At 34.4% G+C, this 72,089-nt stretch overlaps 2 protein-coding genes and 1 pseudogene across 13 annotated transcripts; 1 reads left to right on the forward strand and 2 right to left on the reverse strand.

Annotated features, from left to right (window-relative positions):
• Nucleotides 7,878–9,848, reverse strand: LOC100816681 (thioredoxin domain-containing protein-like; annotated as a pseudogene).
• On the reverse strand, nucleotides 15,021–34,201 carry LOC100805302 (uncharacterized). 11 transcript variants are annotated; one of them, XM_026125738.2, is made up of 6 exons: nucleotides 33,962–34,201; nucleotides 33,708–33,790; nucleotides 33,190–33,281; nucleotides 32,593–32,721; nucleotides 31,949–32,047; nucleotides 18,373–18,690 (listed from the first exon to the last, which is right to left on the reverse strand). In XM_026125738.2, the coding sequence occupies exons 3-6, from the start codon at nucleotides 33,234–33,236 to the stop codon at nucleotides 18,597–18,599; spliced, it is 369 nt and encodes a 122-aa protein (XP_025981523.1). In that variant the 5' UTR covers nucleotides 33,237–33,281; nucleotides 33,708–33,790; nucleotides 33,962–34,201; the 3' UTR covers nucleotides 18,373–18,596. The 11 variants fall into 11 exon arrangements, 6 of the variants coding, with proteins under 6 accessions (XP_014623622.1, XP_025981523.1, XP_006598031.1 ...); XR_005888615.1 differs by adding exons at nucleotides 15,021–15,889; nucleotides 18,184–18,255 and having other exon boundaries at nucleotides 18,525–18,690; nucleotides 32,593–34,201; XM_014768136.3 differs by lacking the exon at nucleotides 33,190–33,281 and having other exon boundaries at nucleotides 18,371–18,690.
• Nucleotides 34,202–35,998: 1,797 nt separating this feature from the next.
• On the forward strand, nucleotides 35,999–38,699 carry LOC102661609 (zinc finger protein CONSTANS-LIKE 3). 2 transcript variants are annotated; one of them, XM_014767468.3, is made up of 3 exons: nucleotides 35,999–36,404; nucleotides 37,061–37,231; nucleotides 38,048–38,699. In XM_014767468.3, the coding sequence occupies exons 1-3, from the start codon at nucleotides 36,054–36,056 to the stop codon at nucleotides 38,270–38,272; spliced, it is 747 nt and encodes a 248-aa protein (XP_014622954.1). In that variant the 5' UTR covers nucleotides 35,999–36,053; the 3' UTR covers nucleotides 38,273–38,699. The 2 variants fall into 2 exon arrangements, with proteins under 2 accessions (XP_014622954.1, XP_006598034.1); XM_006597971.3 differs by having other exon boundaries at nucleotides 37,058–37,231; nucleotides 38,048–38,695.
• Nucleotides 38,700–72,089: the final 33,390 nt, after the last annotated feature.

Consider the following 72,089-nt stretch of genomic DNA (forward strand, 5'->3'; position numbering starts at 1 on the left):
AGAAACTTCACACATTTGGAACTTCCATCATCTCCCCCTTGATAATAGGGAAAGTACCTCACCAACTCCTCAAACTTGGCTGCATATTCAGCCATAGTCATGTTTGCCTGCTTAAGCTTCAAGAACTCCATCTCCTTCTTGTTCCTAACATCCTCAGGAAAGTATTTCTCCAAAAATACCTTCTTGAAGACATCCTAGGTCACATCTTGACCTTCAGCCTCTAAGCATTGGCGAGTATTCTCCCACCAATACTCAACTTCTTCCACCAGAGTATATGTACCAAAAGCAACTTTTTTACCCTCCAGACATGTCATCACTCGGAAAATTTTCTCAATTTCCCTTATCCAATTTTGAGCACCATCAAGGTTGTATCCTCCATTGAAAGCAGGAGGATTGTTTCATTGGAAGCGGTCCAACCCCTGGTACTCAGCAGCTTTAGTAGCTTCTCCCCTATTTGGATTCCCCATAGCTTGAGCTAAGGCTTGGAAAGCATCAGCTATCACAAAATATGTATTGCCTAAAAATTGACAACATTGTGGGCAAGGAGGAATTAAGAATATGGAGTTGCAATTTGGGTGTTGTGTGAGAAATTAGGCAACCCAAGGTGGTCTTATAGAGTTGCGTGCACTATGCAAGGGAGGATCACTCGTCAAGGTAAAGAATAAAATTTTAAAACTTTTGGTCAAATGTAATTTGATTTTTTTTTAAATCTATAATTTTGATCTCCTATTTTAAAATAAAAATATTTAATCTTCTATTTTAAAATCCACAATTTTATTTTTTAATTTTAAAATAACATTTAGTCTCCTGTTTTTATAAAATCTTATCAAACTAAAAACACTAACTAATAAGAATTAAATTGATTATAAGATAGACTAAACATATAATATCATCTGAATTTTGATCACATCAAATAATCTCATAATCATATCATCAGCTCCCTACTATCTATATATATATATAGTGACTAAGTAAAAATGAAAATAATTCCTACTGATTGGCTACCTTTGGATGTGGTTTGGGATTTCCAAAAGCTACTTACACTTGCTCTTATACAATGAAACTCTTCGCAGAGTATCCGTCAAAATCTTCTCTTTATTTCTAATGGAAGTTTCATTTTATATTGTCAATTTCACGTCTAATATTTAGTTAGGTGAAAGCTTTGTTTGTTTTTCTTTTTGCATGATTCCGTTTGAGGGAAAAAAATTATAGATAGAATACCTAAAATTATCAAGCAATACGATTACTTTTGTCAATGCTTATGAAAGGTGACTTGAGATTACTTGGAGATGAGGAGAGAAAAAAATACCTAAAATAAAGTCCTTCAAAGAATAAGTGAGTCATAAAGTAAAAATGCATTAGAATAAATTTTAGATATATAGAGAGAGAGAGAGAATTAACACCACATTCACAATCAAATACATGTGATGAGGGATTCAACATACCTGTGTATAAAAGAATATTTGTTAAAAAAAATTAATCCATTAAATAAATTTTAATATCACAAGAATTTAGTACTTAACTTCTGACTTAGGGTATTTTAAATTAAAATAAAAAATAAAAATTATCAATGTCCAACACTATATCACCCACCGACCACCGTACATAAGGGATTTAATTTGACTCTTTTTCTTTCTTTCAAACCAACACACATTCATCCTTATGAAGAATTTTCTTTTAAAGGGAATAAATAATTGTTTGAGCCAAATTTAAAAGACGACGACAGCAAAATAATAATAATTTGAAATGCTAAAGTGTCAAAATTTTAAGTACTTTCAAAAACTAAATTTAGGAAGTGTTCAAATTTTGAGCCTTCCAAAAAAGCTACCGGCGATTCGCTCGGGAAACTCTCTTACGGTGGCTCACATGCTACTTGAAGATTGCTAAAGATAAAATGAGCCAAGCCTACCCAAAATTCATTTATCCATGCCTATAAATATCAATTGTTATAATTATAAATAGTAATTTTCGTTAATGAATAAGTAAAGCATTGACAAATTCATCCCGGAAAGATGAAAATTCAAATTTTAATCCTCGAAAGTAAAAAAGATGCAACAAATTCATCTATATGTTAACTCTTTCGTCTCTTACCGGTAATGAAAGAGCCTACATGATACAGAAAGACAAACATATCACAAAAATGATTGTCAAAATAATTATTAAATAGATTAGACCAAAATATCAATAAGTTTCCACTGACCAAAATGTAAGTTTCCACTTGACTAATTTGTCGGACCTCAAATTTCATTTCATTTAAGGGTAAATTATAATTTCATCTTCCTTTTGTGATTGGAAAATTTGTAATGATTAGTATACTGATACAATGTTTATTTTGCTATATTGGTAGAATGTTTATTTTGAAAATTTTCTATTGTGACAATATTAGGTAATGACAAATTCAAGTTAGGCCTTATTTTTTGTAAGGATTAATTTAATGGCGCTCTGCATTTTTGTTTGAGTCTCATATTTTGGGTAATGTACTGTCATATTAAAAATTTCAGAACAACAAATAAATTATGTTTATTAATTAATATTATGCTTATTATTATGTTTGTTCTAACTTATGTTTGTTTTCCTATTTTTTTAAGTACTTATTGTAATGTTATGCTTGCAACAATAAAAAAATGGATAGATGAAGATTAAATTATATCTTATCTTTAAATAAAACAAAATTTGGGGTCTGACAAAGTAGTTCATTGAAAACTTACTGACATCTTGATCTATTAAAAATTTACCGATATTTTGGTCTAATCTATTCAATAGTCATGTTGACAATCATTCTTATGACATTTTCGTCTCTCTATGCCACACAGACTCTTCTGTTGAAAACTCTTTTGTTTACAGTAACAGAAAATGGATAGATTTATCGCATTTTTTTTTCACTTTCGAAGACTAAAATTTGAATTTTCCTCACTCGGGAATAATTTTGTCAGCACTCTACCCATTTAAAGACAAAAATAACTATTAATCCTTATAATAATTAGATTAAATTATAATTTTGATTCTTTTATTTTATTTAATTTATAGTTTTGATTTCATAAAAGAAAAGAGACATTCGATTTCATGTTTTTAAAATTGAGAATTTTGGTTCAGCCATTAAATCTAAGGCTTAAATTAAATCCGTTAATAGAGATTTTAACTAATATTTTGTTATTTTTAATACAATAGAATTCTACAAAAAACAAAAGCAAATTAGAAAGAAAAAAAAAACTATTGGAATGATTTTCTCGAACACATCACAGATGCACTTCCCAAATCCTATTCTGAAAAATTCTCAAATCCGTTAATCTTTTTTCACCCTCGATCACTTTTATTTTTCTCTTTTTTCACCCCATCGATTGCATGTGAAAATCCCATTTTATGCGGTGGAGCGATGAAAGGGATTCTTCGATTTGGCAATGCATCTTTCGTGTGGAAAAATTTATTTTAGATTCTTGAATTAATTTATGAGTTTGATGATATCATATAAGATAAAAATAAAATTTTCTCATAATTTATTGTAATGATCATTTTAAGTTCTTGAATTACTTTTTTAAATTTTATTTAAATATATTTTATGAATTAATTTAAAAAAGATGCATTAAAAAATTATTAAAAAAAAGAAAACACAGTTCTTGAAAGTTTTCCTAAATTACAACTTTTATGTTGAAAAACTTGAAAGAGTGTCTGACCCTATTAGTGGAACGGAACGTTGGAGGACTTTAATTACTTGATGGAGGCACCGAGTGGTGGAGCCACACTTAAGGTGCAGAGCGCGCGGATCAAGGACGTGGATCTCCACCTCTTTTCCCCTCTTTTCTTTAATTCATTTGGTTGGTTGTTTTGGTTCTTCCATAGATAGCCTTACCCCCCCTCGCTCGCTTTTCGAACCAAATCGGAACTCGGATCGTATTTTAAAAAGCGTGAACACATCGTCACCCTCAGCATCAATCTTATTTTTCGGAAGCACCGTGTTCGTGTTCCCAATGTGTGCGTGAAAGAGCAGGGAGAAGATTGGGCATCGACTTTACGGAGGAGAATCCGGGACGATGGGTTAGGGAAGACCAAGGTCCGGCCGGGGCTAGGGGTTCGTAAATATGTTCATGTTCCATTTAGGTTAGTTTAAAGAAGTTTTTTCTTTATAACTTTTATTTTTAAAATTAAAATCTTATTAAATTAAATGGTCAGCTTTTTTAATTTAACGGTCAACTCCTTAAATTTAACAGCTGAACCAATTTTTTTAATTTTTGTTAGGGGACCAAAATTATATATGTATATGCTATATGTAAAAAGGATTTAAACTTTTTTAAAATGTTCGACCATAATAACCGTTATCTAAAATTCACTTAAAATTATTATAACCATTGATAAAAACTTATACTTTGTAATAATTGTTGATTTTAATTACTATTATTACTTGATAAAAGTATAAATTTCAAGACAAAATATGTTTAATTAAAAATAAAATTAATCATCTTTCTTACTTTTAATGTAATTATATTTAATATATTATTAAATTTTTTAAAAAATAATAAATATATTTTAAAAAATACTAAAAATAATTATAAACCATAGAGAGTTGAAACAAACCCGTGTGCCCGTGTTTAAAGTCTAATGAACAATGATAACGTGCTCGAGAAACGAGCTACAGATCATGCGTTAAAGAAAGTTTGCATTTTTGTTAAAAAATTTTCCTTTCAAAAATTAATTTCTGATTTAAAACTTTTTTAAACTAATTTTTAGAATTTGCTAATCTTTTAATGATTATGGAATGCAATTCATTTTGAAAAAAAAATCCAAAACATCTACAAATTAATCATCTAAAAAAGCCCAAAAATTAATTTTGAGAAAGAGTAATTATATGCGATAAAAACGAAAAGAGAAGGTGTCAATGAAAAATTGTGGGTATGATGTGATCCTTATCCGGAGCGGATCGCTTGATACAGGTCACAAAATTTGGATGACGCCGTTAAAATCAGGGTAGACGCTACAAGAATTATCTTGATAAATTCGAGATTGATTCAACAAGAAATCCATAGAGAAACTCTCACAAAATATTTGCAAAATATCAAAAGTCTCTCTATTGAAAACGAGTTCAATACATATAATATATCTGAGGTGCAGTTGGAGAGGCACCAATTTTATTTAATTTAAAATTAAAACGAAAAATAGAAAAAGATGACATGGGCCTTCAAATTAGTTTGGGCCAAAATGACAACAAAAAAAAAGAAATAGAAAAAAATATTTTGCATGGGCCTTCAGCAACAATCAAGATTCTTGGTAGTGCCTCTGAGCCTTCATCTTTCTCCACTTGGACCTTGTTAAGTATAGTTGATACCATTTGTTGGAGGCTATCCTCTGACTGTTTGGTCTTACTCCTGGTCATGGTTCCCTGTATTTGGGCAGTTTTAGGATTCTCATCATTCCTTCCTTCTTGGAAAGCATTTGCCCTCAAATCTTCAGAATCATCACATGCAACAAATGGAGTCAAGTCAGCAATATTAAATGAAGAACTTACTTCATATTCACCTGGAATATCGATCTTGTAAGCATTGTAATTTATCCTCTCTAGTACTTGGAAAGGTCCATCTCCTCTAGGTTGAAGTTTGGACATCCTTTGTTTAGGGAACCTCTCCTTCCTCATGTGTACCCAAACCCAATCACTTGGTTCAAGTACCACTTTCTTCCTGTTCTTGTTGGTTTGCTTGACATAGCTTTCATTCTTCTTTGCAATTTGAGTCTTCGCTTGCTCATGCAATCTTTTTATATACTCAACTTTAGCATGTGCATCCTTATGCTTAAAACCAGAAATGTTAGACAATGGTAACGAATCAAGAGGAGTCAAGGGATTAAAATCATACACTACTTCGAATGGAAAGTGTTGTGTAGTGCTATGTACAACCCTATTGTATGCAAATTCAACATGAGGCAGACATTCTTCCCAACTCTTTATATTCTTTTTAATCACAGCTCTAAGAAGAGAAGATAAAGTTCTGTTTACTACCTCAGTTTAGCCATCAGTTTGAGGATGACATGTGGTGGAAAAGAGAAGCTTTGTTCCAACCTTACCCCCACAATGTTCTCCAAAAGTGACTAAGGAACTTGGTGTCTCAGTTTGATACAATGCTTCTTGATAGTCCGTGGAGACACACCACTTCCTTGAAAAATAAATCAGCAACGTGACACGCATCATCATTTTTCTTACATGGTATGAAATGTGCCATTTTTTAGAACCTGTCAACCACAACAAAAATTGAGTCGTTACCATTCCTTGTTTGAGGCAAACCTAAAACAAAATCCATAGGTAAATCAGTCCAAGGATATTCAGGAATAGACAAAGGAGAATAAAGAATATGAGGCATGACCCTAGACTTTGAGTGCTTACAAAAAATGCAATATTCACAAAACTTATGCACATCATGTTTCATATGCGGCCAATAGAAATGCCCCTATAACATGTCTAAAATCTTTTGAACCCCAAAATGTCCCATTAATCTCCCACATGGGCTTCTTTCCCAAGCAATCTTCTCATGGATCCTTTAGGCACACATAATTGTTTTTCTTTGAACAAATAGTCATTATGCCGAAAGAACCCATTTTGAGTAGTATGTACACATGCAGAATATTTAGAAGCAAAATCTGGATCATGGTCATACAATTCTTTAATGTGCTCAAACCCAATGAATTTAGTTTCAAGAGTAGAGAATAAAACATACCTTCTTGAAAGTGCATCAGCAACTACATCGGACTTACCTTTCTTGTACTTGATGACATATTGGAATTATTCAAGAAACTCCACCCACCTGACATGTCTCTTGCTCAGTTTGCTTTGACCCTTAAGATGCTTCAAGGATTCATGGTCACTATGTATGACAAATTGTTTGGGTAGAAGGTAATGCTATCACACTATTCGAAAATATGCTTTCTACATCGGTTATTTATGGCTTTCAACATCGATTTTTGAACCGATGTTGAAAGTACCGACGTTGATAGTATTATCGTTAACATCGGTTTTTTAAAAACCAATCTTAACGTAAAATTACCAACATCAGTTATATAAATAACCGATGTTGGTAATATGAATTACACCCAAAAAATGTATATTAATGTTGAAAGTTAACATCGTTTTTTTTACAAAAAAACCGATGTTACGTTAACATCGGTTTTTTGTAAAAAACCGATGTTAACGAATGTGTTAATGTTGACAGTTAATATTGGTTTTTTGAAAAAACCGATGTTAAGTTAACATCGGTTTTCAGTAAAAAAAAATGATGTTAACGTTTTTGATATTAACATTGGTTTTTTACAGAAAACCGATGTTAACGTACGTTAACATCGGTTTTTCCAAAAAACTGATGTTAACTGTCAACATTAACACATTCGTTAACATGGAAAAACCGATGTTAATATCGTTAACATCGTTTTTTCCAAAAAACCGATGTTTTTAGGAATTTTTTTTAAAAAAATGTCTCTATTTTTACAAAAAAACCAAAATTTAACCTGTAAATTTAAAATCAGACCACACAGCACACAACATATATCATTTGCATTCTGCTTTCAAATAGGTTTTAGCAGAAAACTAGCTATCAACAAAGGTTATTCAATGTTAAAATAAAACAACAATTGTAAAAAATGTAATGCAAAGTATGTAAACTAATTAAGTAACCTAAAGTTACATAGGTACCTAACATCCTATGTTTGATTTCTAACTTTTAGATAATACTGTGTCCATTGGATGCGAAACGCCTTGAATCTCTCTGCTTCCAATGATCTAACTTCATTAAAATATTGCATAATCAAATAAAAAAATAAATTAATAATGTAATAACAAGGTGCATAATAGTAAGAGGTCATTAAGTTAATCAACGTGCATGCAGCAATTGGAAGATATGATGTCTCATCCCACTCTTTACTCAAATCACAGATCCATAACAACAAAGTTTTATTTCAAGGAAATGGGGATATTCCCAAAAATCAACCAACGTAGCGGCTTTATCATTGCTGAAAACAACCACCTTGAATGTCGAACTATACACAATCAATGCAAGATGAGAGCCATATCCATATGTTTTGAACAGTCAAACACATAAGTTGCAATATTTACTAAGGTTGCCTGCAGTTTAAGTAAATACATTTAAATTTTTAAATGTAATTTTTCAAAAGAAAAATTTGAGAGAGAATTCTTACGGATATGTTGGAAAACATGAAAGTAGAATGAATGGAAAGAGATGAAAGGACAATAACCGATCTTTCTTTCTCTTGCATTTTCTGGTATCATTTACAATAATGGGAAAATAAAATTTAAAACTTTATATCTCATTTTTTTTTTATCAAACCTACAAAATCATTTCATTTTCTACTTTGTCTTACTTTTTTTCCACCTGTTTTTACCAAGCTAAATATACCATGAATTAGTCAAATGAATTAATGACCCAACCTGACATGCAGCCTATAAGAAAAAGGAGGAAGATAAAATAAAAGTTGAAAGAAAGGACTCTTAATTAGTCAAACGAATTAATGAGCTAACATGACATGTAGCCTATAGTATTAAAGTGAACAGCCCACAGCTCCACAATATATATATATAGCTAGAGAGGAAGAGAACGTAAGGTAGAATTAAGATTTACTATTCCTACGATTATTTTTTATCAATGTTGGTTGCTTATTTTTTCCAAACAATCTCTACTATCCCTATGTAACTCTCGTACGTCTCTCAATTATTATTAATGAAACCATACAATATTTAGAGTTAAGACAGGGTAAATCATTAATTAAAGAGACATTTACCAAATCGAATGGGACAAATTCATTAAATTAAAAATTAATACTCCTACGAATATAGTATATGTTATCGCTCATCCTTAATTGAACGACATTAATAATTGATTAATATCAAGTATGGTATATGTGATACTTGCCTGGAGCTCAGTGGTGACAGGGTACTCACTCATCCATGTCGACGTAATTTTTGTTAATGGCAGCCATGATGAGTTTGTCACATTCAGGTTCCATCCACGTCGTCACAAACGACGTATTTATTTTTCCGTAATATAAAGGTAATTTAAAAGCATGATAATAGTTACTATCTACCGAAGAAAAAGAGAGATCCAGATAGCGAGAGGGCAAGGGTTGGAAGAACAATGATCTTGAGCTTCTCAGCGAGAAAAGGACTCTTCTCAGCGTTGAGTTTCACAAACCGAGTCTCGATATGCTGCTTTGCCAAAATATTTAAATGTTTGTCCATAACCTGCAAAAAAATCGCGAACAACAACATTGAATGCTCCTTTTCTTCTATAAATAAAATTCAATCAGCGTTATAATAAGTCATCGAAATTATGAATTGAAAATGAAAAGTGAGTGAGTGAGTATGTGTTTATGTAGAAAGGAACCTTGCAGGGCCAGTTTTCGCGGAAGAAGTGGCAAACGACGCGTTCGCTGGCCTTGACGACGGAGAAGAAGTCTTTCTTGGAGGGAATCTCGGAATATTCGGAGTGGCCGAGGGAGATCCAGCGGGAGCGCTTCTCCGCCATCTTCTTCATCTGCTGGAGGCGATGCTCGCGGAGGGCTTCGATGTCGTCGGCATCGAGGCGTTCCAGGGCGGCGATCTCATCGTCGATCTTGTCCTCGACGGCTTGCGCCACCGTCAGGACTTGGTTCTCGATCACCTCTTGGATCTTACCCTTATCCATCTTCCGCTACCAAATACCTCTCAAATGGATGAACAACGAGTCGATACGACGCCGTTTGAGTTCGTCGCTAGTCCCTTCTTCTCCTATTGTTTGAATTGATTCACAAGGATCTAAGTTTTGCCGCACATTTCACTTCAAACACAAATAAGAAAAGAAAATATTGACGGTGCAGGTCTGTGTAAGATCTAACAACTTCATCTTTTTTAGACGGAAGAAAATTTTTAAATAAAAAGTTTGAATTAAAAATAATTTGTTTTTTCAAATTATTACTAACTTTTTTTCTTTATTTTGCCATTATTTAAAAATACATTATTATTTATATTTTCTTGCTTCCTGTTTTTTTTTTTCCTTCACACCCTTGCAACTCTTTAAAAAAAGTTTGAGTTATCACCAATTCATCATAACTCAGGAACTTAAATAATTATTTTTTATTTATTGCAAAACGACCTATGAACATCTACTGTGTTGAATTGCTTGCTTATTGAGTTGTTGAAGTAATTTTTTAATGGGTCATACACATTACGCTACACTTAAAATCTTTTACTATTATGTTCTCTCTTTTTTTAAAGCAAACTATTATGTTCTCTAATTATTTCTGAAAATAATTAATCCGAAATACTTTTTCTTTGTTTCTTCTTTCCTAAATGAGTATTAAAATATATTTAATTGAGTATTAAAATAACTTTTGACAAAAAAATTCATCACTATTTAAATATAATTCTTTTTCTTTGTTTCTTCTTTCCTAAATATTTTTTTATTAAATTTATTAACAAAAAATTCACATAATTAACAAATGAGGTTAAAAATAATAAAAAAATGACAAATGTAATAAAAATAAATTACATGTGGATTATAATTAACTCTAAATTTAAAGACTTAAAACATAATTTTCGTGTCTCATGAAAATATTTTTATTTTTGTTCTGAAAAATTTGTTTAAAAATAATGAAAATATCATTTTTTTTTAAATCCTACAAATATATGAGATAACTATAATTATTTAAATTAAACCACTGTAAAATGTATTTTCAATAAATCAAATTAATATATACAAATATTTTAATTTACTTTAAATTTAAAGATAATACGATAATATAAATATAGTAAGATTTCATAGAATTTTTAAACAATATTCTCCATTTACCTTTTTAAGAAGAAAAAAAACTAATTTTTTATTTTTATAATAATTAAATCAAAATATATTAATAATAAATTTTAATTTTTTTACGATATAATTGTTTTTACCAACATTCTATAAAAATTCTATAAAAGTTAAACTCTATTATTAAAAATAGTTTTTTTTTTATTTTCAAATTAACTAATATCAAATAATTTATATAAATGTGTGTTATATTTAAATGATAATCATGAAATAATAAAATTAAAATTACGAAATTCATTTTAAAAATTTAGTTTAATTTTTAAATGCTTACCTTTTGAATTTATTATTGTTTATTAATTATTATATTTTTTAATTAAAATATAATTAATAACGCAATATATGATTTTTTTTAAATATATAAATAATTAAAAAAAAGTTTATATTAACATCGGTTATTTGAAAATCGGTGTTGTAAGTGTTCAACGACATCGATTTTCAAATAACCGATGTTAAAATCACACTAAATTCAGTTTTAACATCGGTTATTTGAAAATCGATGTTGTAAGTGTTTAAAAAACCGATGTTAATAGGACGAAATTAAAACTCATTTTTTTAGTAGTGTCGATTTTGTAATGTCCTTACCAATGCATACAACTCTTTGTCATATGTGACGTCATTCAAACTTTGTGACCTGTATCAAACGATCCACTCCTAATAAGAATCACATCAGGATACCAATGGAATGATATTTTAATGTTTGATATCTAGAAAAGTCATGCGCAAACTAAAGCATGCATGCATGATATTTCAAAGCACCAGTTCTTTTTCTTTTCGTTTTATTTTGTAAAAAAATATTTAAATTAAACTCAAATATTATTATGTACTAAGTAATTTACTGCCTACAAATTACAAGAGTTGGGATCATGCGCAAACCTACATGCACACATGGTACTACATAAAAGTAATATTTGTGATAAAAATATGTATGCAATGTTTGGGGAGGCCAAGTATTCTGATCTGAAATCAGAGACTAGATATATAATTAATTGACTGAGAGCAGGGCAATGAAAATTTCGTCGGCCTCCACCTCCATAGCCCTGGACAGTAATAATTGAATGGTTTTTCATATAATCACCTTCTCTAATAACTAGGGACAAACACAATGATTGACATCAGCGTGCATAAGTACTGGATATAATATGTATATGCAGGTCAATTGGCATAATAACTCATTCAAAAACTGTACAAGCTTAAGCTATTTTGATAAGGTTTTGAGACTAGCAATGCTTATAATTAGCATATATAATAAAATATAAGGACTTAATCTTAATAATAGAATTCCTCAAACATAAATTATGAACCTTTAAGACTAAACTTGTTTAACAAGCTGTAGCCTAATTTGCTTTTTTTTAAAGGGTCGTTTTAGAGAGGCCCATGAAGGTATCAAAAGCCCAATCCATGTGCCTTCTCGCATAGTGTGGTCTCCTCTCACCAGCAGGAACACGAATGACAGTACCAATAGAAGCCAACAATTTTGCTTCTTCTGAGTTTCTGACAATAATTCATTCTGTGGTTGAGATCGAGAAAAGATAACTTCAGTAATTTTTTTTGTCGAGACAAATATTTATGTTCAAGATTCAATTTAACGGTTATCAAATTAATATTTTTTTAGGCAAAAGAAAGTGAGATTTGACAAAACCAACAAGAATAAACATCTCAATTATATATTGTCACCTCTATCCTTGTTGCACTTAAAACTTACCCTCAAATATATTCATCCAAATATAAAGATAACAAAGCAATTGGGAGAGCCCAAGAATCATACACAAGTAAAACAAATTATAGGAACCTATAAGAAGGAAGCTCATTCATGTACCTAAGGAGCTCATGAGAAACAAAAGATAACGGTGAGGCCAACCAAGTATACCCTGTATGTTGTGCACAGCAAACTTATTAGCCAAGCATAACCTTATTTATTGAATAAATGATGCATGTGTATTTGATGGTTTTTTATTGAATAAAAAATAATATATCTTATTTATCAAAATATATTATCTCGTTATCAAATTACATATGTAAATCATGCATGTAATAATAGAATTATTGAAATGAAATAATATTTTCAATGGTTAATATTATGGTTAAATTGTCAATAGAAAATTCTTATGGAATGTAATAATTATTTTGATAATTAACAAGGTATTTATTCTACTTTGATTTTAGACACTTAATGCATTAATTAAGGTACTAACCGAATGAATCTTGGATATAATTAATTATATAAAATTTATCATCTTTTTATAATGAATTTGAGTTTTATGATATGATAAAGTTTTTGAGCAAGCAAGACTATTGAATGAATAAGAAAATGAGTTTTTTTAATTAATTTAATGTTTTTTTCAAAGAAAAAATCATTAATCGATAATTGAATCAATGGATTTAATTTAATTAAAAAAATATCCTTTCTAAGTGGAATATTATTGTATTTTACATAATACTAAAATATATAAGTAAAAGTAATTATAAAAAGAAGACATGCTATTCAGAATACAAAACGAGTAGGAATTCATTATTAGGTTGCAATTTAGGTTTGGTATGAGCCTCATGAGGCGTGACTTGGTCAAATAAACTCAAATGACATGAAAGAGAAAGACACTTTGGGAGCAAAAGGATAATCAAGATTAACTGAGATTATTTCTAACTCGACAACGAGTTTTGAAAGTAAAGGTGGATAAGACTGAATCAGAATTGATTTTCAGATTAGTATGCTTAGCCATGACTATTTGATATGAATGCTATCTAGCTTCTTTTTTTTTTTTTTTAATTTTAATTAAAGGCACTTTGCAACTCAAAGAAGGATGCAATACTATCCCAGTGTCCCCACTCTTTTTCTTCTAGTGGCAAATATTTTTTCTTTAAAAATAGTTAACATGGTACTTTTATTTTTCTTACTTCACTTAGCAAATAGCAAAGATTTGTCTTTAATATAAAAATGTTTAGCGTCTTCACAAGAAAATTTTAATTATTCTACAGATTTAATACTGTAATATGTTCTATTTTGAACACTTCACTGAATGTACTATGAACATCCTTTTTTCTATCATCTACCTATATGACATGTACGGCTTCCCTAGCTAGGTATGCCCTGCTTCGGTAGAATGATTGAAATAAGGAAAGTATTACTGCTAGATAAATTTGGCATCCAACAGTAAAGAAAATATGTGAAATCAAATGTTGAAATTAAGATATATCAATGATTATTTATAGAATTTTAAAATCACTGAGCATAGTGTAAGGCCGGTATTTGTCTCAATGACAGCACCAACAGCACATATATAGAATTTTAAAATCACTGAGCACCAGCAGCTGGCTGTTACTGCAAAATGTGTTTGTGTTTGTGATTGTGAATTATCATCCAAACATTACCCGCCAGCCAAGGTCCTTTTGACTCAACATTCCACAATGGTGTCTTATGATTGATTAATTGAAGTCTAACTATCTTTTAGGGAACTGAGATTTGAGTTGACCTCTGCACATACCCAACTATATCCTGCTTTTAATCTAGTTAGGTCCTCCTTTTTCTTGTTTATATGAGTAGGCATTTACATTTAAATGTGAGGACACTTGACTTCTCTGATTTCTACACACAATATTTTTTAGTGAATAGTTTTTCTCTTTTCCCTAACAGAGGAAGTATAAAATTCAGGTATAAAAAATTAATATGAAATTCAAGTATGAAATTAAGTAACTCACTATCATATATAGAGCATTTGTGCACATCTTTATATATTGTAATCAGAGCAGTCAACCTTCCACCAATTTGATATAGCGACCTAGTCCTAGATGATGGCCCAACCGAAAATGACCATCAACATGGAGCATGCAGCTCAAAGGGGCCAAGAGTTGAAGCCCCAAGTGAGGTCCAATTTGAAATGACATATCAGCTTGAGCATTGCAAATTGTACATCCAAAGCCCAATGAGGATAGTTTCTAATAGAAATTATGTTGCGAAGAAAATGTGACCCATTATTAAAGTTAGCTAATGTCACAAGTGACAAAGAGATAGCTAGGGCCTAGTAGATATGACTGGTTAAACTTAAATGTAATGATTTGATTTCTATCCATTTCCCATTTTCTTCGATCCGTCGCATTCTATCTCTGTTAGCTCCCTTTTAAAAAATTCTCGGTGCCTCAATCTCCGTAATTGGAAAAGACATTGAAGTAAGCCTCTTGTTAGTGACAAATGCACCCATCTATAAAAATATCCTCTAGCAACTGGCACAGAATTCAGTTTTAAATTTTGCATTGGCATTACTATTATTCAAGAATTTCGTGTTACTTTGTGGAGGGTGTCTGATTGATGTTACGGTATGGGTGTTATTCTTCCTGTCTTTCTCCATAGGAAAATTATGTTGTTGTTCCACTATAAAATCCATTATTTATTTCTCAGACTTCCGTTTATGCAAATCTAAGACGCACGATACATCACTCAATTTTCTTTTAAAGTTTTTCAATTATGAATATTTTTAATTCATGATATCTATTAAAAACAAGTTTTCTTTTTCTTTTCTTTTTTTTTTTAAAAAAAAGTGGACTGGAATTGAAGTTATCAGCGAGGATATGGACATCTGTAGTTAACTTTTTTTCGTTTTTTTCCATCTACAGAGAAGTCTTCTTTGAAAATTAGTAACGTTATCAAGCGATTATTATATTTACTTCTCATCAGCTTATAGTAGTAAATATCATCGTCAAGCTACATCAGAATCTTCTGAAATTTAAATAAAGAAAAAAAAAGAACATATATATTAGCACAGTGGAAACAAAGTCAAAATGAATGAGTGAAGTGAGTGGAGAAACTGTTTGTGGTGTTGAAAAGAGCCCACAAACCTCTACAAAAGGACCTTGTTAGGCCATACCTAGTTTCGTTGTCCACTATTCATTGGGAAGGTTCAGCTTTCCATCTAAGCAGAAGCCCCACTCCAATTGTCCCGTGTTCCATTTGATATATGAAATGAAACACCACATCATTAGATAATAGTAGGATTTAGGCCGGTGCTCCTCCAAGATTCTTTTCTTTTCTTCTCTTCAACGCCTTGTTATTTCATTCGTATTGAGAATCACTGATTTCACAAATAGCATGTTTGGGGCGGTAAGGTGAGCCAAACTCAATTATGAAATCACGGTGAATGTGAAATAGCATATAGTTGCTTTGAAAAAATTATGATCATACTGTGATTTTGAAGTAGTCACCATAATTTCAAAGGGTATCCAAATATGTTAAAATTCAATAATGGTCAAATACTATAATTAAGTAAATGAATTCATGTAGGCCTGATTTCTTAAAAATGAAATTGAAAAAAAAAAATCACATGCAATTGATTTGCTTTTATGAATCAAGAATATTATTTGACCTTTTGATGTAACATTGATGAAAAGTCAACCGACATTAGACATGGCAACACAACCCGCACCCGTCGGGTTCCACCCGCCCCCGCCCCGATTTTAACGGGGAAAAGCCGAATTAACTGGGTCTGGGTGCGGGTGCGGGGAAAACCCGTGGTTTTAATGCGGGGCCGGGGTCGGGGGGTAGTCACACCCGCCCCGCACCCACCCCCGCCCCGCACCCGTATACGCGAATTTACCAAATTACCCTTATTTTACCCTTAAATTAGCAAGTATATATGGAGAAGGATCCTGAAACCCGTTTTAATTATCTTCTCACTAAACAGGTTTTTTAGAAGCTTTTGTTATTAGTTCTTTTTGTTACTGTGAAAAAAATAATTTTTTTTACTACAATTTTCGCGGGTGGGGTTGGGGCGGGGCTGGGAAACCCGTCCCCGTTGGGGGCAGGTCTGGGTGTACAATTTTTATCCCCGACGGGTTTGGGGGCGGGGGCGGGGCTGGGTACAGTGAAGCGGGGGCGGGGGCGGGTATGTTAAAACCCGCCCCCGCCCCGCCCCGTTGCCATGTCTAACCGACATAAGGTCCTAAACACACTTTGCCTAAAGCTTTTTCAAACAAATGTTTATATTGTTATTCAATGAGAATTATCAAATGTCATGTTATTGAGGAAAAGATACAGGAGGCAAATTAAAGTGGTTTAGACATGTACTAAGAAGATTTCGGGAGATACCAAAGAGAAGAGTAAATTCTATGATTTTTAATCCAGTAAAAAGGCTTTATATATAATGAAATTATTGTCTATTGTTTATGAAGTAACTTTTGAGGTTGTCTAATCAAAGGTTAAGATTTAAGAATCAAACGACAATAATTGCTAAGCACAAATGTTTATGGTAATTAATGATCGTGAACATTTGCACTGATGACTTATTTTTTCTTATTGCAATTAATGCAGCAGTTCATAGGTCAACTTACGTATATTTCAACTTATTTAACCGTAAATCTAATAAAAATTAATAAGTCATTCATATCAAAGTTTTTCGGTAAACAGTTGCTAAAGGAGATAGAGATAATTAATGTGTGGGCAAGAAAGGTTTGGACTTAGATGAAGAATCAACAATGCGATACTGTACTTTGCTGTTCCTGGTTTGGAATTAACTTGGCACAGATTGAAAGTTGAAACTATTATCTTGTGCTGTGGGATGAGGCTTAAAGCTGTTATTTTGTGTGAATTAAAAGCACAGGGTATGACTAAGTGTGGTTTTATGCATTCTAGAAGATATATTGTATGCACTCCTTGTGCTGCTATGATATAACCTTTATTCTTATTAATAAAAATTCACTTTCCTTTAAAAAAAAAAAAGAAGAAAAAAAACAGTTGCTAAAGGATATCCAATCTCACCATGCTTCAATTGCTATTATTAGGGTTGACTTATATCAAAATGCAGGATTTGAAGCACAAAGAAGGGAAGAAAAGATATATCAGCAACAAGGACTTCAATAATGGCAGTGTCTATTCATCAATTTCCTCTAGTAAAACAGAGCCACAAGTACGTTAATTTTAGATCAGCACATGAAACGAGGTAAATGTGCAAAACCAAGTTGTCAATTCAAGTTGCATGAGCTCTACGGAAGTGACTCATAGAAAAAAGGGTTATATGCAGATGCAGAACGTGTTGTGGGGACTAAAGGTGTATCGAGGTTAGTGTAACATGGATGGAACCCTCGAAATACAATCAATTGCACTTAAGGTGCAATATTCTGATCATTGTTCCCGGACTACCCGTCCAAATTCTAGTTTGCCAATTGTCTCAAAGTTTGAGATCGATCTGGTTATTGACCAACTGACTATAAATTTTACACTCAGTTATTAGTCACTTTTGGTAACAATTCAACTTCATGCAACTGTGTGTATTCAAGTCCAAGTGGCAATTAATTTTCTGATTTTGTTCAAAGAAAAGTAGATGCTACTTTTTTAGGGGATGTAGATTATGGATGATTCTATTGGACCTACCTTGATATAAATTTCATGCTTGTTGGCCTGGTCCATGACCATTTATGTTCCCACTTGAGTTTATTGAAGAAACTGTTTCCGTATGCAAATCATAAGAAAGGTAATGGTTAAAGAACAAGGAAAGGACGGAAAGATCACAAATTCAATTCCTACGGCTAACAAAACTAATATTTTACCGACTAATATTTGTCTATAAAATAAAATAAGAAAGCAGTAGTCTAGCCATTTAATGAGACATCAATTAATAACATCAGGAACCCCAAGTTGCTGAGAATTATTTTCAGAGTAGACCTTCTGATACTTTTCACATTTAAATTGAAATAAAAGGGAAAATAAAGTACCATGTATTTCGTGAACTTTCCTCAACTTCATTAGAGGTGTACAAGTTGATTCTTGTACAAGATGGATGTTATTCAAGTCCAGCTAAGTAATGGCGAATGACTTCTTTTTTTGTGTAGATTTAGTCTTGAGAATCCTTTGGTCTGATGAGTGGATGCTTGTGAGTACCTACAAAAATCAGTTAATGGGTCATGCAGAGAGAAAAGCTTGTTTGACAAAGGTCATGTGTACCACCACCAGAGACAGGGTGTAAGTTACTGTGGGATCACTAGTATATCACCTGTATCTTAATTGTTAAAATTAAATTGAAATATGTTAAATTATATATAATAATATATAAAAGTTAAAAGAATGTGTGCTTATAAAAAAATAAAATTAAAATATATTATAATGAGAAAATAACTTATTTATAAATGGATATAAAATCTTAAAGTAAAATGTAAAAGTATTAATAATTATAATATGAATAATAAAAATTGTAATTATTAATTACTTTAGAATAAAATTAGAAGCCAAGGATTATTTAGAAATTCTTTATTCAAATGGTGACACGTAAATATTATCCTTCAATAATAAATAACTTCAATTAAATAATGTTATAAACATATGGTAGTATTTTTCGCTCACACCAGCGATGACTTAAGCTTAATTATTAAATTTTTTTATTAATAAATGATATGTAAATTCTATCATAAATTCTTAAAGTTATCAAAATAGATTGACCCAACTCACTTAACTCTAGCACACATGAAAAAAAATAATATTATTTTTGGTCCATTAAATTTTACTATTATTTTGTTTTGGTACATTGAATTTAAAATATCTTATTTTGATCTTTTATGTTCTCAAAATGTTTTGATTTGATTCTTTGTTTAGATTTTCATTAGAAACGTAAATATTCTATTAATTTTTTAATTTTAAAATAATTAATTTAAAATAGCAATGACTAAAAATATTATTATTTTTATTTTATTATAAAAATTAAAAACCACTAAAAAATTCATCTTTGCCGACCTTCTTCCCTGCCATGCAGACTTGAACCCAACAACACCTCCACCGCAACAACTCTCTGATAGCGACATTAACAAGATACCCATTCATCCCAAACCCTCAAAGCATCAAAGTTTTATTAGATCCCAACCACCCCACATGGATTTCACCTTCCCCCTTTCATCCTCATGATCCAATCAGAGAGAGGTACAAACAAAATTCAAGAAAAATATGACAAATAAAAGAAACAGGCATGAAAACCCCAAGTCACTATGTCGTTGTGTACATGACCTCCCTATTCACAATTCACCCCCCTTCACTATTGACAGCCACAGTGGTATTCGCCCCCCTTGTCGTCAACAAGCACAAAAACGGTGTTGTTTTATTTGGGTTTGTGAAGCACATTTGGGTTTTCGACTAGCATACAATGATGTGGATCCCCGACCATCTTCGACCACTCCTCCCCGGTCAAACTTGCCAGTGTAACATCCCAAAAATTTAATTATGGGAATTTAAAAATATTACTATTAGAAATAATAGTAATAATAACTTAGTATGGAAGTAATTAAATTATTAGTTATAATAGATTAGGGTTAGAGGAAAGATTAGAAAAATGAGAAAAAAAAATCATTTTTGGTAGAAATTAGAGAAAAATCAACAAGGTTAACCATAGACTACTAGCATCAATGAGAAGAGATTGACTTTGTCAACTCATTAATGGAAAATTGGTAAATATGACCAAAACTCATTAAAAAGAGAATTTAGTTAATTAAAAAGATTTATTTAAAGTTAGAAATAATAGTTGTTGAGTCAAAATAACATTTACATCTTAGAGACGAATCAAGACATTTAATTATTTTGATTAAATGTAAACAAATACAAAGGTAAAATGTTATGTGGCTTGCATATGATGAAATAACAACAATCACACTAGAAGTGCGGTTGAATAGTGTATTAATCAAAGATAATAGATTTTTAAAACTTTTATCATATATATGTGTGTGTATGATAAGTCGTCCATTGAAAAGAAAATAGGTTTTAATAAAACCAAGTTTGATCGTCTAACGACTAAATAAGGTAGAGTCTTTAGAATAATTTTTCAAGCAAATACTTGGTATGAAAAAAATGACACAAAGTGCCAAGAGAATACTTAATAAATCATTGAGGAGAGAAGTAGAAATACTTGATTTATACTTGCTCACTCAAACTGAGCTATTTCCACTTCTTTACACAACAGTAAAGGGTTCCACTAATCAAAACTTGATTGCCAAACAAGTATTTTGTCATGTTACTCCTGGTTATACAAGTATTCTTAATATCACTTCTGACATTGTCTTAGAGTTCCCCTGAATCTATGAAACCCAAGTATTGTTTAACATTAAGTCATTCTTGTCTTTTGCAAACAGTAGTTTGAATGAATACAAGTATTCAATAATGCTCAATAAGTGGATAGACAATAAAGATCAAATACAAGATAACTTTGCTTAGCAAAGGATAAACAAATGAAAGCTTAAATCATTCGTCCAATGATTTCAGCAGAGTTTTTCTTCAGAGATATATTCGTAATAATTTTTCATTATCCTTTTTTTGAGTAGAGATTGTCTTTTATAGACTTCAATAAAAGATCCATTACAAGATCAATGTTGATTCCTTGAAAAGACCATTGTCTCACACTGAGAGATAAGGTTGCATGGCATTCGCTGATTTGCGAGGATTTGCGTAAAAGTACAAACAGTTGCATATGCTCCTTGTACTTAATGAAAACAATCCAATAGGAATATTCTTGTAAACCTTCTATTCTCTTTCATTTTATCATTTCCTTAAATTCAAATTTTAGCAATTCAAATAAAGAGAAACAAAATAAGAATTCACGAAAGAGAATTCATGTACTTTCTTTTTTCGACTATCACAATATTTTCAAATTATGTTGATTGCTTTGTGAGAGTGTACAAATCTCATACTAACTAGACCTAAGTGGTAATAATATGTAGTGTATAGCACTGGTTAATATCACAAATGAACACTCTTGGTTTTAGCGCATTGGACGCTAGTTAACATTTAACCGAGCATTAACCTCTTTGAGTGTGGATGATACATGTAGATTATGATTAAGTCCTTTAATAACATCAATCATGTTCACTTGTCATAAACTTATTAAAATTTCAATAATTTATATTTATTGTTAATCATCAAAATCCAATGTAGATGTGAAAAGTGGTCATCCAAATCTAACATCTGATATCCTTATAACATTTGTGTATGATATTTTCAGATAATAGGCAGATAAAGTCATGATCTGTCGTCGTATGTAATATAACTTTTAAAACTTCATTTATTATGTTGTGTCTGAGATTCTGTTTGTAGAAATATTCTTCTAGGATCTTTTGAATCTTATGAAGAATAAATGAAGTCAAGATCTAATATGTCATCTTCACTATCAAAAGGAAAGCTCTGCTATGTAGAACCTACTCTGACACAAAGATGTTACTTTTTGTTGCAATTTCTCATACATGCAAGCCTTAAACAAATATTTCTCTGCATGAGGAAATGATGCACATTAAATGTACCAACGACCATTTTTTATTAGACGAAAATCAAATGAAGATTTACCATTGTGAGACAACATATACTTGAAGATGAGGCCTATAAACCAGAAGCTTTGAAGACCAAAGTAGTTGATCTCGCGCAATTAATTCTTACTATTCTCCTTCAACAAGACTCTTTGTATACTCTTGTAAAATTAGAAAAAACTATCAAAACACCTAGAACACCCTCAGAGAAAAGAACTAAGTGTTGTTTTTGTTTATGTGTCTATAAGACTTGGTTTTAGTCTCTCAGCAATCCTTAACCATAAATTCTTTTGATTTGTTTAGAGCCAACAATGACTTGGTAAAACAAAGAATACTAGGTGTTGATGAAACTTGGGGTAGAGTTTGATTTGTAAGAGCCAGAAGTGTCGTGATATAATACATGTAAATTGTGAAAGTTAGTGAAACTTAGTGACCCTGGGTCTGAATTGTTTTTCAATCGTTTGCGGATATTCTGCATTTTCACGGACTCATTTTTTTCATCATCCAAAGTGTTCTTGTAATAAAGTTTGTTATCTGTTCTTACAAAGTTATCATTATAGACGAAAAACTTTGTTGGTTTGAAAAAGTTTTTACAATTACGTTAAATCACAATGCAACCCCTCTCATTCTTGTGATATTGGCATTTACAATAGTTTACAATGTTATGAAAACTAACACAATCATTGACCTCATCAAGACACTCGGTCAGTGGGTTTGAAGGCCAAGTGGCCACTTACAAAATGTGATCCCATTGACCCGATTGACCGGGTATATATATATATATATATATATATATATATATATAACAAAATATGATCAATTCATATTTTTATACTTCAAATTTAAATTCATTACATTGATCAAATTATAAATATTATATAACCATTTATTACAATAAATTACTTTGTGGGTATTATCATTAAATAACTAAGCAAACTCTTATTTTTCAGGATTAAAAACAAAAGTTATAAGATAACCATAAATAAGTTGGGTGAAAATGTATAAAACATTATAAATATTACATCATATATTGATAAATATGATAATAATTAGTTATTATATATTGTTATCAAGATAAAAATATATTATAGGAGCATAATATATGTCATTCGATAATTAGCTATTCACAATTTAACATTATTGGAACTGAAAACAAAAATCTCAACTGGGTCAAATAACTTGGTCTGGGTCACCGAGTTTCACTAAGGTCGATCGTGTCAAACCGAGTTGTTTTCATTTACGATCTTACACCTTAACCGGACTATCCTGGACATCGGGTCTTGGTCAAAATGATCCAACTGGCCCGACCGATTTGATTTTAATAACTATGGTTTAGAGTGACAAAAGACTTGAATTATGTGTCATGAAGTTTTAATAAGGGATTTAGGATTCAGGTAGGACACCTAACTTAATTTGGCTCAATTCAAATGGGATTAAGACCCACTACATAAGGCAACACAACCCTAGAGTATCTAGGGGTGTGCACCATTATGGAGAGGGAATGGAGCAATTGCTCTCATTTTCTCTCTTGCATTGGAGGTTGGGTTGTGTGGGTTGAAGGAGATTTTGTGAAGCTTAGAGGTAATTTCTTAGGGGAAAGTTTGTAATTTCAGTTGTTTTTTCAATTTCTAAGTTAATTTTTTCATTCTCTTCTCTTAAATATGTCTCGTGCGCATAAACTCATTGGATAGAAGGTGCTAATGCTCTTTCTCTTTGTAATTTTCAAATCCTACTTCAAGGTATTGGGGGTTTCTTCTCTTTCTCATGCTTATTGTTTGTTAATGGTTTTGAATCCAATATTGAGTTGTAAATAATGATTTAGGGTTTTAGAAAATTGATTGGCTAAGTGGTTAAGTGTCATAAATGATGCATACTAGTTGTTTTATAATATGCTGCAATGACATGTTACATGAAAATTGGTACTGGAAATTATTGGGACTTTGTGTGATGAAGCTATAGTTATATTAAAAAAAATAGACATTTGGGGCTTATGATTTCATGTATAAAACATAAATTTTGAGTAAGAAATGAAATCACTATAAATTGGACAAAATGGCCCTTGTGTTGAATGTCCTATTGTGACCTTTGCTGCTAGTTAAATTATGAAGCTAAGTTGATATGAAATTTATTAAGGGCAAGGGAAGTGATAAGTTATGAAGAGTTAGTGAATGATGATTATTAAATGAAGTAATAGTTTCTATGACATGTGATTTGAAGTGAAGCTATGAATTAATGTATGAATCTTATGGTCTTATGCTTGTGGAAATATGATGTTTACCAATAGTTGAAACTCAATCGCGAGATATTTCAGCTTATATTCCTACTAATGTAATTTCCATTACAGATGGCCAAATATTCTTATTTGTCGATCTATTCAATGCTGGAATCAGACCCGCTATTAATGTAGGTATTTCCGTTTCCAGAGTTGGATCGGCGGCTCAAATTAAAGCCATGAAACAAGTAACTGGTAAATTAAAATTAGAATTTGCACAATTCGTAGAATTAGAAGCTTTTTCCTAATTCACTTCTGATCTCGATAAAGCTACTCAAAATCAATTAGTAAGAGGTAAATGATTGCACAAATTGCTTAAACAATCCCAATCAACTCCTCTAACTATGGAAGAACAAATAATAACTATTTATACCGGAACGAATGGTTATCTTGATTCATTAGAAATTGGATAGGTAAGGAAATTTCTTGTTGAGTTACATGCTTACTTAAAGACGAATAAACATCAATTCAAAGAAATCATATCTTCTACCAAGACATTCACTGGGGAAGTAGAAGTCCTTTTGAAGGAAGCCATATGTCCCATTGATGGTATTGTGATTAATTTTATAATTCTATTATTGTGATACTATGATATATTCTATGTTAGTGCTTGGGGTAAGGCCAAAGATTTCTATATATGACACTATTGTTTTAAATTTCTATATGCATTTGCTAGTTTCCATATTGTGTGTTTTGCATAATGAAATTTGAGGGTTGTGGGCCAAACCCTAAATGTTAATTTAAAAGATGAGTTTGATTGAAAGAAATTATGTTAAAGGAAAATGGTAGTGTTATTTTGTTATAGTGAAATATCCTCAATTAGTTAGAAGCGAGCAAATAAAGAACAATGGAGACATAATAACTTAGCTTGGACTTCAAGTGAGATTATACAGACAAGCTTACAACACCATGGAGTGCGGGCGTTATGAATAGAAGTGGAATCCAAACTTGAGACAAGCAAAACAATTACAAAAGACTCGAAGTGGAAGCAATAGGGAAACAATTTCGAATATGTATGAATGTAAATGCATAATAGCAATAGTATAAGATTCCATAGTTTATTGATAGTAATATTGTGAGAATGAAGAACTTGGAAAGGAGTGAATAATGTCATAAGATTTTAATAACTTGTTGATGTGATAATTGTATGGTAGGAAGCACATAAAGATTCATTACTCCATGTTATTCTTTGAACAATGATTGTGTACTTGAAGTGAAATTGTGTGTGATGAGACAAGTAATGATTTGGTACTTTTGTGATGAACCTTGTAACAACTTATGGAACTTATCCCATTACGACACAAGTGAGATGTAAAGCACATTTGGACACCGACAATGAAAGGATTCGAGTTTCGACATGAGACAAAGGACAATGGTGCACAACGATGCATGGAGATAGCACAACTTTTTGTGTGTAGAGGTGCAGTCTAAATTACTTGTGTCACATTGGAATGTGCCATACAAGGATGATGTGATGATGGTCTTTATGATATTAAAGTCGGAAGGGAAACCTCCAACGGGAGCTTAGAGCTTGTGGAGCTTAGAGCTTAGGGGGCTTAGAGCCCAAGAAGCTTGGAGCCTGTGATTTAGTTGGTGATGGATAGTAAGTAAGATTCATCCTTTATGACTAGATTTTTACTTTTTGATGTATACATGGGCAGATAGATCTAGTACAATTATTTGAATGTAGCACCTTTTACTACCTTTCGGTTAATACTTTTATTATGGTGGTTTGTCATTACCTAAGTTATCCCTGTCAAACAACTTTACTCTACTACTTTATGTAAGTAATACGCCACCAACATGCTAGAAATTCTATTTCAGAGTATTATTATCTCTTATGAATTATCTTATTAGTGTTTATTATGTCAAAGATGTTTACTTATAATTGAATATTGTATTTAAGAGAATTATTTAATATTTTCGCATATTTTAAATAAACAAATCATAGTAATTCTTTTATAGAATAAGGGTGTTAAAACCAATCTCGCCAAGGCCCCTCTCCCCATCAACGCCACTGTAGTGAGGTCTTTTGCCACTCATCCAAACATTTGGTTTAGTTCAAATGACAGACATTGTAGGTAGAGTCATATATTGCTTGTGAAGTGTTGTAGAACATGGTCATGTCCAAAACAAGTGAACTAAATTTTTTTTATCAGTCATTGATTATTGATGTATTTTACTTTCTCTTTACCAATTATTTTAGCAAGTGAAAGTATACACCAGTGTTGGAAGTGGAACTTGATGTTGATGAGATGGCAAAGAGTCACAAAGCCTGAACATTTTTCCCGAGAAACACTAACTACTATACTTTACGCATGCCTTAGTTCCTTCTTGTGGATTTTCCTTGAAGCACAAATTGAAGAATAAAAAATTTGATTTTTAAAATTGTTGTAATGGGATGATGGTGTTATGTGGATGTCCTTTGCATGTTAGCCAAGTTCTACCGGCATGTCGCAGTTAGGGTCAAGTTTCTTCCTTTTTGTACTTGTTTTCAAGACGATCATAAGTGTTATCTTATCATTTGGTATTAGAATTTTGGCTCTTGAAATCAGGTGTTATCTAATCATTTGTATTTTCTTTCTTCTTGTGTGTTTATTCATTTGTTTGTTCTTAGCCATTTGTTTAATTCTATATTATTATTTCATCTTCCTTTGTTTTATTTCTTTAAGGTCTATCTTTCTTTTTTGAACTCTATCAAATATCAATATCTTTTTATTTTCTTTTTTCATACATATTATCAAAAATCTGTGTAAAAAAAAAAAAAATCCAATTTTCAAATTTGGAGCCAAAATTCTGTTACAATTCATATTTCGATAAATAAAGTTGTTAGGATCTAAATTCATTTTTCAAATTTGGAGTCAAAATTTTGCTACAATCTAGATTTTGATAATTGAAATTGTTAGGATCTGAATTTGATTTTCAAATTTGGAACCAAAATTTTGTTACATACTAGATTTGGATTTGTCCAATCACATATTTGCATTCAAATTTGAATTTCGTGCAAAAAAAGTGCTGAGAAAAAAAAAAGAAAAAAAACAAGAAAAAACAAACACTTTTCTTAAATATCTTGTTCCTTGTCCTCTATTTGTTCTTATTCACTAAGTTCTCATTGAACACTTGTTGTGTCTTGTTGTGTATAATCAACCCCAAAGGTTTTTACTTAAGAGCTCATAAGGAGAAGTTGAGTGATAAAAGACAAGAGTGGTGAGACTATTAGAGGGGGAAAACCAAAAAGAGTGAAACATGAGTGAAAAAAAATATTGAGGGTAAACACGTGAAAGAGTAATTTATTTGTGTGAGGATATTTATTTGTCCATTTACGATCACTTCTAACACAATTCTTGCATCAATTTTAATTATGAGTGGAGAAGGAGTAAATCTCAAGTTGTTTGTTAAAGTTGTTAATGAACAATTTCAAGCTTTAAACTTGAGATTGGATAGTTTGCAATCTCCATTCCGATCTAGAAGTTGTAGATAATCAACTTCAGAAGAAGAGAAGGAGGATGAGTATTTAGATGCAATAAGTCATAGAAGAAGGCGAAGAGGCAAACCAAGAAGAGATAATCATTTGGGGAGCATTAAGATGACAATCCCTACGTTTCAAGGTAAAAATGATCATGAATTGTATTTGGAGTGGGAGAGAAAGGTTAAACTAGTTGTTGTTGAATTCATCAATTATACTAGTATTTGGTGGGAAGTCATGATTAGAGCCAATGTTGAAGAAGACCGTGAGGTAACTATGGCCAGATTCATGGAGGTCTAAAGGAGATAGCCAATGTGGTAGAATTACAGCATTATGTGAAGATGGAGGACTATGGCCAGATTCATGGAGGTCTAAAGGAGATAGCCAATGTGGTAGAATTACAGCATTATGTGAAGATGGAGGACTTGCTGCACAAATCTATTCAAGTAGAGAGGCAATTGAAAGCTAAGAGTACTTCCAAATTTGCTTCCACTTCTTCACGGAAGTGAAATTGGCAAAACAACAAATTTGTGACAAAGTCAAAAGGCGAAGCTAAGTCCAAAAATTCATTTGTTGCACCTAAAGGTAAAATGAAAATTAATCCATCTTCTAGATCTCGTGATATCAAATGTTTTAGGTGTCAATGAGTTGGACATATTGCTTCTCAATGTTCAAATAAAAGAGTTATGATATTGCTGGATAATGGAGTCATAAAGAGTGAGAGCTCAAATGATGATGAAATACCACCATTGGAGGATTGCAATTATGCTGATGTTGTTGAACCTGTAAATGGAGATGTGCTTGTTCCTAGGCGTGCTCTTAACATGCAACCTAAGGTAGGAGGTGATGAGGAACAACATGAGCATATTTTTCATACAAGATGCCACATAAAAGGCAAGGTATGCAATTTGATCATTGACAGTGAAAGTTGTACTAATGTTGCTAGCACCTTGTTGGTTGAGAAATTGGGTTTGCCCACATTAAAGCACCATAATCCATATAGACTTCAGTGAATGAATGATTGTGAAGACATAAGGGTGACCAAGCAAGTGTTGGTTTCTTTTTCCATTGGTAAATACAAGGATGAAGTTTTTTGTGATGTGGTACCTATGCATGTTGGGCATATACTTCTAGGGTGTCCATGGCAACTTGATAGAAAGGTTACACAAGATGGTTGCAAAAATAGATATGCTCTTGTTTTGAACAATTGCACTATTGTGTTAGCGCCTCTCCGGCCTGCTGAGGCCTATGTCGATCAAATCGGAATTGTAAAAGAGTGTAAGTTGAGAGAAGAACAATTGAGCATTCAAGAAAAAGAGAGAAAAAAAATGAGAGTGAGCAAAAGAAAGAAAAGAATAAAAAAGAAGACAAAGAAGAAAAAAAATAAGAAAGTGAGTGCATTTGCAAAGAAAAAAGAAGTTGATAGTGCTTTGGTGGCTAGAGAGCAACTACTTGTACTCATGTACAATGATGTTTATTTTACTAAAGATCTTAACTATTCTTTGCCTTGTGAGGTTGTTTCCTTGTTACAAGAATTTATCTTTTCTTATTTTTCTGAAACATCCTTCTTTAGACCTCCAATGAATTTGACCATAGTTGCAGCAAGTCCTCCAATGAATTTTATCTTTTCTTATTTTTCTGAAACATCCTTCTTTAGATTTGTGCAACAAGTCCTCCATCTCCACATAATGCTCAATTCTATCACATCGACTATCTCCTTCTTTAGACCTCCAATGAATTTGACCATAGTTATCTCACAATCTCCTTCAATATCGACTCTAATCATGGCTATTTCCATCCCTTGTAGTAGTCCTCTACACTCATGGAACCTTGAGTTAGAGTTTGCAATTTTCTGTGCAAATCCCTATAATAGTGGCTAGGTACAAATCTCCTTCTCATGACAGTCTTCATCTCCTCCCATCTACTAATAGGCCTTTCACCATTCCTGCACTTACTAGTCACAAGTTGATCCCACCGCAACCTACTAATAGAACCTTAGTTTCTTCTTGTGGATTTTCCTTGAAGCACAAATTGAAGAATAAAAAATGATTTTTTAAATTGTTGTAATGGGATGATGGTGTTATGTGGATGTCCTCTGCATGTTAGGCAATTGGCTAGCTCTTCCCAAGCAGAAATTTGAAGCACTTTATTAAAGCTTGAGTTCAATTTAAATTGGGATCTATGGTGTTTGATGGAGAAAGAGAGGGTTGGGGTTAGGCGTCTAAGTGGATTGGTTTGAGTTGAGTTTGGTCAAACCCATGATCCAACCCAATCAAATTTGAATGGATTGGTTTGGATCGATTTTCTAAAAAAAAAATGAAACTGAACATAAACCAACCCGTTTGTAAACAGTTTGGGTTGGATTGAGTCAACGAGTCAAAACATTTAATTTTGTTTTTTTTTTTTCTAACATGTAATATTTTTTATAAGCTAAAATTTTTATTAAATGAATCAGACACAACTATTTCTTGTTAGATTTTTTATTAAAAAGAAAATTTTGTGATGTTGTCACACCTTACTCAATTGATTCCTATCTATCTATCTATCTATCTATGAGGATGAGAAATTAAGCATACCATATTCGAGATAAGGAGTTTCAATAAACATAATGAAGATGAGTTTCAAACACTTTTTTCTACCAAAACCAATGAGTATGAGCCATTACGATGTCACTCTTTGTAAATAGATTCAAAATATTTTTAGAAGTTCATCTAAAGTGGTTTTAATCAACAAAACCCTTGCCGTTTTAATCCTGAAGGTTAAGGATACATCGATGCTTACTCAATTCAAATCAATAAGTCTATGTAATCAATAGTCAATAGTATTTGATTTTTTTAAAATTTAAATATATATATATATATATATATATATATATATATATATATATATATATATATATATATATATATATATTACATATAATAATAATAATAATAATAACAACAACAACAACAATAACAATAATAATTTAATACAAATTAATGGGTCAACGGTTTAGCAGGTTCAGATAGGCATGGCACCCGCACGGGACGGGGGCGGGGAGTATTCCCCTACTCCCCGTCCCCAAACCTTACCCTGCTCCCCGTCTCCGCTCCCCTTGGTGGGGGTATTTTTTGCCCCGTCCCCATCCCCCGGCTCCCCGCGGGGACCTGCGAGGACCCCGTTTTACATTAAAAAATGTCAAAAATTATAAAAAAAAATACAATTTTTTTGTTTTATCTCAATTTCTCAACAATAATAAATTTAAGATTTAATTATAAGTTTAAAACATGACTAAAAATACCAAAATAAATCAATAATAATAGTAATAAAATCACACAAACATAAAAATGATGAGGTATTACTTATATATATGATAATTTTATTTTATATTTTTTTTACTAGTAAAATACAATATTAACCCTTATATTTATGTTATACATATTATAAGTTATGAGAGTACATAAGTAAAATTTTATATGCGTGGGGATACGGGGACCTTGCGGGGCGGGGAGCATAGCCCTCGTCCCCGTCCCTGAATTAGTTGCGGGGGTTTTTCATCCCCGTCCCCGTGGGAAATTTTTCCCCGACCGCAGGTCCCGAATGGGACAGTCCCCGCGGGGATCCCCGAGCTACAGGGAGAATTGCCATGCCTAGGTTCAGATGTTAAAACTTGTGACCCAACACAAAACTCAACGGGTTTGATTAGTTTGGTTCGGGTCTGACTAAGGTTGTGCAAAAACCGGTTCGGGAAAAAACCAAACCGAACTAGTTTCCAAATTGGTTTAAACAGTTTGATTTTTAACCCGAATTTGCGAATTGGTTTGCAATTTGATTTGAAACCGAAATGGTTTTAGAAAACCAGCTCTGAACTGGTTTTGAACCAATTTATAATTGTTTTCCAAGCCAAACTAGTTTTGAATTGATTTTCAAATTTTACTTTTTTGTGATAAGTTCTTCTAATGCATTCTGAATATTATTTGTGCTTTGTTTGCTAATACAGAAAATAAAATGCAGAAGAGGCATTTCTTTAAACTGACTTTAGAAAGAAAGTCCTAGAGAAGTAAGAAATGAATCTTGGAAAGGACAAAACAAGCAAAATATATATTTCCAATAGAATTCAATAACAGTGAATTCAGTAACTATTACCAAGTTGAGCTAACCAGCAGATCCAGCAATGGGGCAGCTTTAAAGTTTAAAAATTGAAGTTTAGCCAGTAAGATATTTGCTTTCAGAATCATACTTCTTCTGCCACAACCCAAAGTGCAGTAAGATATTTGCCAAAGTTCATTAAAACATTCAGAAAAAGAAGTATTTGTTGTCTAAAACTCAAGTGTTTTTTACGGTTGTTTATGAATAGTATTTTCAACCTATTTTGAATAAGAATAACTGATTCCATCAGCTGAACCATTTCAAAGTGTAGGACAGTATGAGAACCTAAATTTAAGAAACAGCTCCACTTTCTTGTGGACTCATGCAAATCACCTGTTTATCTACACATGTTCTTCATAAACAAGAAATACTTTGAATGTATAAAAAAAAAAACTAATAATTTTGGGTAGTTTCTGTTTGAGCAAAATTCAACACATGGATAGTTATGCTCATTTGTATTGTCAGTGCCAAATATATATCAAAAGAATTAAGTAAGCACCATAACTTGTAATCTGGTCCTAAAATTGACTCTAATTTATTTTGTCACAATCTAGATGAGTAACAAAATATGCATCATCCAAACCATTGAAACCTGAAAGAACTAATCAAGCCACCAAAACAGAATTAAGGAGGTAGCAGACCTGTATGTGTTAGCATCAAGACATTGAAATGATTGCAAGGCCTTTGTGTTCTGATAGAAGGCCTCTTCAAGTCTGGCATCAGATAATTTGTCCACCTGAGCCTGCAATTTTTGCCACACCTTAACAGCCCTGCATGAAGCAATAACCAAATTTGCTAAGTCACCAAGTTTTGTTTTAGTTGGGGATTAATTATTAATAGTTTTTAATAACCATGAGTTTGTTATATTAGAGAATTTTCTATCATCTTGTGAGTTACTACTATTTTCTTTAACAAACATAAACATTCTGAACGTGCCCATGAAAACACCAAAAGCAGTAACAGCATTGAAGACTAAATCAAGATGTCCTAAGTATTACTCAGGAGTCAGGATTCATATTTTTGCGACATCCCTGGCCACCACTGCTATGCATTGTTCTCTGCAGCTAATATCATGCTCCAAATTTTTGTTCTGTTATTTTTGTATTCTGCATGATCGACAAAATGCAATGGTCTTATGTGGTTCAATTTGAGTACAGTGGTACATGCAGGTTGTTATCTCAGAATCTAAAAATGAGTCAAGCACATAATAATGAAAGGATACACCAATTATGTCTCACCAGTTTTGATCAGTAATGGGAAGCAACTGCTTGATGAAAAGTGTCATCCATGATCAAAAGCTTGTTCAATAGCTGTCATTGCTGCAATGACTCTGCATTGAAAGCTGTTGTAACACCAAGATGCAAGGAGAAGCATCCTAAAGTGCTCAATTGGGGTGCACGTTTAATTATTTTTTTCTTGAAGAATATATGTAGGAATCTAATTTGTTGTTTCAGTACTGACAAAAAATAATAATGTTGGATAGTGAATACAAGTGTTTAGTAAAGTGTTTTGAGATTCAGGATTCAAAAAATGACTAGCTTGGGTTTTGATATAAATCGGTGATGTGGTAAACAATCTCGTATCATTTATTTCTACCTACGTTATGATTAAATTTAAAGAAGCCAAAATCCAACAGATCACACAATCTAAGAATGAAACAGAGTCTACACACACAAAATGCAGAGGTAAAGTAGAGAAGAGGTAAAGCACTTAAGAAGATGGCCCAATCCTGCGGCAGATAAGAGGTATACCATACATGCACAAAAGTGAAAAATCAGAAACTGATTCGCTGAAACTTAATAAGCACAACATCATTGATCTCAATCATACCCTGAGTCCCTGTCACAATTTCGTCGAAGCACAAATTAAAAACAAAACAGAAAAATTGATCAAAAGCACAACTCAAAAGGGAAAAAAAATATCATGAAACTATGAAAACCATTGATCGAAAGTGGCACTTAAATTAAAGAAAACATGTAGCACAATCACGAACACTTTTTTTTCCGATACCTGATTTGGTTGATAAATTCGAAATGCCCGAGACGTGGTTGTGTTATGATCCCTACGAGTGATTGAGTGAGTGATAGAGAGTGAATCTGCTGGTAATGTAGTTGGCGATCGAGTCCAATCCCGTAGGAAGTTTCAATGTACGCAAGAGAAACGAGAGTCACAGATCGAGATTCGAGAGAATGAGGGACGACGCAAGAGAGATCAAAAGAGTGCAGTTCGGTCACTGAATTTTTTTTCCCGAAACGGGTCGGGTTGGATCAAACCAGTTATAAAATTATATAATTTTTTTCTTAATTCGAGTCCACAATTGGTTCGGGTCGGATCAGTCCGGTCTAATTTTTTGCACGATGCTAGATCTGATCTGAATATAACAATTACTCAATTCAATTGTTTAGGTCAATTTGAAATTGTGGGTGACTCACATATGCTTTGACCCCTAGATGATATGTGAATTTGAAAAATATTAAAGAGGAAGGTAAATATGAATAAAATAAAGACAAAGATGATTTTTAGTGATCCTTATTTTAAATTTGATTATTTTAAAAGTAAAAAATTAACTTAACATTAATGTTTCTAAAAAAAATATCAAATCAGAACATTTTGAGAACATAAAATGACCAAAATGAGATGTTTTAAATTTAACTTGCCAAAATAAAATAATAATGAAATATAATAGACCAAAAGTTAAATTAAACCTAAAAAAAATATTCTTACTAATAAATGTTATTAATAATTTCTCTATTTTTATTCTTATTTTAGAGAATAGCACGCAAATGAAAAATATTATTATTACTTCATTTATTATAATAAATTACAATACTTCACTTTTCTTACTCTCTTAATTATATATTTTTAATATTTTATCCCTTCTCTCATTTGTATGAATATTTCACACGTTATTTTCACAATTAGTAAAAACAATTATCTCTTAACCATTTAATTTTTTCTTCATTTATATTTCTTTACATATTTATCTCTTTCAATCTATCAACTTTTGCCTTTATCTCTAAATTAAATTTCAATAATTTTTAAAGAAATTATAAATATTAAAAAATAACCTTATATCACCTTTAAATATTCATTAAAAATGTTATATAAATTTTATATATTCACGTATATTTATTTATTATAAATTTAATTTATAAAAATAAATATTTTTTCATGTGGGTTCCATCTCTCCAATAATGTATTTTTCATATTTATAATCAGAAAATCAAACTCATGCTAACATATTTAAGAAAATTAATCATCTACCAATTATGTTAGACCTTGTTGGTATAGTATTAATTTGTATTAAAATTACTTTTGATTTTTTAATAAAGTCCACAATTATTTCTTTATCATTTATTGATAAGTATGTAAAATATTTTAAAATATCTGTACATTTTATTTCGAGTATCATGCCATTTATACCTCGGGAAAAAATATGAAGTAATTACCTCTAACACTTTTACAAATAGGAACAATATTTATTAATTCTTTTTATTTTGTAAAAAAAAAAATTGGTAGGAATTTAAAATTATAATAATATCTTCTTACCTAAAACCCTACTAATTGACAGGTCAAGTTGCATGGATGAAATATCTTGACTGTAACTAATTGTAAGCATCTTTAATAACTTTATATTTTTAGGTTTTTACCTCTGCCATCACCTAACTCCCACCTATGACTGGGCTGAGTAGAGAAACAAACAACCAGAAGGTCAAGCTTTCCCTACTTCCATGAAATGATTACGTCATCATCCTCGTCACTCAGCTTCCATCCCATCCCATCCCATAGTAATTAGAATTTGACAAATGGTAATAAGTGGGCTTGAAATGTAGTTAAAAAATTTATGATAAAAATATTTTTATTAAAAATAAAAAATTGTATTGTTTATAATTATATTTTTATTTTTATTTTTAATTTTTTTAATTATTATAAGGACATTGATTAATAAGATATTAAAATTTTTTAATTTGTGGGACATTTTAGGGTGTCACGGTGGGCATAATTCACAGGTGTTTAAATGCTAGACATTGGTAGTGTACCATTTATCTTCATTCAATTCACTAATTCCACTTCCTACCGACTCCTTCCCTTTTCATTCACCATGTATGCACAGTCAAGCACTGCATCACCTCTTCCCTCACCTCTTCCCTCACCTTCTTCATTCTTCCCCGAAGTCACTGAATTCGAGACCCTCTCCCAACTCAACAATTCTGAGACCAGTTACTACTACAATAGTAATTGTAGCAGTGGCTATAGCAGTTACGGTGGATCACCCTCACCTACACCTACTTCTGTGCCCAGTCCCAACTTGATGCAGAGGAGTGTTAGCTCCCATTCCTTCTACTGCAACAACAATGGCACCCATCATCCCTTTTCTGCTCTCTTTGCTGAGCTGCTCGACTCCGATGTCGATGCTCCCGTTAGGAGAGTTTGCAGTACTGGTGATCTCCAGGTACACCTTCACTCTTTTTTTTTTACAACGAAACAACTTGTATCCTCTATCAGAGTTATTTTTAGTCGAGTTAAATCACATCATAAAGTTTTCTCTTCAAATATTTAATGTAACTCCGTATTAGAGCTTAGAACTCAAAATCATAGCGGGTTAAACTGGAATAACTTATACTAATTGTGATATCATTTTGTAGCATGGTCACATGCTTCTCACCGTCATTTTAAAATTGTTATCATAAGGTTTTGTTGATTAGTAGTCAAATTTTGCGACACAACCATTCTAACAATCTAATTTGAGGGTGCAGGGGTCTGTTTTTATAGACAGAGATAAGAAGTATAACAGAGAATGAAAGGGATTCATTTAAACTATTGAGGAAAAAAAACAATAGTAGTGTAACGCTTGCATCAGTTCGCTTGTTCAATTAATTGATCTGAGGTTAGGTTATAACGTTTACTATCACTTTATTAGATACTTTAGGCTTTAGACTTTTATGTCAACGAGGTCAGTGAGATTCTTTATTTCTTTTTGGTTATGCATACTTCCATTTTTATTATGTTTCGAAAAACTTGGATTTTTTTTATTTGTTGCAATATGCTTTAATTATGTACAATATTTTTTTTTTTTGTTTTTAATAACGTGTGACGTTTATACAGAAGATTAATGGAATGCAACATAATCATCACTCGGATAGTCCGTTATCGAGCGAAAGTAGTATGATCATAGAAGGAATGAGCAGAGCCTGTCGATATAGCCCAGAGGAGAAGAAAGTCAGAATTGAGAGATACAGAAGCAAGAGGAACCAGAGGAACTTCAACAAGAAAATTAAGGTTTCACTATTTATTTATATATTTACACACAGAAACACATTATTTTTATTATATTTACTTTTAGTACCTTTCAATGTCTTACTGTAGTGAATAAAGTCCTACCTGGCCAACATCAATTAAACTTTATAACATAAACGTATTTATATTCCAAAAAAAACACAAACTTTTAGTATCTTTCAAAGTTTTACTGTTGTGAATAAAGTCCTGGGCAGCATCAATTAAACTTGTGTAGACTAAAATATATATTCCAAAAGGACCACAAATCTAAGAATATAGTGGGCGACACTATGAAGAGTAAAACCGCTGTCATGATCTATCATTAAAAATGAAATAATGTCCAAGGTTGAATTAAAAGTTAAGACCTAAGAGACACAGTAAAAAAGATAATCTATTTGACAAAATCCTGATTTGAAAAAGAAGTGAGACATTTCAATATAACAGGACAAGAATTTGACAATTTGTTCTCCTCACGTTCTGCTTGAAAGTCCCCTCCTGGCCATACAAAAGATTACACCAAATTGTGATTTTAGATGTCTGTATTTTAGTGTATTACAACATGTCCAGAATTTTGTCAAGTATGAAAATCTTCCCACGAATTATGTCTTATTCTTGAAGGTTATTAGCAATCTTAATCTTGGAGAACAGGATCAATCAAACGCGTTACTATTAGAATTATTTATTAACCATATACCCTTTATAATACCCACCAATTCATAGTGCAATGTTTATTGTCTTTAATGGTCCACCCCTATACTAATTAATTATGAAAAAATTACAGTGAAAATATTAACTTATTTTGTTCTGGCATGGAATCAGTATGCTTGCAGGAAGACATTGGCAGACAGCAGGCCACGCATCAGAGGACGGTTTGCGAGGAACGACGAAATTGACAAGAATACTACACTTCAGTGGAGCCAAATTGGTGCTGGAGAGGAAGAGGATGAAGAAGATGAGAATTGGGTCACTATGTTAGATTCCTTAGTTGCTGCAAATTTTGCACAAGAGTCTCACGGCACCTCCACCTTTGGTCTATTCTATTAGAATAATTTCATGTGTTGTAACCTACTTCTTGTTCAGTTTGTTTTCCATGTTCAAAGTATTGTGGTTCCCCTTTTTATTTAGTTTAGATCAAAGTAGTAATGTAAATATAGTTATTTTGAGTCGTCTATGCATAATGCAATTATTAGACTTTTTAGTCTAGGGTGATGTTTTTGAGTGCCCTGTAACTTTTTTTTATAGGATTCAGCAGCAATGAATTGTTGGATCAAAACTTTTGCAATAGTTGTACTTGTGGTTAAAGTCTACAGGATGTATTCTTAGTTTTATATCATATCTCTTTAATTGAAGCACTTGCTTGAAAAGAGAATAGATAGTGACCCTCACTTGCACGATGGGGGACGCACCTATCACTTTTTTTACTGTGGATTTGGGACAGGGCAACAATGAAATGCTCCGAATTTGTTTTCAAGTTCAATCAATGTTGTGGCAACTGCAAAGCTAATGAAGGAGATGTTTTAGGTTTAGAAAAATCTAAGGCCTCAGAATTTTTTCATCTTGTTTTAAAAAATTATTTATTAGGTAATAAATTTTATTACAATATAATATGTTACATGTTTACTTTTATTAATAAGATTACATAATTTTAAATTCTATTAATCAGTGAAGGAATCTATTTAAATTGATTAAATAAGATATATGAGTTATTTGATTCCTACAAATGAAGCAACAAGCAACAATAGTCATAGTGATTCTAATTTTTTCTCTTTTTAATGTAATTATGGAGACCCATTGCCAGACCAAACATACTAAAAAAACTTTAGATGAGAATGAATTAGAAAGCATCACATTAGTGAAAAAAATCTCATTTTATATAAAATTATTGATGGCATAATATTTGTTGTAAGTTACACCAATAAAATAAGTTAAATTTTTATCGAAAGTTAAAACTAATTTATGCATCAGTTAATTATTGGAAATTTTTATTGTTTAGCTTTTTCAATAGTTAATTTTAATTTATGTAAATTAAATTTAACCTTTGAAATTTTTTTATTTAATTTTACCTTTTACCTTTTATATTATTTTTTCTATAAATATGTATAGATAAGTTTGCCAAACAAGACGTCTGTGTATGTATATTGAATTTTTAGAAAAAGTGGGACGGTGTCATGTATGTTTTCCCAATGCTTACAAAGATAAAGTTAAGTTTAATTATTATATATATATATATATATATATATATATATATATATATATAACTGGATCCCAATTCTGCATCATCCTTAGCAAGAACAGGAACAAGAACCGTGTTCCGATATCTGAATAGAATATTGGGGGTGCTAATGCTTTGAAAAGGACTAGAGAGTCAAAAGGCACGGAAGCATAACACAACATAAGCTATGTCCTTTGAACTTTGAAGGTTTGAGCTTTTGAATAATGCACTTTTGCTTAAGCAGTCAAGCTAAGGGTCAAAATCAATTCCACGTGATATGCTTCGTGCGATTAGCAGTCAAAGACATAATACATTTCATAAGAAACGCAAGAACCTGAGTGGTATTCAAGGATTATGATTAACCACCAATCTCCCCTATTTATTAAATTGAGAGTAAATTAATACATCGTTATTCTAAACAACCTTGTTCATAATTAACTCAAACCCAGCAAGAGTTGCAACAATCACAGTTAAGGCTTTCATTTGTGTCAACCTAAATTGGATTGTAAACAGTTACTAAGTTATAAAGAATCGATTTTTTCGTCACTGAATTCAGATTTAGTAATTGAAATATCAACGATAATTAATTAAATATAATAAAATAATTGTGGTGAATGAAATTATTTTTTCATAAAATTAATTAAATAAGTTAAAATAAATTTTAGAAAAATCATAAATTAGTTTAACAGATTTGGATATATTCCATTCAAGTTCTTATATTTATAGTCCCATCCTTTAGAATGTATACTCTTTTTGACAATCTGTCTACTCTTAAGATTTCGAAAACTTAAGATTTGGGGGGTGCAAGTACTTTTTCCGAAAATATTTGAAATCATTTGTTTTATGCGCATGTTCTGGCCTGCAAAGCAAGCAACCTCCCATTTTTCTATTGTTTGCTTTTTATAGTCTGCTTTCATTTATAATAATTAATTCAAACTCAAAATTGGCTACGTTTTCAACTTTTTACTCATCATTAACTAGGAGCTAAGGGGGTCGTAGATACTACCTGAACAAGTTGTGAAATTCAGGGTTGATATATTATTAAATGTAATTTTGTTGATTCTATTTTTTAAAATTCATAATTTTAATCTTTATTTTAAAATGAAAATATTTTTTTTATTTTTAAAATTTTTTAATTTTAATTTTTTAAATAAAGATATTTTAGGCTTATTTTTTTTTAATTTTAAATATATCGTTTTGATCTTTTATTCAAACTAAAAGCGTTGATGGTTGATGGTTAAAAGGTCAATATTGATTATGATATGAATTAAACAAATTATCTTATATCACATTATAAAATTTAGGCCACATCATTTAATTTCTTACTGATCAACGCTATTTGAATTTTATGAAATGATCACAATTGTGAATTTTACAATTGAATGATTAAATGTTCTTATTTTAAAATGGGGAGATTAAAATTACAAAATTTAACAAATAAAAGGACTAAATATCTCCATCTTAAAATAGAGGAATTAAACTACATATTTTAAAAAAAAAATCTTAATTACAAAATTCGCCCCTTTATTACATTAAATCGGCCTCCTATTTTTTAATTCACTTCTCCTATATTTTAAAACATACTCTTCTACCATGATCCTTCAAGGAACAAACATATTCTTCTACCATTATACTCAAGTGTTCATTTGAATATTTGGTACTAAATATAGTATTAATATAAGTTTTATGTGAAAATAATTTAAAATTAATTTTTTTAATTTATTATATTTTTATAATCTTATATGTTATCTTTTAAAATATAATATATAAGATTAAGTTATATTTTCATATAATTTAGAATATGTATACTTATACAAGTTTTATTTTATTTTATATATTACATTTTTACAATCTTATGTATTTTTATCACACTATTCAAAACTTGTTTTATAAAATAAATATATAAGATAAATTTTATCTTTAATGCATATTTTTTTTACATAAATTATAATTTTATAAAATGACAGTATTTTATTATATTTTTAATATTTATGTATGTGATTTAATGACAATCTTTTTTTATTTATACTAAGATATTCTTGTTATTTATGATAATAGTATTTTTTATTTATATTTAACTTTATTTAATCAGATACATAATTTTTTTAAAGAATTAAATTATAAAGTAATGATACATAATTAAATAAAATGACGGTATTTTTTATTTTTTAAAAATATTTATGTATGTCATTTATTGACATTATTTTTTTATTTATATAATTATAAATTACATGAATATCTTAATATAGATAAAAAAATATATCATCACTAAATCACAAGCATTGTTTTAAAAGATAAACATAATATATAAAATAAAAATAAAATTTATATAAATATACATATTCTAATTTTATGTAAAAATAAAATTTAATTTTAAAATACATATTTTAATCTTGTTAAAGTATTTTTTTTAATTTTTTACTTTTTCAGAAAATATTAACTTCTTAGTCTCGTCTATTGTTTAAAAAATAATAACAATTTTTTTATTACAATTTTCATTAGAATGTATTAAAAATAATAAATAATATATGTATCAATGTAAAGGTTGTTTATATTGTCATCTAACTTTACATGAACAAAAAGTATTTTTAATCTTTTATTAATATCCTTAAAACATAAGTTAACATTTATCGTATATAATACAAGGTTATGAAAATGGTGTTCCTCTGAAAGCTAAAGGCTAGTTACAGCTTCTATGGTGGGAGGACGGCCGTATTCATCTTTGTCGGCCGGCGGTGTGTTAGCCACTATAGGTTAATGGGCACAATTTAATATCCAAAACTCAAAAAAAAAAAATCAACCGTAAAGTGAAACCCAATTATTGTTACTCTTTACTTTTGTTGCGGATTAGTGCAGGGTGAAGTCTTAAAATCGGGATCCACATGTGAAAAGTAAATAACAACAGTTAGATATATTAATGAAATATTTAACGGCTATGATTAAAGAAGGGCAACCGGATATGCAGGAATTTTTTAAATACATTTTAATATTTTTTTATAAACAAATTTATTTTCTTATTATATCGTCACTCGGTTTCGGAAGATTTCTGGTCCTCTTTCAAGTGGATCTTCCACTTCAACAGGGGTTTGAAATCCTCGGAGCTCTCTGTTTTCACCGTCGGAAGGGCTTCGCCGGTGCAAGATCTGAGTCCGATGTGGCATACATAAATCCGCAAACAAATAAAATCGTTCAGAGAAACTGAGAAGTGGGAACAAAACTTCTTAAATCAGTTTCTTTCCACTATAGAATAACAGGAACACATTCTCGTAAATTAACAAATGTCTTTCTTAATATCTAAAAATCCAAACAAGAGAGAAGATAAATAGAAAAAGAATATGGAAATCCTAGTCTGCTTAAATAGTTGTTAAATCCTTGAAACTAGGCAAAACCCCATGCGTATTCACCACCATGGCCAATATAGAAATCTCTGGTAATTGGGGCTAAAGGAAGGGAATGAAATTGGAAGGTTTTTTCTCCTTCATATGGATTTGAAAGTGGAGAGTGTGTTTTACGCGTCAAATCTGGTTTTCGCTGCTACGGAGGTCAGTCATGTTGATGAAATGTTGTAGGTGGGAGAATTCCAGGCACGTAGGAGGTGGGGACGACTAAGAGGAGAAGCACCACCGTGGCAGTGCCTCCCTGATTAAACAACACCGTGGATTACGGCGGTGCCGACGGGCTCATATGGAGAAGAGATCGGAGGACGTGATGAAACCTCCATCACCGGCGTGGACAATGATGGAAGCTACAAACCTGGGAATGAGAGTTGTGGGAGCAGAGAGAAAGAGCGCTTAAAAATAAATAATAAAAAAAATCAAATTATATTTTTTTTTTATTCTTCCGGTTGAAGACCTTTTTAATCACCAGTTATTATATAGTGTCCACGGGTGGTTCACGATTTTAAGACTTCACCCTAGATAAATCCTTTTGTTGCACCGTTATTTTGATTTCGATTTTGATTTTTCAGTGTGGGTCATGTGTCCTAAAAGCGTCTAAAATCTAATATAATAAAGCCTTCATGTACATTTCTAATTTTGATATCAATCTTCTAGGAGTTTTGAGGTTCAACTTCTTAATTTTACCCGCAAAGAGTTAATAAGTTAACCTATCACAATAGCAAAATTGGAACTCTACACATTTACAAACATACAACACAGTGCTAATGTTGGTGATCATTTACAAACTCACTAATGGGAGCAGCATAGCTCATTCCATTAGCAAAAGGAGTTTCGGTCAACCCTTGAGAAGAAAGAATAAACAAATGCATGATATACGGATAATGGATGGCGTTATAATGAGCTAAGAGCTACCTACAAAATGCAACACCTTCAAGAAGGTTGGAAAAGGGTTTCGTAATTAATCATGATGACTTGAGTTGATTGAGTGAAAAAGATCATATGAGGGTGCCACTCCAAAATGAAAATTGCTACAACACTGTCAAGTACAAGTGTTTTTTATATATTTTTTTGTTTGATTCTTGATAATTTTTTCTTTTGGATTGACTTCCTAATATTTTTAAAAATTTGGTCTTATGTCCCTGTTGTTAGTCTGTAATTATTAACTGCCTACGTGATCGTTAACTAAATACATAGGAGTGTGATGTGTCGTACCACGTGTAACCTTTGATGTTACTATTTATGCACGTTGGAATTTTTTTTTTAAAAAAACAAAGAAAACGACAATGTATAGTTTTGGGTCTAGTGTTTCTTGTTGTCTACGATGCCATTTGTTGTGTCTGGTGTTTCTTCTTGTCATACTTGGTTTCGATTGCAATAGGGAATATGAGTATGACGGTCTGAGATTTACACTACTATACCTTTGTATATTTTTGGGTTGTTTCGTTTAGGGCTTCGCACAGTCTAGAGAAGAGAATGACATCCATAAGAAGCTCTTGTTAGCCATTTGGGTCCGATTTTGTTCGTTGTTTGTGCAACAAGTCTGCGATTCAAGTAACATCTCAAACCAAGAACCATTCTGACAAGATATTTTGGCGATGTGCTAAGTGGAAAGTAAGAAAAGTTTACTTTTGACATATTTGGTTTCTGGTGTGAGAATACATTTTGAATAGGTGTTGATCTTTTAGACTTCCTGACCTTTTTGGTAGGTGCTCTAGTTCCCTACAAATATGATGTACAATACATTAATTTAAGACCTCTATCATGACCAACTACATATTTAAGTTCAACATCACTTGTAATCTCACCAACTTTGTGGACTTTATACTCTTAAAAGATAACCATGTTACTGTTTTAAAAGCTGTTTGAGAAGGTAGTTATGCTTGAGAAGTTGCTTGAGAAGTTGGTTGTGCTTGTGAAGTAGCCATACCAAATGGTTGTGCTACAGAAGCTGGTTGAAAACCTTGTTTAGATGTTGATGGAAGAGTTGGTTGAGAATCTGAATCAGAAGTTGCTTGTGCACCTTTGACAAACCTTGAAGATGATAGTTTTGCCTTTTTCATAGTCTTTGAACTAGGGTGTTTTTGAGGTACTTCTTTCCTTTTATTCAGATGACCACCTGTTAGTGTCATTCCCTAATCCAATAATAATTGACATTTTAAGTAATTTATATATGACTTTAAAATATGTAACTAATGTAAACAAGTTACTTACCTCGGGTTGTTGTGCCTCAATAACAGGTTTATTCTCAACTTGTTGTGACTGAATAATAGCTAATGTGTTGTCATTTTTATAGCAAATGTGCCACCTTTTGCATTGGCTTCATTCGCTAGTTGAATAACAGTGCCTTCATTCTTTGGTTCCTCAACTATTAGAGGAGGCAAATCGCACTTCCTTTGATTGTGGCCAAGTTTCTCACACCTTCTACATTGGTACTTAGTTGTTTTTTCCCTCAATTTAGTGGGATTTAAATCTTCATCAACCTCTCTTCTCCTTAGCTTTTTAAGTCTACCTATACCCCTCTTATACTTAGGTGGCAAGACAGAGCTAGGATTCTCAGCATTTTTCTACAATCTTTGACCATTCATAGTAGACACTCCATGCAAATAATAGACCTCATAAAATTTTCTAGAATAATACTCATGCCCAAATTTTTCAGATTTGTGTCTAGCATACTGGAATGTTGCCACTGCATAATGACACGGAATACCTACTATGCTCCAAAAGTTACAAAAACAAGAAATATCAACAAAATTGACAACAAACTTCTAACCATTCAAAGCATGGGTAACCTCTAATATCTTATGACTAGAATATATTGAACTCTAGTTATGACTTTGATCAATTTCCCAGTTCAGCCTCTTCATAGGTTTAGGCATAATTTCACCATTATATCTTTCTAACTTTTCCTTTTGTGTGACAAACCTAGCTATTAGGTATGACCTAATTCACTCAAACATTGTAATTATTGGTTTGTCTCTAGCCACCAAGATGGTGCTATTGAAAGACACACTCAAATTATTAAACAACAAATCACATTTAGGATAATGAGAAAATGCATGTTCACACTATGCATTTTTTGGAATAGTAGTTATCAGCCAATCATTTGCTTTTTCACTAACCTCCTTAATGTGGGCCATCTTGTCTTCCCAAGCCTCCTCATATGTTGCCTTTGCTGCACCCATCATCAAATCTCTAAGAAGTGTGCCTCCTCCAAATTTTTTCTTGAAATTTTGATACAAATGTCTCAAGCAAAATTGGTTCTCCTCACCAGCTCCCATTGCTTGTAGAGTTTGTACCAATCCTTGAAATATAGACAAATAACAAAATGACTCATAAATATTCATTTCCCATGACAGAACAATATAGTCTAATGGAGAGGTGTTTAGTATGACTAGAATAGTTTAATAACCTTTTGTTGATCACTGATGAATATCCATTTGTTGACTTCTATGTCTCCAATATCATTTATAAGTAACTTCAAGAACCACTTCCATGTGTCCTTTGTTTGATTCTCCACCATAACAAATGCTATAGGGAGATATTGATCATTAGGATCCCTACCAACAACAATCGATAATTGCCCTCCAAACTTATTCTTCAAGTGACACCCATCAAGTCCTATTATGGGTCTGTAAGCACGCTTAAAGGTCAATTTACTGGCATCTAGACACATACAAAAGCTCCCAAACCTAGGGCGCAACAAGCCTGGTGGTCTTTCTAAAATAAGTTTGTAGTTGTTCCCTGCACATACATGCTTCAACTCTTCACCATAAGCCTCTAGATAACAATATTGTCTAACAACATCCCCATCCACTATTGCTTTAGCAATCATCTTGGCTTTCCTAGCAATAACCAAAGTTATACCAATATCATATTTCAACCTCACAACATCCATTATCTGTGTCAATTTGACATCATCACTAGACTTTAACTTTTCTGTAGCAATTTTTGACACCCATTTAGAGTTATCATTCTTGTTACTAAAAACCCTTCCATAGTGATGCTTTGGTTTGCATGTCTTAATCCTGTATGTGTGACTCCTCCCTACCTTGCTGCAAAAAATCTAATACCCATGTTTCTCTTTGCACTTGGCCCTTGCCCTGACTTTGTCATTTGGTCGAAACACAACCTCTCTCCCATTCATTATAGAACAGTCAACAATTGCTTCTTTGAACTCTTGTAGGCTGCCAAAATCCATGCCAATCTTGAACTCAAAATCTCCACTTAACTCCTCTTTCTTATATATGACAAACTTATGTCTATCTTCTTTATCAGATTTAGAACCAGCAATGTAAATCTCTTTAGTTTCATATCCCTAACTCAATTCACCATTTTCTTCTTCAACATTCTGATGACCACCACTAGATCCAACATGAGAAGCTTTTTTGTATTGTTTTTTTAAATGAGGTTAACTAAGTGTTCATCCTCACTATCAAAATCATCATTAACCCAATTGTTTTTTTTTTCTCTTCACTATCTTCAAAAACAACACCTTTATTATCATTCTCAGACCCACTTTCAGAATCACCTTCATTAGACTTAGTATCACTAGAATCAGACTCACTGCCAACAACTTCAACCCCAACATCTTCGTCCCCATCATCAAGTGCTACAACATCACCCTTACTAACAACAACCCCTCCATCATTGATTTTCTCAACATGAACTAACACTTCAATGTTGTTACTTAATGCAAAATTCACCAACTCAATAGCATCACTATCAAGGGCCAACTCTTTTAGACAAACATCATGAACCCCTGTCCACCATAACTTAAAGTCACATGTGCAGTTCAAGTCGTCCTTCAAAATGCCAACCAATTTGAAGAAGGACAACTTGTCCTCATCTATGTCAAGCAACAATGTTTTGTCTCCACCAACATACTTCAAAATGGGGTTATAAATGAAATTTTCCCATGATTAACCTTTACAGAAAAAGGCATATTTGCCAAACCGTATAGAAAAAAATTACCAAAAAAAAACATTATTATAATCAATAAAAACCATAAAAAGGCATCATGTGCACCCCACCACATACTAACAAAAAAAATGAACAAAAAAGACATAATAAACAACATTTAATGGTGTACCTTTCTTGACCACGATCTTCGCTTTTGGGACCACAAGCTGTAACACCAGAATCTTCCTCCAATCGCACCAAACCCTAACCCTGAAAACATGTGGACCACAACGACAAAGACGAAGACCAAACGTCCCACCCATGTGTCGTCCAAACAAACCCTCCACCATAGCAACAACGGACCAAATAGTTAACCCTAATCACCTTCTATGGAGAACTTTGACAGAAACCTAACAAGCAACAGAGAAACTGATGCAATCCAACCCCCCAAAGGTATTGGATAGAAGACTCCAAGAAGATTGAGCCAGAGATGCAAGAGAAGGCCCTAGGGTTCTCATGAGCCTTAGGGTAGATTTCGAGCCCATGGGCTAAGTATGAACCCACTTATCTTTGTACGTATTAGATTAATGTTTCATTATTTTTGGGCCTTGTATTTAGGGCTCCATAATATAAGTAGGGTACCCTAGAAATATAGGATTTTTCAGCCCTTGTATTTTAGGACACCTAGATTAGTTTTTGTATTAGGGGTAGTTTTGTAATTTCACATGCATTAAGTGAACATTTGATGTGTGTGTTGGGAAATAAATTTAATTGAATTGGGAGAAGCCCAATCCAATTAAATTTTAGAGAGGGAGGTGAGCATTTGCTTGCTACACCTCATTGCCACATCATATAGTTACACTTTGTGCATGTCCTTCATGCTTTACATGCCTCATGAAACCTAAGCACACTTAGTGGAGAATCTTGAACTTAATCTTGGATTAGTGGACTGAAACATAGCTAAAATTCACTAATCATAATTAGTGAAATTTTGGCTCCACAAATTTAATTTCAAATTCAAGTGAAATATGAATAGAAATACAAATTTCCCTCCAATTTTGTGTGACACTTTGGCTATAAATAGAGGCCATGTGTGTGCATTTTTTCAACTTTGATCATTTAAGAATTACACTTCAAAGTTCAGACCTCATTTGAGGCACAAAATTTTATGCCCCTTCTCTCCCTCTCCCACCACTCATCTTCTCCTACCTTCAAGCTCTTATTCATGGCTTCCTATGATGGTGAGCTTCTTCTTGACTCATCTTCTCCTTGAAGTGGCGTCTCCAATCATCTTTTCTTCCTTCTCCATTCCACTGCCATTAAACTTCAAGAAGCAAAGGACTCCATTAATGAAGAAGATCCAAGGCCTACAAGTTCTATATGGAGCTACATCATGTGGTATCAGAGCATCTTCGTCTAGGTGATGTTCTTTTGCTTCGTTTATCTTTTTGTTCAGTCAACTCACTTTAATTCCTTGTTCTTCATCTTATTCTCCATGTATATCCTCCATTGTCTTGTGGTTTGGTACTATTTAGAGTAGATTCAAAAAAATAAACCGATTAAATCTTAGATCAACACTTGTTCTTGCATTCCTATGGTTCAAATTTTATAGATCTACTCTTGAATCATGTTTTTGTGTTGATTTTAGGTTATATTATTTTTCAGTCATAATCTTCTTGTACTAAACCTTTAGATCTAAATTTTCTTCGAAAATATTGATTAGAAAAGAAAACACAAAAATCTAAGTGTAAATCACTTCATTCATGTTGTCTTAGAGTCATGTTTCGTCGTAATAATTGTCACATTATGTTCTAAGTTTGTGTTCAATTTTGATTTTGTTGATTGAATTCTAGATACATTTGTTCATGTATTCTTGTAATTCTTAGCCTATCATTTGAATTTTGAGTCTAATTCATGCATTTTATTTAGTTCATAACATGTTCTAAATCAATTCCTAGAAGTAGTCTTGTTGTTGAACTTTTTTTTTTGTTTTCTAAGTTTCCTATATGATGCCTATGAAGAAATTGAGTTGTGGTGATGAGTTGTGGTTGGATTTGTGAATTAAAATAAGTATTAAGCTCTCTTGAATTGTGTTATTTAAGACATTTGACCATAAACAAACACAAATTGTAATTATCCAAGCCTTAAGAAACATAAACACTATTCTTGATTTCTAGGTTGAAATTGTTGGTGCAGACAGCTTGAACATACGCTTGTAAAAATTACTGGGAATTGGTCACTGTGAATTTTGAGCTGAAATTTTTACTGAATTTTTTAGACATCTGGAAAAAAATTATAAAATAGAGCCAAGTGATTTGGATAAAAGGAAAAAATACAAAAAATCACACAAGTTGACAGAAAAAACAATATCCAGAAAAAAAAGTGAAAGAGAAGTGTGCTTGTTGTTTGGGCACAAAATTTGTTCTATAATTTGTGCCTATTTTATACCAATCATAGTTCTGAAATTTCAATTGAAAATTAGTGTGAAAAAAAGTGTCAAAACTAGAGGTTTCTTGAGTCTTATTTTTTTAGTTTTTTTACTCTACTCTAGAGTCATTCTAGATTTCTCTTTGAGTCCTAGCTTGCTTTTATGTGCTTGTTATTGCTTTAATTGTTGAATTATCCTTGCAAATTTGTCTTGATAAAACTCTATTGGTTTAACTTTCATTTGATTTTTTTTTGTCTTTGGTTATTGCATGTCTCTTTGTTTCCTTGTTTGTGAGTTGCCATATAGGGAATTGCAAAGGAGGATTGATGCCATCCCTTTAAGAATTTGAGTCAAGAAGCAAAGGACCAACCACCTTAAGAGCTATTGGACTAAGAAGCACTCCAAATTGAGTGAATCACCAAAGAGAGAACAACCACCAAAATTGAGGACCTTTTTGTAATTTTGTAATTGACAATTTACTTACCTTCATTGCTTTCAAATTTTATAACAAAAAGGACTTTCATTGGAAGTAAGTTGGGAGCCTCCAATAGGTCACCCTATTTCCATTTGTGTGTAATAGTTTTAGGCAACTTTTCCTTAGGATAATGAGTGTTTTGTTGGGAACCTTAAATGAGATCATCCAAACACTCTTAGGAACCGCCTAGTTTACATTTCTTTCACTTTAATTTGTTGCTTACTTTCATAGCTTATTTTCTTTACTAGTCACACCTAGCTTATCTTGTTATTGCATAATACTTTCTTCTTGCTTATCACACTTATCTTGAGTTCTTTTGGAACCCTAGATTTTACCTTTTTTTTCAAACCCCCAACAAGAAAGAACCACAACTTAGGAACCAACATGAGTCATCATTCATCTAGTGTTAATGGCGAGGGTACTAGTCATAAGGACCCTTTATCTAGACTCTTAGATGAGTTGAGTTTCCTCAAGTTATGGAAAGAAAAACTAGAAAGAAAAGAAAAAGGAGAAGAGAGGGTAAAAATAAATCAAGATGAGAGGGAACAAATAAGGGAAGAAGAAAGAAGAAAATACTAAAAGAGTTAAGAAAAGAAAAACATGCCTCCTATAGTAGTCATAACTCTTGCAAGAGCCTAAGTGAAGAACTTTGTGACTATTATGAAGGAAGGCATAGGTCACATCTTAGACCTCACTCCCATAGGAGAGAAAATGAAAGAAAGCCTCAAGAGGCTAACATTAACCTCCCATACTTCCATGGGAAGGACAATGTAGGGGCTTACTTAGATTGGAAAATAAGGGTAGAGCAAAAACTTAAAAGAAAGTCTACTTTAAAATCTTATGGCTCTCACTATTATCCAAAGAAAGACCAGGGTCTAGGCATCTTAGGGGCAGCACCTTCTAAGCCCAAAGATGATAAGGGGAAGACAATAGAAAAGCAACCCCCTAAGGCTAGTATGCAAGAAAAGACTAGCTCTATAAAGTGCTTTAAATGTCTTGGAAGAGGACACAATACTTCTCAATGCCCCACCAAGAAAACCATGATTATAAGGGGCCAAGACATTTATAGTAGCCAAGATGAGGCTACTACTTCACCTTCCTCTAGTGAAAGTGAAGAAGCAAAAGGGGAAGAATTTAGTGAAGAAATCTACTCCCAAGAAGAAGGACAACCATTAATGGTTAAGGAGGAGTGTAAGGAGGTAAGTGTCTCCTCCAAGAGGTTAGCTAAGAAGGAAAGTCATTTTACAATAAAGACAAACATTAAAGAAACATCCCCTCTTAGACAACCTCCACATTTTCTCCTTTGTAAAAAGACACTTGTTAGCATTGCCGCACCTCTTGGGCTTGAGTTTATTCCTCAAGTAAAGGAGTTGTTGGATGAGGGTTTGGTTCAAAAGAGCTTAAATTCTTGTGCTTTGTTGGTGCCCAAAATAGGTATTATTAGGCACCAAATCTCTAAAATAGGTGGTATGATGAATGTGTTGAGTGGTGCAACCCTCTTTTGTAAAATCACTCATGCACCCAATGTCTTCATGATTTGTGTACATAGGGACTCATTAGGTAGGTTTGTTCTTATTTTTAGTTTCAATACAAACTTAGGTGCTCATATGGGACACCTTTGGTTTGTCTTACTTTTTGGTAGGAATAATCAACATGAAAATACAGAAAAATGTATGTTTTATTGCATTACTTTCCTTAATTTTTTAAATGGTGATCAAGGGGTTCTCACGAACCCTAAGAGAATAAAGGTCATTCCTGAGTGGCCCACTCCACCAAGTATAAGTAAAATTTGGGGCTTCCATGACTTAACAAAATTTTACAAAAGGTTTGTCCCATATTTTTCTATACTTGTAGCACCACTTATTGAGTTGGTGAGGAACTTGTAGTCCTTGGATCTTCTTCATCCATATGGAGCTTGTAGGCCTTGGATCTTCTTCATCAATGAAGTCCTTTGCTTCTTGAAGTTCAATGGCAGTGGAATGGAGAAGGAAGAAAGATGATCGAAGATGCCACTTCAAGTAGAAGATGAGTCAAGAAGAAGTCACCACCATAGGAAGCCATGGATAAGAGCTTGAATGTAGGAGAAGATGAGTGGAGGGAGAGGGAGAGGGAAAGGGAGAGAAAGAGCACAAAATTTTGTGCCTCAAATGAGGTCTGAAATTTAAAGTGTAATTCTCAAATGATCAAAGTTGAAAAATGCACACACATGGCCTCTATTTATAGCCTAGTGTCACACAAAATTGGAGGAAAATTTGTATTTTTATTCATATTTCACTTGAATTTGAAATTGAATTTGTGGAGCCAAATTTTGGAGCCAAAGTTTCACTAATTATGATTAGTGAATTTTAGCTATGGTTCAGTCTACTAATCCAAGATCAAGTCCAAGATTCTCCACTAAGTGTGCTTAGGTGTCATGAGACATGTAAAGCATGAAGGACATGCACACAGTGTGACTATATAATGTGGCAATGGGATGTAGTAAGCAAATGCTCACCTCACCCTCTAAAATTTAATTGGAATAGGCTTCTCCCAATTCAATTAAATTTATTTCCCAACACACATCAAATATTCACTTAATGCATGTGAAGTTACAAAACTACCCCTAATACAAAAACTAATCTAGGTGCCCTAAAATACAAGGGCTGAAATATCCTACATTTCTAGGGTACCCTACCTACATTATGGAGCCCTAAATACAAGGCCCAAAAATAATGAAATATTAATCTAATATGTACAAAGATAAGTGGGCTCATACTTAGCACATGGGCTCGAAATCTATCCTAAGGCTCATGAGAACCCTTGGGCCTTCTCTTGCATCTCTGGCCCAATCTTCCTGGAGTCTTCTATCCAATGCCCTTGGGGTAGGATTGCATCAGAAACACATTTGTCTTTTGAAGCAATGTCGTTACTACGATATCATCACTCTAAATCACATAAATTTCAATTTTAAAATGAAAACTTCGTTAATTTGCTTATGAAAAATGAAAGTAAATTTTTTGTGATATACATTCACTAAACAATGCACAATTACTTAAATGAATATATATATATATATATATATATATATATATATATATATATATATATTGTAACTCAGTACACATCATTCACATAATGAAAGTAAATTAGCTTATACATATAATTGAATCTATGATTTATATCCATAATTCAAAAAAAGAATTATAGAACCATCTACGGAGGAGTTGATTAACAAAACACAACTCCCTTCCAAAATAATCCCAACATCATCATGTCAACTTGGCAGCTCCACAAAAGAATCTTACTTCATGTACTCTACTATTGTTCTTTTGCTCCCACGAACAAAGGTTCGCGATCATCACAGGTACCAACCACATGGTACAAAAAATTTCAAGGATGAGTTTATTATAAAGGAAATTAATACAAAAATCAAATAACCATAATTAGTAAGAAAACATTAACAAATATCATAAACATACACATACATCCATTAGTCCAACATACACTTAATAAGTAGTCATCATCCGTTCATAATTCCAATCAATCATGCTCAGTATGGTGCATGCACTTGACCTCAACTCTCAAATGAAATGTGGTACCATTCATCAAGGAAATAGCCTAAGCGTGTCCATATGGTGATTAACCTGAGTCTCAAGGGAGTTCCGAACCGAGTGACATGCCTCCAAGTACAAGTATTCCCCCTCATGAGAAAATACTTGTACTTACTATCAGACCCTAATTTCTTCCGGGGAATATTGTTCGATATGATATTTTGATCCTTGCTAGTTGAGTTATGTTGCTTGGCGCCGGTTACAACATGAAGCCAGGAATCACTTAGTGTTTTGGTCAAGAAAACAAAAGGCTACAAAGGAAGGGGAAAAAGGGTCATTTTGTGGTTTTTTCTAAAACCCAGCTTACCCATGCTAGCATCTGACTCGCCTGGGCCACCAAAAGCCTTCAGGCCTATGCAACCAACTCGCCTGGGCGGGCTGCCCCTGCCCCAAATGGCTTTTTCTATAAATAGCCATGCAGGGGAAGGGTTTTGGGGGGTTTAGAAGTTTGGGATAGAAGAAAAAAACATAGGAAGAGGAAGAGAAGAAGGAAAAAGCGAAGCCGAGGCGCCACCAAATTGAGACCGTGGACCATTTCCTACATCGCTTCTCTTGCTAGCCTTGTACCCTGTGCAACAATCAGTTAGTTCTTCTTTCTTTTCTTTTGTTTTCTTAAGAGTTGAATATAATCCATGTACCCTTATGGGTCCTCTCTGACATGTTGTATGTATTCATCTTCTCCCCTTCTAGTGGTAATTCCAATTTATTTGTAAGGCTTAATTGTAGTCGACCACCAGTGTTGAAGTCATTTTCTTTCCTTTGAGAGACTAGAAACTAACAAACTAGTAAATAAAAAAACAAATAAAGGAAATCAATTCACAACCAAACTTTTTTTTATCAAATATCTCTTGAGAGTGTTTCAAGGTCCAATGCCTAAATGATTCTATCTGATTTTCAAAATTTAAAACATTGTTTCAAGGTCCAACACCTTAAAGACTTTTTGTTCGCAATTAAAATAAATATTTCAAAAAACATAAAATCAATTTAACCCACAAACATTTAGACTTAAAGAACTACGTAGGTCTCATTTCCTCATCTCACGTAGGAGCAATGGCAACACCCTTGTCGACTCGGAAAAAAATAAAGAAAATAATAATAATGAAATGTAATAAAAGAAATTCACCGCTCTTGGGAAAACAAATAGTTTTGAAGTCACGTTGTGCACACTTGATTAAAGGCTACTGTCCCTTGTGACGGGTGCATGGGGTGCTAATACCTTCCCCATGCGTAAACAACTCCCGAACCCTTATTTTCAAAATTCACAGACCTTTTTTTTTGTATTTCTAACATTTTTCTTGAATAAACATTGGTGACGACTCCACGCATTTTCCTTTTCTAGAAAACACCTCTTTTATTTTCCTTCGCCGTCTCGTCGTGAGGTAGGTTGCGACAGATGGTGACTCCACTAGGGACGTGTTAGAGAGTTAAGCCATTTTCATCGAGTGTGTAATTTTATCATGACTTTTTCTTTATTTATTTTTGCAAAATAAAATGTGCCATTGAACCCTAGGATAGGTGACATGTGCTATACTTAGGTTGCTCTATTCACACATGACACCTACACTTTTTTCACACACCTTTAGATGTTGGGCCCTATACCCGGGTCTGTGTGAGCCATAGGGAGTGGAGGTTGATATGTGGTCATGCTGGGTCTCCGACTCGCTTGATAACAGTGAAGCCTCATCTAGAGTTTTCCTCTTTTGGTGATGCATTGTCGCTGATAGTCCCTATTGCCACAATGTATTATCTAAGAGGATGATATCTCTAGAGACCGTTAAGGTTACATGAAAGTACCATTGGGAGTTGTCACTAGAAGTGGACTTTTGGATCCTTTCCATTAGGTTCCTGAATTAGGGGCACAGAGCAAACTCACTCTGGCTTGTTCCTTGATCGCATCATGCATCTCTTCATGGCATCATAATGGACATGTCATTCCTGCATTTATCATATTCATGCATTGCATTTGCACAAGTCATTGCATTATCATACTTCTTCATTCAGCATGCTTTTGTTATACCAATTGCATACATTCTATTTTCATCATTTGCATGTTATGTTCACTCATACATGATCCTGACACATAGTTGCTCATGCCTTGCATTTTCCTCTGCAAAAAAAAAATAAACAAAAAAAATGTATGATTGACTGTGTTTCAAATAAAAAATAAGAAGTACAGACATTCATGTGACCTCATTTTATCATTATTAAAAGTTGTCTTTTTGAGAGAAAAGTGAGTTGTCGAGAACAAGAGTCATTTAACTTAATCTGTCAATCTTTCAAATATTTCTTGTCCTTGAAAATTCATTTTCGAGAACCTGTATAGTTTCTCTCATTTTTCCTTGCTACAAGGTCATGACAAAAGATAACAATAGATACCTCAAAGCCCTACACTGAGGCAATGAGAGGCACCATGCATGAGTCTCAAGCGAACCTAGGGGCAGATCATAAGTTCTCACTCGGTAGGTTGAAAACCCAAAAGGGCGACCTAGGCAAAAATTAGGGTGATACAAAATAAAAAAGAAGAAACAATAAGGAGCGTGTTTATCAGAGGTTTGGTCCCAAAATCCAAGTTATAAAATTATCTAGTCAAGATTTGAAATGACACATGGCCATGTTTCAACATCCCAAACACTAATCTATCCCTTGCTACCCCCTCCAAGCTGTCAGACCCTAATTTTATCCGGGGACTACGTTAACTGATGTTTTGACTCTTGCTAGCTGAACTGCATTGTTCGACACCAGTTACCACACAAGACAAAAGATCGTTCAATGTTTTGATAAAGAATGCAAAAGATACCAAAAATGAGGGGCAAAAGGGTCTTTCATTGAGTTTCCTGGACCCTAGCTCGCCCAGGCTAGCCTGGGCCCCCAAATGACTTCAGGGTGAAGGAACTAGCTCGCCTGGGCGAGCTAGTTACTTCAAGAGTAAGCCTTAGCTCGCATGGTGAGCTGCCTTGGTCCGAAGTGCCCTTTTTTTTTCTATAAATAGGCGTGAAGGGGGAGGCTAAGAAGGGGTTCCAGCATGGAGTAGTGAAGGAAATTGATAGAAATAAGAGAGAAGAAGAAGAAAGAAGAGGAAATGAAGCCAAAGTGCTACCGAATCACGTCTGTGATCAATCTCTACATCGTTCTTCGTTCGGTGTTCTTTATGCAACCATCAATTAGTGTTGTTTTTAAGATTTGAATGTGACCTATGCACCCTTAGGGGTCCCCCTTGTTGTTTTGTACATATTCATTTTCTCTTTCTATCATCGATAATCTCTTTGTTTTTGTAAAGTTTAATCTTTACTGATCATTAGCGCCGTAAAGTTGTCTTTTAAAGACATTGAAAGCTAATAAAACCAACACATAACTGATTTTCTCTCCATCAAAGTCACTTGAGATCGTTCAAGGTCCAACGCCTTAACGACCCTCTTTTGCTCTTATTAATTGAAAGTGAACCTTTCAAGAGGATAAAAACAATTTGACACACAAACTTTCTCACTTTAAAGAATTATGTAGGTCTAAATTCCTCATCGCACCTGAGGATACGTAGGAGCAAGGGCAACACCCTTGTCGACCCCAAAAAAATAAAAATATAAAAGGAAAATAAATGAAGTCATGTTTATGCACACTTGATTAAAGGCTGCCATCCCTTGTGACGGGTGCGTGGGGTGCTAATACCTTCCCCGTGCGTAGATGACTCCTGAACCCTTATTTTCATAATTCGAAGACCTCTTTTTGGTTTTTTTTCTTCTAATGTTTTCCTCGAATAAACATTGGTGGCGACTCCCGAGTGTTCTCCTTTTTGGAAGACACACGTTTGGCTTTTCTCCTTGCCTTCTCGTCGAAGGGTAGGTTGCGACAGATGGTGACTCCACTGGAGACCTTCGTTAGAGAATTAAGTCGTTTGATCAATGTGCAATTTTTTTGTGACTTTTTTTTCTTTGTTTAGGTTCCCTTTTTTCTCTTTATATTTTGTTTTGTCCATCTTTGTATATAACCTTTTGCTATGCTATTGTGTTTGGTGTGTGTCTGTCTATTTATTACATTCATAGTTAAAAATATTTGTTTGTTCTATGCACACACATTGAGGTATTAGGACCTATACTCGGGTCTATGTGAGACATAGGAAGTGGAGGTCGATCTGTTGTCATGCTGGGTCTTTGACTCGCTTGATAACAATGAAACCTCATCTAGAGTTTTCCTCTTTTAATGATGCGTTGTTGCTGGTAGTCCCTACCGCCACAATGTCGTTACCAAAGAGGATGATATCTCTAGAAGCCTTTGAAAGTTACATACAACCACCCTTGGGAGTTATCATCAGATAGTGAAATTTTGATCCCCTCTATTAGGATCCTAAACTAGGGACATGAAACAAACTCACTATGTCCTGTTTCTTTGATCTAGTCATGCATATCTTTATAACGTTGTAATAGTATACATCATTCCTGTGTTTGCCATTTTATTATGTTCACACATGGCATTTTGCATTAAGTCATTATGTTATCATGTGAAATTCTGATACTGGGGACAGATGTCGTACAGGATGTCACGACATCGCGCTTCAGAACATGGAGATTATCTTTGACTGTATGAACAGATTAAACAAGTAAATAACACAAGAGAATTGTTAACCCAGTTCGGTGCAACGTCACCTACATCTGGGGGCTACCAAGCCAGGGAGGAAATCCACTAAAATAGTGTTAGTTCGAAGATCTAACAGCCACTGTTTACAACCTTCTCACCTAACCACTACCCGTGCAACCTCTACCTAAGAGCCACTCTTAGATATGAGAACCCCTCTCACTCCCTCTCAATCACTCTCCCGTGTTTACAATTAAATCAAATACACACCAGAGATTGCTCTCTGAACAATAGAGATCAACTCTACACACTCAGGTCCAACACTTGATGTTAGGGTGACATCAAGGTGGCTCACAAAACACTCAAGTCCCAAAACTCACAATATAACTCTTCAATCCCGGACTTGGTACAGAACCCGTGCAGCCTTCATGTTTATATAGCAGTGTGCGTATCTGGGCTGCAACAACTTGCGCTGGATGAGATCTATCATTTTCCTGAAAATCTGCACTTAAAGATCTAAAAGATAAAGTTTGATCTTTTAGTTTTTATCTTTAATCTTTAATCCCTGAACGAACTATTCAAGTTTGTAATTCGAACTTTAATTATCTTTTAATTCGTTCCTAAAGATAGATCGCCAAATCTGTTGCTAACTGCACATTAATCTGTTAAAGATATAACAGATTTATGTGTCCAGTATTTTCAGGCAGGATGTCCTAGACATCGTATCCGACATCGTGGATCCTGCAGCTTCAATTCTTCATTTGACATTTTATCTTGCCTTGTGCATTGTGCAGCCCCAATCTGATTCCTTGACATAACGTTGAACATCATGTGCAGCAACTCCAGCTTTCCTTCATTGTCTAAGTGCTTATGTTTTAACAAAATTTTAGCCAATCTTTTAAAGCTCAGTAGAGCTAAGCACTAACAATCTCCCCCTTTGGCAAATTTTGTCTAAAACATACTTAGACACTTCCTGAGCAGGTACGAGCAGTTATGCAAGTGGGATCAGCAACTTTCATTATCAGAGTAATCAAGCACAGCGGTATCTGTAGTGGCGACAGCAAAATTCTACAAGTTGCAAGTCGTTTCCAGGATGTCAAGACATCTCACGTGACATCAGCTTTCTGCTCCCCCTGTCTCCATGCTCCTACTGCTGTGAAGCAGTTCACTGCGGCATCTTCTATCAGCTACTAGTCTTTTCCAGGATGTTAAGACATCTCTTGTGACATCAGCTTTCTGCTCCCCCTGTCTCCATGCTCTTACTGCAACATCTTCTATCAGCTACTAGTAGTTACAGTAGCTTACATCAGTCATCATCAGCAGCAGCAGTCTCCCCCTCAAAATCATATACATACAACTCCCCCTCAAAATCATGAATCATGCATACATCGTATCCTACTACTCAAAAGCATAAATCATGCATTTAATTTAATTTAATACTACTACTCCCCCTTTTTAGACAGAATTTGGCAAAAGTAGGATGCATGAAATTAATGTGCAAATATTACAGACCAATAACTAGTAAAAGTAAAAGCAAAAAATAAAGGTCTGATGATCATGGGGTGGCCTCATAATCATCATCATCTGATTCTGTATCCTCTGCTGCATCTTCTTCTTCCTCATCTGCTTCTTCTTCTTCCTCAGCTTCTTCTTCTTCCTCAACTGCTTCTCGATCTTCAATGCCACTGTCTGAGAGCCTTTTGATCAGGCGTTCCAGCTCCATTTTCTTCTCTGTGGTGGCTTTGATGGTTGCTTCCAGCACCTTGCATGTGTCCTTGAGTTCAGCAATCAAAGCATCCTTAGACACAGCACCTGAAGCAGCAGCTTTCCCTGATGTCGAGACAATGTCTGGGACATGTGTCCCCTCAAACAGTTTGTAATGCAGGGACAGAGCCGATTCTCTCTTCATCACAGAGTCAATATTGTTTAAAATATTGGGATGTTGACTCAACATAATGCCACACAATACAGTTGGGAAGGCAATGGGTAATTTGACAGCAAAAGATTCTGAATGCTTAACAGTTTGATCAAAAATATAGTTTCCAAAATTAAATTTGGACTTGGTTCCAACAGCATACAGAAATTTACCCAAACCTGTGGCAACAGTGGAAGTATGATTGGTGGGTACCCAGTTTGCAGCGCCAATCCTATGCAGGATTGCATACTTCACACTCAGCTTCCCTGCAGAAAGCTTCCCTTTCTTTGGCCAATGCTGGACTTGTTTGGCAGTGATTTCCTTGGCAATTTGATGCTCAGAAACAGCAATATCCACCACTCCTTCAGTTGGTCTACCCAGGTATTTGTTGATTACAGCAGGGGAGAATCTAACACATTTTCCTCTGACAAACACTTTCTGATAATCATCACTCTTTCTGTTTGTTATGTCAGAGGGAATGTTGACAATGAATTCCCTGACTAGACTTTCATAGCAATCTCCCAACTTGGTGACAGTTTTCAGCAGTCCAGCAGCCTTGATGAGGTCCATGATTTCCTTGCAATCCAAGGCATCTCTTCCCAGTTCTCTTAACAGCAAGTCTGCGTTGATATACAAATTTCCACCTTTCAACATTGCCAATGGAGTGGAATGAAATGTTGTCCAATGGTGCATCAGGGACATTTCCAGGCACCTTTTTCCCTGATTTCTTGGCCCGCTTGATGTCGAGAACATCTAGTTCGACATCATCATCAGAATCAGATGAGGAAATTTCTTTCCTCTTCTTGGACGGGATTGCAACTTTGCTCCATCTGGATGTGGTAGGAGTGATTGGTGTGCTCTTCTTCTGTGCCATAGTTTTGATTCGTCCAGACCTAGTAATGGGGGTTTTCCCCTTTCTGCTTTGTAATCTTTCTGCAATGCCAGGTGCCAACTTGTTGGCAATGGGTTCCTCATCAGATTCTACTTCTTCTAGGTCAATGAGGTCACCTGGAGTAGGTTCTGGTGCCCTTGGTGCAGGGGTCTCCTCTGTGGCTTGATCCTCTTCCTCTGTTGATTCCTCTTTACTGGATGAAGAGAGGACTTCAGCATTTGGGGTGGAAGATGTTGGAACATCTTTATCAGCATCAGGGACAGAAACATTTGGGGTGGAAGATGTTGGAACATCTTTATCAGCATCAGGGACAGAAGCATTTTTCAAAATGCTACTCACAATACTGCGGATCTTCTTATCCATCTCCGTGTCTACTTCCCTAGGACTTGTTGCAAGGCTAGGGTTTTCAGAAATCTTCACTCCCTGTTGTCTTTTGGGGACCAGTTTCTCAGGAACAGGGGCTTGACTAGGAATCATTTGTATGGGTTGGATATGGAATTCAGGTTGTTCCTGGTTTGATGGTGCTTTGGTGGATGATGGAGATGATGGTACAGAGGGTGAACCAGGAGATGCAGTATCTTTTGGTGAGGTAGCCATGGAGAAGCAGAGCTTTTAAAATGGTTTCGTGAAAATCTGAGAGCTGTTGTGGAATGCTGAAAACGAGATTACCACTAAAATATGAGTTTGAATGAGGAATGTAGAGGGACGTGTGAAGCAACGGTCGAATTTGTTTTGGCCCAGTAGAGAACGCGCTATTAACGTTTGAGCACATTCAGATAACAGTAATTGCTATAAATCCTCTAGCAGACAAATGCCCAGCTTGCCCCTCAGTTTTTCAAACTGATTTGCATCCAATGCCTTTGTGAAAATATCTGCTATTTGTTCCTCAGTGTCAACATGCTCCAGTGTGATAACTTTATCATCAACAAGATCTCTAATATAGTGATGTCTAATGTTAATGTGCTTGGTTCTGCTGTGTTGAACTGGATTTTTAGAAATATTAATAGCACTCAAGTTGTCACAGTACAATGTCATGACATCTTGTTCGACATTGTACTCCTTAAGCATCTGCTTCATCCAAACTAGTTGTGAACAGCTGCTTCCTGCTGCAATATACTCTGCTTCTGCAGTAGATAGGGACACACAGTTCTGCTTCTTGCTGAACCATGAAATAAGATTGGTTCCCAAATAGAAGCATCCACCAGAAGTGCTTTTTCTGTCATCTGCACTTCCAGCCCAATCAGCATCACAATACCCAACCAGCATTGAATCTGAACAATGACAGTACATAATCCCATAGTCACTGGTGCCATTTACATATTTCAGAATTCTCTTTACTTGATTCAAGTGACTTATCTTGGGATTGGCTTGATATCTTGCACACACACCTACTGCAAAGGTGATGTCAGGTCTGCTTGCTGTTAAATATAGTAAGCTCCCAATCATGCTTCTGTACAGACTTTGATCAACACTGGTGCCAGCTTCATCTTTTGTCAGCTTCAAGTGAGTAGGTGCAGGTGTTCTTTTATGGTTGGCATTTTCCATCCCAAACTTCTTGACAATGTTCTTTGCATACTTGCTTTGTGAGAGGAATATGGAGTCTTCCATCTGCTTCACTTGGAGTCCCAGAAAATAAGTCAGCTCTCCAACAAGACTCATCTCAAATTCAGATTGCATCTGTTGGACAAAATGTCGAAGCATCTCATTCGACATCCCTCCAAACACAATGTCATCAACATATATCTGTGCTATCATCAAGTTTTCAGCATCTTGTTTGACAAAGAGAGTCTTGTCAATTCCTCCCTTCCTATACCCTTGCTGAGTAAGGAACTCTGTTAGCCTTTCATACCACGCTCTTGGAGCTTGCTTCAATCCATAGAGAGCCTTCTTGAGCCTGTATACATGATCTGGATGAGTTGGATCTACAAATCCCTTTGGCTGCTCCACATAGGCTTCTTCATTCAGGTATCCATTCAGAAACGCGCTCTTCACATCCATCCGGTACAGCTTGAATTTGAGGATGCAAGCTACACCAAGTAACAATCTGATGGACTCAAGTCTAGCAACAGGAGCGAAAGTTTCATCAAAGTCTACACCTTCAATCTGAGTGTAGCCTTGAGCAACAAGTCTGGCCTTGTTTCTGGTTATAACACCTTCTTCATTGGTTTTGTTCTTGAAGATCCACTTGGTACCAATCACATTAGTTCCCTCGGGTCTAGGAACTAGCTCCCAAACTTCATTCCTTTTGAATTGCTCCAATTCTTCTTGCATAGCATTGATCCAGAACTCATCAGTCAGTGCCTCTTTCACATTCTTGGGCTCAATTTTGGAGACAAAACATGAATTGGAGACAATCTCAATCTCCCTTGATCTTGTAGTGACTCCTCTGTTTGGATCTCCTATAATCAGCTCCTTGGGGTGCATCTTCTGGATTCTAATGGAGGGACTCTTGTCAGGTTGATTGATGTTTGGTTCATCTGTAGCAGAATCAGAGTTTTCTGCATTTTCTGCACTTTTAGCTGTATCTGCTACATTGTCTCCCGATGTTCTGACATCTTCTTCGACATCCTTCTTTCTTGCTGGAGTTAGATCATCAACAACCACATTGATGGATTCCATCACAGTTCTGGTTCTGGAATTGAATACTCTATATGCTCTGCTGTTTGTAGAGTATCCCAAGAATATTCCTGCATCACTCTTGGGATCCATCTTTCTCCTTTGCTCTCTATCTGCCAACATGTAACATGGACTTCCAAAGATGTGGAAGTGCTGGACAGTTGGCTTCCTCCCTTTCCAGATTTCATACAGTGTGGTTGGAGTCCCTCTTCTAAGTGTGACTCTGTTGTGGATATAGCATGCTGTGTTCATGGCTTCAGCCCAGAGATTATAGGGAAGTTCTTTGGCATGAAGCATGACCCTAGCAGCTTCTTGCAAAGTCCTGTTTTTCCTTTCAACTATGCCATTTTGTTGTGGTGTAATGGCTGCAGAGAACTCATGAGTGATGCCTTCAGATGTGCAGAATTCAGTAAACTTGCTGTTTTCAAACTCTCTGCCATGGTCACTTCTAATTCTCTTGATGACACAGTCTTTTTCTCTTTGAAGTCTTAGACTCAACTCTTTGAATACTTCAAAGGTGTCTGATTTCTCTCTGATAAAGTTGACCCAGGTAAATCTGGAGAAATCATCCACAACAACATAGGCATACCTCTTCCCTCCAAGGCTTTCAACTTGCATAGGCCCCATCAAGTCCATGTGAAGTAGTTCCAGTACCCTGGAAGTGGTCTGATGTTGAAGCTTCTGGTGGGACATCTTGACTTGCTTTCCAATCTGACATTCACCACAGATTCTGCCTTCTTCTATTTTCAGATTGGGAATGCCTCTAACAGCACCTTTGTCAATGATTTTCTTCATGCCTCTTAAGTGCAGATGTCCAAATCTTTGATGCCATATTTTGACTTCATCTTCTTTGGAGGATAGACATGTGGAGGAGTAACTGGTTTCTTGAGGTGTCCATAGGTAACAGTTGTCCTTTGATCTGCTGCCCTTCATTAGAACTTCACTCTTCTCATTTGTCACCAAGCATTCTGACTTTGTGAAGTTTACATTGAATCCTTCATCACACAACTGACTGATGCTGATCAGGTTTGCAGTCAGTCCCTTCACCAGCAGTACTTTGTTCAGACTAGGAAGTCCATCATGGACTAGCTTTCCCATTCCTGTGATCTTTCCTTTAGAGCCATCTCCAAATGTCACATAGCTAGTGGAGCAAGGTTCAATGTTCACCAGGAATTCTTTAACTCCTGTCATGTGTCTGGAACAGCCGCTATCTAGGTACCAATCTTCCTTAGCTGATGCTCTAAGTGAAGTATGAACAACAAGACTAACAGTCTTGTGTTTTGGAACCCACATCATCTTCCTTCCACCGCTGCTACTTTGAGTTCCATGATGTGGATGGCCATGTAAATGATAGCAAAAGGGCTTTATGTGACCATACTTGCCACAGTAGTGACACCTCCACTTCTTTCTTTTGCTCCTTTTCTGCTGCGTTCCATGATGTCGAGACCGATGTTGTGACATCGTGGCTCCAGTGCTGTTTTTGGCAGGAACAAATTCTGTCATGGTTGTTCTGCCAGCAGATTTATGATTAAATCCAAGTCCTCTCTGGTTTCCAACATTCTTCCCAAGCTGTAGCACCTCATCAAGCAAATCTGAGCCTTTATTCAGCATCTTTATTGATTTTGTCATGTTTTCCAGTTTAGAGTTCAGAAAACCAATTTCTCCTTTAAGTTCAGAGATTTCCTCTTCATGTGCCTCCTTCTCAGCCTCCAGATTTGCAATGACCTTCTTTAGTTGTGCTTCTTGCTGAAGAATCTTCTCACTTTTGATGCATAGTTCTCTATAGGATATAGCAAGCTCATCAAAAGTGATTTCACTATCTGTATCACTTGAATCTTCAGCAGATTCAAATCTCCCAGTGAGTGCATTCACATCTCTGTCAGAATCACTTTCTTGTTCACTCTCTGTATCATCAGACCGACATACAGAAAGTCCTTTCCTCTGCTTCTTGAGATGAGTGGGACATTCAGCTTTGATGTGTCCATAGCCTTCACACCCATGGCATTGAATTCCTTTGCTGTGACTGGGCTTTTCTTCTGACCTTTTCTGGTATTCACTACCTTTCCTGATGTCGAAAGGGATGTTCCGGACATGTGGTTTCTGCCTCCTGTCCATTCTGTTCAGCACTTTGTTGAACTGTTTTCCAAGGAGCACAACTGCGTTAGTCAGACCTTCATCAGTATCCAGGTCATACTCATCTTCTTCTCCTTCATCATTGGACACGAACGCCAGATTCTTGCTCTTCTTTTCAGTCCTATCCGAGAGTCCTAGCTCAAAGGTTTGAAGGGAACCAATGAGTTCATCTACTCTCATGTTGCAAATGTCTTGGGCCTCCTCTATTGCAGTGACTTTCATGTCAAATCTCTTAGGCAAAGATCTGAGGATCTTTCTCACCAGTTTTTCATCTGTCATCCTTTCTCCCAAGGCAGTGCAAGCATTGGCAATTTCAAGAATGTTCATGTGGAAGTCATGAATACACTCTTCCTCCTTCATCTTCAGATTTTCGAATTTTGTAGCCAATAGTTGCAATCTGGACATCTTCACTTTGGAGGTTCCTTCATGAGTGGTTTTCAGGATCTCCCATGCATCCTTGGCCACTGTGCATGTGTTGATCAGTCTGAAGATATTCTTGTCAACTCCATTGAATAGAGCATTCAAGGCTTTGGAGTTTCCAAGTGCCAATTCGTCTTCTTCTTTTGTCCAGTCTTCTTCTGGCTTCAATTCATTAGTGGGATTTCCTTCTGTGTCCAGCATCTTGGGATGTTCCCAGCCTTTGATGACAGCTTTCCAGGTTCTGCTATCCAGTGATTTGAGGAAGGCCACCATCCTTGCTTTCCAGTATTCATAGTTGGTTCCATCCAGAATTGGTGGTCTGTTCACTGGTCCTCCTTCTTTCTCCATGTTCATCAGAATTTATCTCCCTAGATCTCACTCAGTGATTTAGAGTGCCCGCTCTGATACCAATTGAAATTCTGATACTGGGGACAGATGTCGTACAGGATGTCACGACATCGCGCTTCAGAACATGGAGATTATCTTTGACTGTATGAACAGATTAAACAAGTAAATAACACAAGAGAATTGTTAACCCAGTTCGGTGCAACGTCACCTACATCTGGGGGCTACCAAGCCAGGGAGGAAATCCACTAAAATAGTGTTAGTTCGAAGATCTAACAGCCACTGTTTACAACCTTCTCACCTAACCACTACCCGTGCAACCTCTACCTAAGAGCCACTCTTAGATATGAGAACCCCTCTCACTCCCTCTCAATCACTCTCCCGTGTTTACAATTAAATCAAATACACACCAGAGATTGCTCTCTGAACAATAGAGATCAACTCTACACACTCAGGTCCAACACTTGATGTTAGGGTGACATCAAGGTGGCTCACAAAACACTCAAGTCCCAAAACTCACAATATAACTCTTCAATCCCGGACTTGGTACAGAACCCATGCAGCCTTCATGTTTATATAGCAGTGTGCGTATCTGGGCTGCAACAACTTGCGCTGGATGAGATCTATCATTTTCCTGAAAATCTGCACTTAAAGATCTAAAAGATAAAGTTTGATCTTTTAGTTTTTATCTTTAATCTTTAATCCCTGAACGAACTATTCAAGTTTGTAATTCGAACTTTAATTATCTTTTAATTCGTTCCTAAAGATAGATTGCCAAATCTGTTGCTAACTGCACATTAATCTGTTAAAGATATAACAAATTTATGTGTCCAGTATTTTCGGGCAGGATGTCCTGGACATCGTATCCGACATCGTGGATCCTGCAGCTTCAATTCTTCATTTGACATTTTATCTTGCCTTGTGCATTGTGCAGCCCCAATCTGATTCCTTGACATAACGTTGAACATCATGTGCAGCAACTCCAGCTTTCCTTCATTGTCTAAGTGCTTATGTTTTAACAAAATTTTAGCCAATCTTTTAAAGCTCAGTAGAGCTAAGCACTAACATCATGCTCATTCGTCTAGCGTGTTTCTTTGTGCTACCAACCACATACTTTCTGTTGTCATTAGTCATTATATTCACTCATGCATACTCTTGTCGTGTCGTTACTCATGCCTTGATTCTTTTTTGTCGTCAAAGTCACAAAGAAGCGTGAAAGTCTGCACCACTTTCTTAGTTGCATGCATTGGGTACCATGGTAATAACTGCAAACAAACCATGATGCCCAATGCATTGTGGATAAGAAAAGATGGTCTTTTAGGCGTCTTGTGTCAGTTGATAAATACGTTTGTCATGCATAGCATAACCATGCCTTGATACATCATCATGTTTCCTTTATGATATGTGTTGAAGTATTGGTCATCATAATTTTCATTCTCACAAACATGGGGTTGGACCAAGCGCCATCTTTTAAAAAGAGGTTCTATCATGTCAAAGTCAAGAATCTAGAGCTAGCCAGCTTGCAAAAACTGGGGTAGCGGATGGATCAAGTTCAACGTGCATATGGGAAGATCTGGGATCTGGCGATGATAGAAGTGTTCGTCGAAGCCATCACATCTCTCACTCAATACTACAACCAATCACTCAGATGCTTCACTTTTGGGGACTTTCAGTTAGCACCAACCATAGAGGAGTTCGAAGGGATCTTAGGATGCCCGCTAGGGGAAGAAAGCCATACCTTTTTTCTAGAATCTATCCTTCTATGGCAAGAATAACAATAATGGTCAAGATCTTGGAACAAGACCGAGTGAAGCAAAATAGGAATGGGGTGGCAGGGATACCAAGGAAGCGCTTGGAGGAGAAGGCAGAAGCTCTAGCCAGCTAAGGAGAATGGGCAACATTCATCAACTTATTAGCTCTGCTAGTGTTTGGGATGGTACTATTCCCGAATGTAGACGGGTTGGTGGATCTAGCGGTGATCGATGCCTTTCTTGCTTATCACCACAACAAGGAAAGCCCAACCATTACTGTTCTGGCATATGCATATGATACATTCGACTTGAGGTGCGAGAAGAGCAGTGCAAGGATTGTCTATTGTATGCCTGCTCTTTATGTATGGTTGGCATCCCATATTTTTTTATATCATGAAGGTAGATCTGGTTGTCCCTTACAAAGTCATCGCATGTGCTTCGAAAAGGGTAAAGTGAATTGGGAAGAACTCTTGGCAGGAGTGTTATGCTCAAGCAAAGGAATACCAAATGTCGACTTGATAGGGATGAGGGGTGGTATTAATTATAATCCCGTCCTGGCCATAAGACAGATAGGATACCCTATGAGAGGTGCACCATCGAAGGAAATCATTGTGCCTTTCATCGCATGAGGTTTCATTGAAGCTAGTGCGAAGATACTTCAAAGAGTCCGTAAAGCATGGAATAGAGTGGAAAGAAAAGATAAAGAGCTTAGGGGAAGTAGCAATGGCGTCATAGGCGACTATCACAAATGGTTGAAGTCTAAAACACAAGGGATAACTTGGCTCCCAAAGATAAAAGGTCTGAGTGGGAAAGAGGTTGAAATTCCTGAGGAGAGTGAAGAAGTGCAAGCTTTGAAAGCTGAGCTCGAAAGGACGAGAGTGGTAAAGGAGAAGCTGAAGGTGGCGGTCACTAGGGTCAGGAAAGAATGTGATGAGCTGAAAGATATCAACATAGCCATGGTTGAAGCGCTAGAGCGGGAAACGAAAAAGGCCCGAAAGGAAGAGTGGAGTAGGAACAAGTTCCGAGGGGCTTTGTAGGGCAGCAGTAATGAGCTCAAACTTAGAAAGGCTGAGAGGGAAAAATCAAAGATGGAAAGCATGGTGTTAGAGGATAAATTGAAGAGTTATCAGAGGTCGAAAAGGAGTTTGATAGAGCGGTTGAACCAAACGAAAGAGAATATGTTGGTAATCATCGATCAATATAAAGAAAAGGTGAACCTAGCCGCTAGTCATAGGCAGATGTAGGAAGATGAACAGGAAAAGGTATCGGCTCTGGAGATTGAAAGGGAAGCAAGAGATAGGGTGATAGAGTTATTGCACGGGGAAGCTATGAAATGGATGGATAGATTTGCTCGCACTCTGAATGAGAGTCAAGAGCTTCCAAGATTGTTAGCTAGAGCTAAGGCAGTGGCTGACACATACTTGGCTCCCGATGAAGTTCACGGTCTTTTTGATTACTGTCAACACATGGTCGAACTAATGACCTACATAATTAGGAATCATTGAGGCATCTGTGTTGTATTTATGCTTTGGCTATGATGTAATGGACAATGTTGTTTTAATGAAAATCTGGATTGATTCGACCCCCATGATCTATGAAATGTCCTATGTGAATTCAATACTTCAACAACTTATCATTCTCATGCATTCACGTTTAGTTAGTTTTTGCATTACTAATTGCATTCTGTTTTTAACAGTCATCAAAAAGTAATCATAGTAACCAAAAAGAACGAACGCGCTTTGTGGCACCCTTACCAAACACGTGCCAAGGCTAGAATCATGAGCGAGATAGAGGAAGTTCAGGAACAGATGAAGGCCGACATAGAGGCTATGAAAGACCAGATGACCACCATGATGGAGGCCATGATGAGCATAAGGAAAATGATGGAGGTCACCACGGCTGCAGTCGCTACTACAAGTGCCGCCACTGAGGTAGACCAGACTCACCCATCTGGTATGAATCAAGTAAGTCATCCAGTCCCAGATGTGGTAGGTCAGGGGGGCGAATTGGGAAGTACGGGCGGCCCCCATTTTGCGCAGGTCCAGAACAAGCATCCTTTCCCACCATATGGCTTGCCTCCCAACTATATACCACTCAATGCTGTACATGTGCCCGAGGAGAACGTCGACCACTTTGCTCCCATACCCCTTGAAAGCCAACAACCTCAGTATGGGCACTCACATGTAGCTCAACCCATAGGGGTGACACATGAAGTACCCCGAGACCACGCTCTGGCCAACTTTGAGCCTTACCCCAGATATGCCACTAAGGGGAAAGCATTTGGTGATATACCCCAACCAAACACTTTGGGGGACCCTCAGTATCGCCCACAAATGCAACTACAACCCTAACATTTTTTGGTAGGAAGACTGCCTCCTACCATGGTGGAAAGAGAAAAGTTTGATCACATAAAAGAAAGGCAGGCCATTAAAGGAGGCAGAGACTACCCTTTTGCCGACATGGTGGAACTGTGCCTAGTACCCGACGTCATCATTCCTCTAAATTTCAAGGTGACAGACTTTGACAAATATAAGGGGACTACTTGTCCCAAGAAACACCTGAAGATGTACTGTCGGAAGATGGGGGGCATACGCAAAGTGTAACACCCTGAAATATTACTAATTATAAATTGATGTTTAATTATATTTATCATGTTATTTGACTATATGGTTGACTTGAATGAGTTGAGGTATGGCTTGAACTAGTCATTTGTGAATTTCTTGATGTGGATGTTGAGTTATGTGGAGTTTTGTTGAGCAAAGTTGAAATTATGAGATTTCAAATTTTACCTAAACCTATTTCTGTAAAATTGCAATCCCAGATTCGTTAACCGTTGGATCGTCTTCAAATTTTGTCTGGAGGTTCCTAAGACAACTCTCCACAGTCTGACTATAGGGATTTTGAAAATAACAACTTTTGATGTCTCTATAAATGTGAGGAGCGCGCTAAGCGCAATTCCAACTTGAGAGGGAATTGCACTAAGCGAGAATTAGTGCAAAGGAAGTTGCGTTGAGCAAGAATTAGCACGCTAAGCGCAATTCTAACCCAAGAGGGATTGCACTGAGCAAGAATTAGCACTAAGAGAGTTGCGCCCAACGCGAATTGTCGCGCTAAGCCCAAAAAGTATACTCCCGCTTAGCGAGACGAGCTCACTAAGCGAGATCTGCAGATTATAAATATGTTCTTCAGCATGAAAAACATGATTTTCCCCTCTCCTCCTC

This window comes from Glycine max, chromosome 15 (assembly GCF_000004515.6).
Source record: "Glycine max cultivar Williams 82 chromosome 15, Glycine_max_v4.0, whole genome shotgun sequence".
Taxonomy (NCBI): Eukaryota; Viridiplantae; Streptophyta; class Magnoliopsida; order Fabales; family Fabaceae; genus Glycine; species Glycine max.

What these genes read in the sequence shown, in the direction of transcription:
- LOC100805302 (XM_014768136.3), bottom strand. Translation starts at nt 33,766, where the DNA reads ATGATGTTGTGCTTATTAAGTTTCAGCGAATCAGTTTCTGATTTTTCA. An exon ending in GATTTTTCACTTTTGTGCAT is followed by an intron (nt 32,722 to 33,707) that starts GTATGGTATACC and finishes TGCTTCATGCAG; the next exon opens with GGCTGTTAAGGTGTGGCAAA. An exon ending in CTGCTGGTTAGCTCAACTTG is followed by an intron (nt 18,691 to 31,948) that starts GTAATAGTTACT and finishes TGATTTTTGTAG; the next exon opens with GTACTCACAAGCATCCACTC.
- LOC102661609 (XM_006597971.3), top strand. Translation starts at nt 36,054, where the DNA reads ATGTATGCACAGTCAAGCACTGCATCACCTCTTCCCTCACCTCTTCCC. An exon ending in GCAGTACTGGTGATCTCCAG is followed by an intron (nt 36,405 to 37,057) that starts GTACACCTTCAC and finishes ACGTTTATACAG; the next exon opens with AAGATTAATGGAATGCAACA. An exon ending in ACTTCAACAAGAAAATTAAG is followed by an intron (nt 37,232 to 38,047) that starts GTTTCACTATTT and finishes GCATGGAATCAG; the next exon opens with TATGCTTGCAGGAAGACATT.